Source organism: Equus caballus, chromosome 31 (genome assembly GCF_041296265.1).
Source record: "Equus caballus isolate H_3958 breed thoroughbred chromosome 31, TB-T2T, whole genome shotgun sequence".
Taxonomy (NCBI): Eukaryota; Metazoa; Chordata; class Mammalia; order Perissodactyla; family Equidae; genus Equus; species Equus caballus.
Genome location: NC_091714.1, coordinates 11,678,190 through 11,750,278, shown reverse-complemented (window position 1 = coordinate 11,750,278; position 72,089 = coordinate 11,678,190). Strand labels below are relative to the sequence as shown.

The 72,089-nt window shown below is 37.1% G+C and overlaps 1 long non-coding RNA gene across 3 annotated transcripts; it reads right to left on the bottom strand.

Annotated features, from left to right (window-relative positions):
• Nucleotides 1-17,485: 17,485 nt before the first annotated feature.
• Nucleotides 17,486-56,026, bottom strand: LOC111771417 (uncharacterized). Of its 3 annotated transcripts, none has more exons than XR_011434426.1 (7): nucleotides 55,708-56,012; nucleotides 53,397-53,482; nucleotides 48,158-48,259; nucleotides 43,477-43,605; nucleotides 34,344-34,581; nucleotides 30,195-30,413; nucleotides 17,486-18,070 (listed from the first exon to the last, which is right to left on the bottom strand). It is a non-coding gene; the product is annotated as an uncharacterized lncRNA (long non-coding RNA). The 3 variants fall into 3 exon arrangements; XR_002805239.2 differs by having other exon boundaries at nucleotides 30,195-30,288; XR_002805268.2 differs by lacking the exons at nucleotides 17,486-18,070; nucleotides 30,195-30,413 and having other exon boundaries at nucleotides 33,812-34,581; nucleotides 55,708-56,026.
• Between the last annotated feature and the right edge of the window lie 16,063 nt (nucleotides 56,027-72,089).

Here is a 72,089-nt window from a genome sequence, read left to right as displayed (position 1 = left end):
CAGAGGAAGACTGACAACTTCTTCTCACAGGAGGCATCTCCAGAGACCCAAGAAACGTCAAGAAGAGACAGAAATGCGACAGTCCTTCATCAGCCAGTAAAATGCACTGTCCACATGGCCTCACCTGAAACCCAAGGAGGCCCGGGGAATATTAAGGTCCCCAAACAAGAAAGATTTCATCTGTAGTGGCCTATAACACACAGTCACAAGCAGAGAAAACGTGTGAACGATTGCAGAACAACATAAGATTGCTAACTGAGGTAGACACAAAATACTACGAGAACAGAAAGGAAGATGCATTGGACAACATATAAGATATGAGACCAGAGAAGGCCTCAAGGAGGAGACATGTGAAAGTGCAGACAAATGAAAGACAAAGGGAAAATGTCCCTGACAAGGGGCCCATGTGCCCAGGGCACAGAAGTCCGACAGAGCCTGGAAGTAGCCGAAAGAGCTCACTGCACCGAGGCCCTGGGGTGGCCATGGGGAGGGCTCCAGAGCAATTTTCATCCGAAAATTATCTTGATTACCATGGCAACTTAGAAAGATAACTCCTGTCACAGCTCGGTGGAGACACTGGAGAGAGATTCGGGCAGGGAGGCAAACTAGAAAACCATTTCAAGGCGCTTACTAAGAGCTAGGCCTGAGCTAAGGGCTCCCTCCTTCTTTTTTTTAAGACACAAAATAGAGACCATTTCCCCGGTGACTCTGCCACCACACCCACCTCCACCCCCTTCTCCTGCACACTTCTAGACCACGCCCTCAAAACATTTGCTTTCCTGAATTTGAAAGAAATTATGTGAACAGTCTGTCCTTCCAATTCATCATTTTCATAAAGGTCTCGAGTCAGATGGGGGGTCGGGGTGCTTGTTGCTAACCCCCCAGGGTACAGATCTTCTTACAGATTAAGTTTTCTGTTGAAAGACCATTTAAAGAAACTGAAATTCACGGTGAGGAAGAGCGTTTTGCTTAACAGTTTCAAGTTTCCTATGGGCCTTCCTGAGTCACCAACTGACTCATTCCACCTGCTCAGTTTTATTATTAATTCAAAAAAAAAAAAAAAACCCTGATAACAATAGAGTCAAAATTATGCTCCATGTTTTGATTTCTTTCCTCTCATTGCATAATTCTCTCGTTTTGCCCACATTTTGGCAGTTATTCTCACTATCCATGCAACAATGAGAAACATTCTTTTAAAAACATTTCCCACCCCCTCAGGCTCACATGAAATTTATTTCAATTCTAACTGCGTTTCAGTTCTTATATAAGATCCATCGCTGTCTAATATTAGATCACTGTCTTAGACGTGACTTACTTCTAATACATGGTGGGAGTTTGAAAGATTCGAGCTCTTCTCTAAAAGCAAAAAAAAAAGCAGTTTATCATGTGAATAATCAACTCCAATTTAATTATTTGTCAGTTTCTTTTTTAAATTAAAATTGGGTCACTTTGAAAAGAAATATGCGTGTTGTAATTATTCCTGTAAGTATGAGTGAACGTATGTGTGTGTGTACTATAAATTTAGAGATATGATAACCTGATTAATGCTCAATGTCAGTAAAACCGAAACAAGAAGTCCAGGTTGCCCTCATCTGTCCTGCAGGTGTGAACTCTGGGAAGAGCTAAGCTATCTAAAAACCATCACAAAGCTGCAGAGACATCCCACCTGAGTGAATGTTTTTTCTTAGCCTTCATAATCTGGGTGAAAACTGTCTTGACACTTGATCATTGACTACACCATTGGAACCCAAAATGTGCAGTAATCTCTGTCACTAATTTTGCCGAGTCCATATAAAATTGTCATGGTGAAAATTGTCTGAAAGGTTATATATAGGTTTAAAGGTAGCTTTGAAGAGAGATAATTGCTTTAAGAAACTGGATCTGGTTTTTTTCACATGGGTTAGGAAAAGAGCTGAAGAACAGGAATGTGGAGGGCTGGTGACAAGAAGGAGTTACACATTCCTCTTTTCCTGGTGTATTGAGTTTTACATGGTTGGCACTCCTCAGACGCTATGATTTCCTCCCCAGTGACCAGGCTTGCAATTGCACGTGAGGCCACTAGACCTTCTGTCTGGGCTAAGCTTCCTTGCCCCATGAGAATATACAATCACAATTAAGCCAAATATAACAAGCCTTCTAAAAATGTGAGTTTCTCTTCCACAAAGTTCTAGTCTGTACCATTTTATTTCAACGTGGCTTTGCAGCATCTTCAACATTCTGTTCCTATTGAAAAAGCGTTCTTTTCAGCCTTCAGTTGTGGAGTGGCTGAGGTGGGAGTGGGAGGGTGGAGGTGGCAGAGAATAAAGAGAAACTTTGCAATAAAACCCTGGGAAAGATAAACAAAGATGAGGAAAAGTAAACTCACGTGTAGAACTATACTCTAGTGTTAGCTACGAGAAAGAAAGCCTTAAAATGAGTACAGAACCAAAGCTTTGTCCCAGCTCAGGCATTCGTTTGCCCTGTGTCTTGGGAGAATCTTAGAGGTTGAGAAGACTAAGGGGGCAGGACTGGGGAAATATCCCAAGGTCAGACAGGCATTGAATCGCTTGTAAAAGGACTAGATAGAAAACAAACAAACACATGTCCTAATATACACACCTTCGCAAAAAAAGCAAAACTAAATTATACCGATCTCCTTGAAAAATCTTGGAAAGTGTCTAGCAGACAAGAGATGGTAAAAAGGAAATATTCGTATGAATTGGTATTTTTGTCATTTTGCATATGAGGAAACTGAGGTTTAGAAAGGTTAGGACACAGAGTCATCCATCTGTTATATATGTAAAATGAGATTTCGGTTGTCTTTCTTTAGTGTGCTGTCTTTATTCAAGCAGAAACAACAGTCTTTACTAGGATTTTCATCAACACGCGACTGACCATGGTTATTTTGATCCTGCCCAAGACCTAACATTCTCAGCCTGCAACTTCTCCTCCCAGAGAGAATCTCAGATCCCCAGCCCAGGTTCCAGGAGGCGCCACACCTCACTCGATTTTTAACCTAACACTACTCTATTAATGGACTATACTTATTAATAACTGGTTACTATTATCTTCATTTTGATTCTCAAAAGAATTTCTGGAAGCAAGCAGGGCAACAATTATTATTCCCAATGATCATTTCTAATGATTATTTCCAGAGGAAGCAACTGAAACTTCAAGAGACTCATGGTTGCTTAAGATCATACAATTTCTAGAGAAGGGACCCAAACCCAAATCTTGGTTTCTTTGTTTGCTTGCTTGTTTCAAAATCCCAGAGCTCTCTCCCACATGTCTAATAGATAATTTAGAGTGTCATTTATAGAAACAGAAACCTATGGAAAAGCCAGGTACCTCACTAATGAATTTCTGTATGTATTTAATTTCTGCTGAATATAACTTTGCTTATATTTCTGTTTCTCTTTTTGTGTTTTTCCCCATGCATCTATAATTGATGTCTTTGAACTTTGAGAAAGATGCTCCAGGGGGAACTATGACAAGCTTAAGAATATCAGGAAACTTTGTACAAAAGCCCCTTTGGCATCTCATCTGGCCTTGATTTTCTCTTCTAATGGGGCGATCTTTTATTGCCTATTAGGTAAGAAGACAAATGAATACATTTAACCTTAATAGCATTCCTTTTCAACTAGAATGCCTCTGCCATTTCTCTTCTCCCCTTTGTTTTTTCACCAAAATAAAACATGCATACATTTACTCAGAAATGTATGTCGAGTGCATTTTATTTGAAGACACTAGAGGACAGTCAACAGTGAGTCAATGAAACCAGTTATACCTAAGCAAAATTGGAGCTTTGTCAGAGGGGCTGTGTCTTGTGAGCCTAGCTTGTCCGGTTTGAGTCCCACTTTATGTAATAATTAGGACTGAGCCTGATAGTCCTTCTGGAGAAGGCTAAGACTGAAAATTTAGGGCGTATCCTTCAGCTGTGGGCAAAGGCAAAATGTTTATCATGGGAAAATGAACAAATACATATTATTCTAGAGACAAATATGGCGGTAGGTCAAAAATCTAGAATGTAAACCAGGCAAAGCATAAAGAAGAAATATCAGATAAGTGAGAGAACAGAGTCCAAGAACCAGTCTGTCCAAACTAGGGATCCGGTGACCAGCAGGCTCCATGTGGCCAGGAGCAGCCCAAGTGTAAGCAGACAGGTGGAAGATTCTGCAGCCCCTGGAAGATTCCGCAACCCTTTGTGGCAGCCTGCAATCAATGTGGAGCCTGAATAAGAGTTGCTGTGATGTTCTGGGTCCCACAGCCTGCCAGAACTGGCTTGTGTGGTGAACAAACAGAGGTAAAACCTTCCTGCTCTTAGACGAGCCATTGGGGATCAGACAAAGCCATTTGGGAATGGTGTTGACTCAAATAGAGGTCTTCTCTGTTAGTGCAAGAGCCCTTGTAATAAAGAGAGTTCACGGAAGAGGACTAGTACTTAGGTCAATAAAACCAAGTTTATTATTTCTCAAGAAGTAGAACAGCTTTCCTGCCAGTTTTCTAGTCATTGTCCCCATGTCAACCCCAATAGGAACACGGTACAGTCTCTTTCCCTTGATTCCCCAAAGACTCAGAGAGATGAAAGAGAATTAAATAATAACACCATGAAGTAGCAACTTAAAATTAAATGTTAGCCATTCTTTGTCTTTTTAATTTCTGCCGGTCACCACCACTAATAGAAGTTTCTCACTGGCCAACGTCTTCTCAGACGTGCAGAAAGCCCCTCTCATTCTTGCTCTTCTTCCTCTCCATTCCCCACTTTGTGTTTCACCCCCGATACAAGGTTGTGTTCGTGTCTCTGGCGGAGGACTTCCGCTCTCTCTCAGGTTCACTGTTTCTTTCCAATCCAATCTCTTGCGTGCTCAAATTTGCACCCAATGTTCAACCAACACATTTTGTTTAAACAAAAGGATATCTAGTCTAAGAATAAGTCATGCTACTCCCTTTGGGCTAAAGCAGTTGAAGTTGGTTTTAATAGCATTCTTTCTCCTTTTCTATGACAAATGTTTGGCTATCCATTCACTTTAGAATTGCAAAACAAGCCTAGAACACAAGAGAGAGAAGATAAAAATTTTTAAATTTATACACATACATATATTTTTATTACACGAATGTATGTGTATATATGTGTATAGATACACATATGTGTGTATATGCATATATGTACACGTGTATCTATGCACATATATACATATATGTGTACATATTTTCATTACATATATGTATATATATATTTAGATATACACACATGCATATAAATTTTAAATTGTATTATATGCACATAAATTTTTTGAAATATATACACATACATATATATTATGTTTTATTACATAGATATGTATGTGTGTGTGTATATATATATATATATATATACATGCATAATTAACTCATAAAGCAGGAAGCCTGATTGCTTAGCTCTGTGATGTGGTTCTGGGGTGAGAAGAGGACCAGAATCATGACTTACTAAATGCTGAATTCAGTAGAGGAGATTGAAGTCACTGTCCTATTTCCCTGTGGCCAGAACTGCTGCATCTAAAGCAACACTGAATCTATGGGTGGAAGCCAAGAAGGAGGCTGGCTTTAAAAATAAACGTGGGGTTGAGTACCCAGACTGACTCAGTTGGGGTCAACTCCATGCTTCCTATAAAACAGGAAAACTGGAAAAACATAATTAATTTGAAGTAAAGTGTAATGGTATTGGTTCAGTAAAATTCCCCTTTGCCAGCCAGCCCTCAGCAGAACCCTCTTGGATTCAATTAGAATAAATAACTGATTTGAAGTAGATGTGATTTAAAACACATATCATTGAGTATCTATATATTTTTGAAATATAATATGTTTCCTTTAATCATACACAGAATCTTAAACGTACACATTTCAGAAATCTGATATGAAGGTAAATTCCTACCAATGTGTATTACTATATATTTTTAAGTCATAATGTAATTTGATAAACTTGCAGATTAATTTAGCAGCAGTCATTTTAGGAAAGTGATAAGCTGGTAATTTTATTTACTAAAGCTAATTTAAGCAGATGCTTATGAATCCATTAAGAGGTGAATCATCTTCCATTCAACAAGTTCATAGTGAGTAGTTAGGACATGTGTTTACCATGGTAAATTAGGGGAAAAACACCACCGAGCATACTAGACATTTAAATAACATTACTTAATTAAAATAAGAAGTTACATATGTTGGGTCTTTTTTCTAACACACTTAATAATTATGTTAATAAAACAAGCATGTGCATTGTTTAAATTTTAGCTATTTTAAATTGAAATTCGAAAATGTGGACATTATAAACAAAAATTAAATTATTGCAACTCTATCAACTCAGGAAACTTTAAATATTGGGTTATGCAACTAATTTCAGTCTGACTTCCTTCTCACATGTTTTCAACAACTGTGAAAGAAAGATAAGCTATCCTGTTTTTTCAGTTCTCAGATGATTTTAGTGTTTAGAAGAAATACATTTAAAAAGTGTTCAACCATGATAACAATAAAGTCAAAATTAAAATAACTAAAGACCATTTAAAACAAAATATTAAATAATAATTTTTATGATCAGAATGTTGGGGTGTTTCTGGTACAATTTCTGACACCAATCTCCATCAAACAATAAGCCATCAAGCCATACCAAAATATTATATTCTTTTAAAAATTCCTCTTACAAAGCAATCCAAAGGAAGAAAAAGATATGTGTACACATATTCATTGCAGTACCAAAGCAGAAGAAAAAAAATGGAAACAAGCTAAGTGCCAAATATGAAAACGCTTAAATTATGTATCTTCAATTTGGTGAAATATTATGAGGCAGGCTAAATAATAACTGAAGGTTTTATAATGGGATGGAGAAATCTTTGCTGTACAATGACAACTGAAAGCGTCATCTATGCGATCACTCCTATGCTGTTGTTGTAACTCTGTGGACGAGTAATGGAAGAGCAGGTTAGAAGAGAAACTAGAAGGGGTCTGCTAGAAAAAGCCTGTCATGAGAACTGCTCCACTCTGATCCCGGGTCCCTCAAGTGTGGTATTATCTGCTTGTTATTATCAGGGAACCATCTGCTGGTAGAGTAGATGTTGTTTGAAGGAAGAAATAGAAGAATTATGCACATATGTTAGAGGGAAAAGAAAGAAATTGCATGGGGAAAACATTTTTCTTGATTTCTTCCCAAATTAGAACATAGGATGTAATATGGACTAGGCAGATATGCTCGCTGTTATGAGTTGAATTGTGTCCCCCAACAAGATATGTTCAAGTCCTAACTCTGGGGCCTGTGAATGTGACTATTAGGAAACAGTCTTTGCAGATGTAATCAAGTTCAGATGAGGTACTAGATTAGGGTGGGCCTTAATCCATTGACTGGTGTCCTGATGAGAGGAGGGAAATTTAGAGACAAACATGCACACAGGGAGAAAGCCATGTTACGATGGAGGCAGACATCGGAGCAATGCATCAACAAGGGAAGGAATGCCAAGGATGGCTGCAAACCAGCAGAAGCTAGGAGGAGGCAAGAATGCCTTCTTCCCTAGAGCCTTCAGAGAGAGCACGGCTCTGCTGGTAACTTGACTTTGGCCTTCTAGCCTCAAGAACTGTGAAAAAATGTTTCTGTTGCTTTAAGCCAGTCGTCCTCCATTATTCATGGTTTTGCTTTCGCAGTTTCAGTTACCCATGGTCAACCATTGTGGGAAAAAATACTAAATGGAAAATTCCAGAAATAAACAATTCATAAGTTGTAAGTGGTGTGCCATTCTGAGGAGCATGATGAAACTTGCGCCGTCCTGCTCTGTCCCACTTGAGATGTGAATCATCCCTTTGTTGGATCCCCAACCATTGATGTCATCTGCTCCTGACATCCAACCATCAACGTCGTCATGGCTCCATGATCCTTCTTCTGACACGTCCTCAGAAGGTCAGTAGTGGCCTAACACAATGTCACAGTGCCTACGTCATTCACTTCACATCATCTCATCACATAGGCGTTTATCATCTCGCATCATCTCAGGAAGAAGGGTGAGTAGAATAAAATATTTAGAGAGAGATCACCTTCACATAACTTTTATTACAGTAATTGCTATAATCGTTCTATTTTATTATTAGTTATTGTTGTTAATCTCTTATTGTGCCTAATTTATAAATTAAACTTTATCATAGGTATATATGGATAGGAAAAAGCACAGTACATATAGAGTTGGTATTATCAGAGGTTTCAGGTATCCCCTGGACAGGGGAGACAACTGTTCTTTATTACAGTAGCCTTAAGAAACTATGCACCCATAAGCAAGGTAATTAATATCCAGGTATAATCTATTCTAAAATATGACTTTCTGATTATCAATACTTCTGAGGCAAGAAATCCAAATGTTGTTCTGTATGTATTATAAGAACAGTCCTTTCAAAACTCTTTGAAAGTTAAGGGGCAAGTGTTAGAATCATTTTCTTGCTGCTTGGGCAGCATGGCATGCCCATGGCCAGCGCAGATTGGGGAGTGAGCAGACTTGGGTCCCAATGCCGACTCCATCATCCACCAGCTGACGACTTTCTACCTGTTCCACCCTCTCTGCTTGCTTCTTGATTTGTAAAATGATGATAATGGTCTCATTGGGCTATTGTGAGAACTACATTAGCTAATAAATGCAAAGCAATTAGAACAGTAGCTGACCCATTATAAGCATGCAATAAATGTTAGCTATAATTATCACGTCTGACTAAACATTTTGGTTACATTCCCATTTTAGAATTATGAAAATTTCACTGGCGCATTTTTAGAATGCATATATCAATTTGTAAGTTACTTATATATCACTCTATCAACACATCTTCCACCCTAACTCCCAATAATTCCTACCCAAATTGACTTTTATGTCTCAGGAGCTCTACTCTGAGGATGACCAAAATGTGGCATGGGCAGGCAGAGGAAAGAAAGGGAATGAAAATCAAAGATTGCTGGTTTGAGTTCCTATGGAATTAAAATTCTATGAAGCAGCATCAGAAAGCATGAAAGGGGATCAGAAGTCTGGACGTGGCTGCCTGACAAGCCAGGTGCTTAGACAAGCAGCTTCCTCCGCTGTCAAAGGAAGTATGTCATGTTGCTCTTAGCTCTTCTCATGCTGATCCACAATTGAGTGGGAATTATTCGGAACCCTGTGTTACACTCGGTCCTCATTTTTGTATTCACTGTGGAGCTCTCCATGTGACAGTGCATTCAAGCATCACCCGAGCACTTCCATGCAGCATCTTTCAAGTGGAGGGGTGAGTATTTTCAGGATAATTCAAGCAAATAGGTTGCAGATTTGTTAAGTCTGGCCTTCAGTTTCCATGGTGCTCACCAGCATCTGCTAACAGTTGTCACTATCCCGTTCTTAACAGCTTCCCAGATATCTTAAATATTTATTGTCACTGTAACCACTCTGCCCAGCTCTCTGGTAATTCTGCTGCAATTCCCAAGGCCGCCTTCTTTTATCTGACCTAATAGGACAATATAGGACTGGGCCTCCAGCTAAGAAAAGGCCATAGGTGAACAGCTCTCCCAGTAGGCAGTGTAGCATTATTCAGAGTCAGAGGTTTTGAAAGAATAGTTCGTATGTCTGAAGGCCAAATCCAAAATTTACTCCCGTTGAGAAACTAATTATCAATTTCAATGTCCCTGACTAATATTCTAGGCTTTCTTTCACAAATTAAGTATAAAATAAGATTGCCCTGATAACTTCTACACTGTGCAACTGGTTTTTTTTTAAGTATGCAACTTGGAATAGTACCCAAATGTAGCATCCAAGTGGGATTTCGTCTCATGGACCAGTCAAGGCTCACAGCCACCCCAGGAATAAACGCACGAGGGAAGAAAGCTTGACAGATACCTGTGCTGTGAATATAGCCAAAAAAAGAGTCTTTGTAGTGAAAAGAGGGAAACCAACTCATATGGTGAACGGTGTTGGCGCCGACATGTTGCTGGCACCTGAAAGAAACAACTTCTATTGGATGTCAGCTTAAGAAGAAGAAAAGAAAGGAAACAGAAAAAAAGAATTAGCTGAATGAGTACAAGGGAAAAGATCAATAACTCCCTCTGATTTTTTTTGGCAAATTGGCCAAGAAAGGGCTGAAGTCTTTACTGGCTGACAATTCTGGCATCTTTCCCAAATAGAAATGTTGCAGCCAGAAAAGGCACTTAGCGGATTTAGTGAGACAATTAGTTTGGGAATACGTATTAAAAGGCAGAGCATAGACTAACAAATTGACTGTCATCAAGGCACCTAGGTCCACCCGCATATTGTGCATTAGTAACCTAACCCGTTTATATCGCTTGCGCCAGGCCTTCCAACTGGTGAGGGCGCAGGGTTCCTAACACCCCAGCTATGTGCTCAGCATCCAGCCTGGGTAGTGTGACGGAGGAACTCATCACCCAAATCCAGACACTTTAGGAATGAGAGGAAGTGCAGTTAATAATCACGCTGAGCCATGGGTACAAACCGAGTCTGTCCCAGGCAAACCAGGATGAATGGATAGCCTAAGAGAGACACTTGACTCTCCCAGAAATCCACTGACTTAGAGTTAGGGACTAGGATCTTTGAGCCAGGTAGCTGTTTCTCTAACACGAGACTTTACTCACAAGAAGGGGTAGGTAAAAAGGGGAGATAACTGGAGTTAAGTTTGTCACTTCTGCTGGAAAAATTACCTCAAATCACTTCTGGCACAAGGACAGCAATACTACCCCTCTGTGCTTTTTACACTTCTCCTTTTCACCCAATCAAGATCTTCAACCCAGAGTTTTAATCATGGCCTTTTTTTTTTTTTTTTTTTTTTTGAGGAAGATTAGCCCTGAGCTAACATCCATCACCAATCCTCCTCTTTTTGGCAAGGAGGATTAGCCCTGAGCTAACATCCGTGCCCATCTTCCTCTATTTTATATGTGGGATGCTGCCACAGCATGGCTTGATAAGCGCTGCATAAGTCCACGCCCAAGATTCTAACCAGTGAACCCCGGGCTGCGGAAGCACAGCATGTGAACTTAACAGCAACACCACAGGACTGGCCCCCGAGTTTTCACTATGGGTTAAATAGGTACAGGTGAGCATCGTTGTCATTAACCGAAATGCAAACATAATTGAACAGAAACAATATAGCAAAGCTTATTTATATGAATGCAGTATTTCGGTGACCCCAGTCATTTGAGAAAAAGGAAGAAAACCAAGTACAGTCACAAAGTACTAGTTTGCTTCCAAATGCAGGAATTCAGTCAACTGTCTCATACCATTTTCGCTAGCTCGATTTTCATCATTTTCAGTTTTGTAAAACTACTCTTTTATTACCATAGACAAGTAAGGTTTCCTCTCCCTCATTTCTGTCTCTTTATCTCCCACCCCATGCCACCCAGATAGTTCAGTTTTGAATTACAATAGATGCACATTTGTTTTTATTAAGTTTTGAATCAAGCCAGGAAAATAAACTTAAAATAGAGGAGTTGAGACACTTATGGAATTTTGCTCACAGTCTGGAATATGAAAAGTAGTAATTTAGCAGCCGGGCCCTTCTGACCGAAACTTTTAATTCACGCTGAGGGCTGTCCCACAGAGGCTGAGAGTCCTAGCATCTTGCAATGTGGCTGCCACAGAATTGCAGCATATTGTAAGTACAGCTAGAGTGACATGCATAATAGGCTCTACTTTCAAATCACTGTCCCAGATAGGGGCCCATTTACCTTTACAAGAATTTTGTGAGAGGTCCTAGAGAAAGGGCATCTATGACCATTTTGTAGATTGGGAAAATGAAAAGGAGGGAGAAAGCCGATTACCTAGAGCCACACGGTTAATTAGAGACCAACTTATCAGTAGACACCGATGCCTCTGACTTTTGTGTTGACACATTTTTATAGATATTCCTAACTCAATTCTGCCACCATCTTAGAATGTTCGTTAAGATTTGTCACCTTGTAATTCATACTCATCCAATTTCTAAAGGAATCCACTGTTAACGTGTGGTCTCTGTAACACAGAATGTATCATTACAAGTAACAAAACCATATAATTGTGTTTTTAGGTATTCCTCAGCTGTTGCTAAACCCAAAATGTAACTCATATTTGGAACCAAAATAGGAGAGTATTTACAACTGTTGTATGTACCTTACTGAATTCAAAACCTTAAAATTTCCAAGAAACAATGTTTTCGTAATCACTTTATCTCAACTACATTTAAAGAAAAGCGATATGGATTCAAATATATATGTGACTAAGAGATTCACGTTATGCAAACTTGAAGTCACTCCAAGTGTCTGGTTCCACATTTCCCACATCAGCAGTATAGTGGTAGCAACAGAAAATTTTATATAAATTATTAGAATAATGATAAATGTTTTCCAGAACACTTGTTAAAGAGATTGTGGTCATATAATAAATTGTCCAAATCAACAAACAGAACGTCAGGAAAACAGGAATAAGCTGAGAGCACAAGCATAAACTGGGACATGTCACTCTAGCTGAGTACACAGGAAATTTAAGGAGAGATTTGTAAAAATCATGTGACATAGTACAGATCTTAATAGAAGATGCTACGAATGTTCTCTCCTAATCATGACTTAGAAAACTCGAACATTGATCTCTTTTGGTGAAAAAGAAGCTGAAAGAGCGAAAATAATATTTTTCCCATTCCTGCTAATTTAAAAAAATAGTTGGTGTGGGGGTTGGGGGAGAGAATGAAAAAGAAATGTCTTTCCTTTGGGCTAAAGCCAAGAATAACCTCAAAGGAGATATTCTTCAGAGATGAAAAATCAGAGGAACTTCTCTAGGCATGTGACCGAAGCCCTGTGTGACATGAAATGATGGGTAGGAGGTTTTCAGCACGAGAGGCCTACTGAATTTTGGGAGGCAAGACTCTTTTTTAAGGCTCTTTGTTTCTCAGTTTTGTGTGTGGCTCTTCCTACTTTGAAGTTCCAGCCAGCAATGAAGAGAAAAACTTGCGCTGGTGTATATAGTCTGACCGAGAGCTGTGGTTTAGGGAATGCTTCCCCATCTATGGACTGCAAGCTGATGGTGCAGGCTCAGTCAAGCCTGTAATAATCATCTAAATGCATCTCTGAAGTGAACACAGACTCGGGGTCTTATAAGGTAACTCATGAAGCCATCATTCCTGGACAGCCACACAATTCATGAACCCCGCCAGAAAGAACAGCCTGTCGTCACTTATCCGAAGAGGTTAAAAACATCCAGTATGCTGCCTATTAAAACAGAAAAGCAGCACTGAGCTCTCCCATTTCAACTCAACTTCCTGGCACTGGCTTCATGATCTATAGGGACATTCTCGTTAGGACTTGTTGCTTCCACATCCAATGTTATTAGTGGCAAATCGTTAGGCCAACAGTGATGCCCTGTTCTTTTGTTCTTGAAGGAAACATCTGTTCTTTTGTCAGGGAGCACATGCCAAAAACGCTGCAATTATAAGCAGAGGGCTCTTTGGGGAGTAGTCAATGCATCATACAGCCTGGAGCACAGACCTTGAAAACTTCCCGCACTCCTGTCCCTGCCTCTTGGATGCTAGAAAATTGCTAGCTGGTCACACGAGTTCCCCACCCATAGGCCACCAAGCATCCATGCTGGAGGAGAGAGGAAGTGAGCGTGGAGGTTAATTATTGATGAGGCTGCAATAAAAACATATTTACATACTCATTTGACAAGAGCATCTAAGCCACCTGTATGGATCTGAATCCTCTAAGCATATACTTGTGGGGTCCCAGTATGCCCTATCATACACACTGCTCATGGCTAAAGGAAGAAAGGAACTTGAGACAAGAACACACTGGGAAGTGTGCAGAAAATGACTGAAGGAACCACTTAGGAGTGCTTGAGTTGAGACCTTCCAGTTCTCTCAAGGTCAATGCCTGTATGGCATCTTTGGCTTTCAAGGGCTCATAGGCCAACTTAGGAAGCTTGCTGCCTGGGTCTGAATTCATTTCCACTCATTCTAGTTCTCTAAGCCTAGAGGAGTAACAAACTCTCTGAGCCTCAGTTTCTTTACCTGTAAAAAGGAAACAATAATGGTACCTGTGGCATAAATGAGCTAACGTGAAATATACCCATATTACAAAGTAATAAAGGTGTAAAACTAATCATCTAAGTTCTATCTTAAGATAGAACTTAAGCTTCTATCTTAAGAAGCTAGAAAAGAAGAGTAATTTAAACCCATAAAAAGCAGAAGCAAAAAAAATAATAAAGATTAGAGTAAAAACAAATTAAGTAGAAAACAAAAATAAATAGAGAAAAAGGGGGTTCTTTGAAAGTATGTGCATATCTGGGAGATGTCACAGGTTCGGTTCCAGATCACCATGATAACATGAACATCACAATATAGTGAGTCACATGAATTGTTTTGATTTACCAGTACATATAAAAGTTACGTTTACATTATATTGTAGTCTATCGAGTGTGCAATAGCCCCCTTAGGTCAAAAAAACCAACATACGTATCTTAATTTAAAAATACTTTATTGCTAAAAAATGCTAATAATCATCTGAGCCTTCAGCAAGTCATAATCATTTTGCTGATCGAGGGTCTTGAAAAAACGCAATTATCTGTGAAGTGCAATAAAGTGAAGCACAGTAAAATGACATATACCTGTGCTAATAAAAATTGACAAACGTCTAGTTAAAGAGAGAACAAATTATCAAAATCAGGAATTAAAGAGATATTACTAAAATATCTTCTGTTTTAGACATTAGAAGGTCAAAAAGCAAGTATCATGAACAATACTTTGCCAATAAATTTGATAACTTAAATGAAATTCAGTATTTCCTTAAAAGCCACAATGTAAGAAAATTGACTGTAGAAGAAATATAAAATTCTAATAGCTCTATATCTATTAAAGAAATTGAATTCACAAAACATTTTCACAAAGAAAACTTCAGGCCCAGCTGGTTTTAGTGCTAAATTCTATGAAACATTTAAGAAATGAATAATACCAATCTTCAAATAAAAACACTTTCAGAAAATAGAGAAGGAACATTTTTCCAAGTCTATTTATGAGTCCAGCAATACTCTTGTACCACACCTAACAGAGACATTCCAAGAAAAGAAAACTATAGATAAAAATCTCTTGTGAACATACATGGAAAAATCATCAACAAAACATTGGCAAATAGAATCCAACAATGTATAAAAACAATATGACACCTGACCAGGTACAGTTTATCTAAGGAATGCAAGGTTGGCCCAATATCTGAGAATTTAGCAATATAATTTACCACATTAACAGAATAAAGAAGAAAAATCACAAGTATTTTCAATAGATGCAGAAGTTGCATTTTATAAAATTCAACAACCATTCATAAAACTTCTTAGCAAACCAGAAATAGAAGAGAACTTCCTCATCCAGATATAAAGCATCTATGGAAAACCTACAGTAACAGCATACTTACTGATGAAAAGGCAAATGCTGTCTCCTGAAGATTAGAGAAAAAACAAGGATGTCTGCTCTCATGACTCACCACTCGCCACTATTATGCAATATTGTACTGAAGCTCTTACACAGTGCAATAAGGCAAGAAATAAAAAGCGTAACATTTGAAAACCAGCCATTTGTGGTCTAGCAGTTAAAGTTTGGCATGCTCTACTATGGCATCCCAGATTTGGTTCCCAGGCATGAAACTATACCACTTGTCTGTTAGTAGCCATGCTGTGGTGGTGGCTCACATAGAAGAATGAGAAGGACCTACAACTAGAATATACAGCTATGTACTGGTGCTTTGGGGAAGAAAAAAAAAAAGAGAGGAAGATTGGCAACAGATGTTAGCTCAGGACCAATCTTTTAAAAAAAAAGGAATAAAATTTGAGAGCAAGAATTTTATTTGCAGAAGATACATTGTCTGTATAGAAAATTCTAAGGAATCCACAAAAAAAACTATAAAAATTGATATATGAATTTAATAACGTCATGGGTCAGGTCAATATTCAAAAATCAAATGTATTACTACATACCAGCAATAAACAATTAGAACTTAAAATGTAAAAATAATAAAACTCACACCAGCATCAAAAACAAAACACAAAGTGTGCTCAGGAATAAATTTAAGAAACGAGGTGAAAGACCTATGCACTGAAAACTACAAAACATTGCTGAGAAAAATAAAGGATGTAAATAAATGGAGCAATATATCATGTTCATGAATTAGAAGACTCAATATTACTAAGATAAGCATTCTCCCCAAATTGATCTCAGCTTCAAGGCAATCTTGATTAAAATCCCATCAGACTCTTTTATAAAAATTAGTCAGCTATTCTAAAATGTATGTGGATATACAAAGGTATATATTATAGCCAAAAACATTTTGGAAAATAAGAACAAAATTGGAGGGCTCTCCCTATTTGAATTCATACTTATATAAAACTACAGAAATCAAGACAGTGTGCTTTAGGTGTAAGGAGAGACACAAAATTAAATAGAATAGGTTCTAGAAATAGATCCAAACCTTTATTGTCAATTTTTGACAAAGGCATTAATGCATTTCAATGAAGAAAGTGTAGAATTTTCAACAAATGGTGCTGAAATGAACATTGGTATGGAAAAAATAAACCACAAGCCCCATCTCACACCTTACACAAACATTTATTTGAAATGTGTGTAAAAACTCAACATAAAAGCTAAAATCGTAAAACTTCTAGAAAAACATACAAGAGAAAAATCTTCATAGGGCTGGGATAGGCAAAGATTTCTTAGGGAAAAAAACATCAAACATTAAATGAAAAACCAAGAAATTATACTTTACCAAAATTAAAATTTCTGCTTTTCAAAAGATATCAATAAGAAAATGAACAGGTAATCCACAGACTGGGAGAATGTTTAGATAGATGGATAGATGGATGGATGGATGGATAGATGGATGGATGGATGACAGATAAGATACTCCTTTGTGAAGATGCATCTCATTTGTGTCTTCTATAATTCTTGTCCTTCGTGTCTATGTTATAGGGGAAATGATACAGATATAGATAAACCAGTACACTGAGCACCAACTAGGTATCAACTCCATTGAGAGAAACAGAAACAAAGGTCAAGACTCTCATCCTGCAGGGGCAGAGAACAACAAGCTCTAAAAAATAATTAAGTTAGGGGCCAGCCCAGTAGCATAGGAGTTAAGTTCATGTGCTCCACTTTGGCGGCCCAGGGTTCACCAGTTCAGATCCCTGGTGCTGACCTACGCACTGCTTATCAAGCCATGTTATGGCAGGAGTCCCACATACAAAATAGAGGAAGATGGGCACAGATGTTAGCTCAGGGCCATTCTTCCTCAGCAAAAAGAGGAGGATTGGCAGTGGATGTTAGCTCAAGGCCAATCTTCCTCAAAAAAAAAAAAATAGCAAGATATTCTCTGATAGGTAGACAATAGCATAGTGTCAGAGCATTCTGCTTAGCTCAATTATTCAGCTCTGTTAAAATAAAATTCTGTTTGGTGTTTGCCTGATTTGGTTCACCCTTGGGAACAGAATCTAGACATTATATATAACAATAATGGGCAGTGTTCTTGTGACTAGGCATTTTAAATTTTTATTACATTTTCTGAGTGACCAGCATTGATCCGAGCACCTGAAAAATATTAGCTCATTTAATACAATGACCCTATGAGGTGAGTGTATCTCAAGAACAACAGCATCAACATCATCTAAGAATGGGTTAAAAACACAGATTCCAAGGCCCCACCCAAGCTGGACAGGATCAGAAACTCTTGGGGTGGGTCCCAACATTCAGATTTATCAAGGGCCATCTAAGTGATTTTGTTAAGATTAAAATTTGAGAACCACTGGTCCAAAGTATTGTCTTCTTGTTGAAGGGCTGTGGTCACTCTCAGCATCCATTATCTGCTTTATCAAGCATCAATCTTGAAGCACAGAACCTTTAACTTTCCATCTGCAGTGAAGTCTTCCTTTTTTTAAATTCTGCCAAAGCTGGTTCTGGCTGGTGATGCTACAGCTGGTGAAGCTGTGCTTACTGTGGCTATATTGATGTTCTCTTTGGTAGCTGCATTCTTATTGGCATATCAGATTATTTTTTTTCCTATGGCTGTTGAAGAAGGGTTTCAAAGTCCATCTGGCAGGAAACGCTCCACCTGTTTAAAGGAACAACTGAAAGTAAGTCCATCATTATACAGAAACAAGAATACCACGTTACTTTCCATGTAGCCCCCTTAAACATCTTCCTGGTAAGCACATCTCAAGTTATCCAGTCACTTGGAGCCACAACAGCTCTTCAGAAGAGGTAAGTTCACATGGGCTGGGGTTGGGAAGAGTCAGCTGGAGAAGGAGGAGCCGACAACACAAGCAATGAAGGCAGGGGTTTGTTTTTAATAGCAAAATATTTCAGTTCTCCCCTTTCTGAGCATCAAGTGGGAAAAGATCTGTGCATTGGGACAGAAACAAAAACTCTACATCAGTAAAACAAGAACACACATCACCACCCACACGTGTGATCCTTGGCAGTAAATGATGGCTGCAGGATTCATAGGAAGCACAGAAATGAGGAGGGGGAATTCAAGCACCAGCCCAGAGAGTGCAGGGCTCCTTGTAAATAGCTATTTTTAATTGAGAAATGAATAGCTTTGAGAGGAAATAATCAAGCTGTAGAAAGGAGTTAAAAGAGGGAAAGAGAGTCTGATTAAAGTTACTCTCTCAAGTAGCTAGAAGGGATGTTCGATATCTTCAAGTACAACCTCTTGACTGTGGCAGGAGGAGATCAGGTCCTTCTGGTTGGAACAAAGTAATATGCAAACCAAGGTCAACTGCTCATTGGGGTGGAGCTGGGGACACTGACCCTGGTCTTTTGGCTTCAATTTGTTTTGGGTGGTTAAAGTCCCTATTTTTCTGAAAAGTACGAGTGATTGAACTTCAGACGAGGGGAGACCATTATGGACTAAAGGTTCTGAGGACCATTCAATGAGAAAAGCGAGGTTTGATTTAGGCTCTAAATGGAATAAATAGCAGAGCTTGTATGAGAACCTGGTACCACAGGAGGCCCTGAAAAGACCTCACAGAGTATGAAACTATTTCCACAGCCCAGGGAAACCAGGCCATAACAGGTTCGCTCCTAAAAAGAAATGGGCTACATTTTCACTTGGTGAGACAGCTCCTTGGTCACAAATTCTCCTTTATGATCAGCCTAACTCGAAGGCACAAGTCACAAACACAACTCCCACGCTTCTGTCCATGAGTCATGCCTGCCCCTAAGTGAAAACAGGCCTTAACAGTGTCTACTAAGAGAATTTCTTAAAAGCAAGCACGCAAGAAAGAAAAGTGTCATTGTGATGCTAATGGAGGATGCAGCAATTTGGGGTTATTTCATATAGTTCTTTAAAAATTTATAAATAGGTTTTCTGCCCCTATTTGCATTCTAAAAAGATGGTCTTTTTAAAAACAGTATCTGATGTTGCTCCCCCCCAACTCAAAATTAAAACAAAATGAAAAGAACAATTAACGTTCAAAATGTTTCAATTATGCACAAATAAAGGAAAATCAGAATAAAAAGCAATGCTTCTTTGTTTCAGCCTGCCCTTAAATGTTCCTGTGAAAATCCACCTCATTATATTCACGGGTCCTAATTTAAAGAATAACAGACACGGTGGGAGTCCAATGACTGTTAATGCCGCTATTGTTAACATCATGAATGGTGTGGGGCTTTTTCCTACCCAGGCACCACATTTTGGAACAAAAGGAAAGGAACAAGGTGGTTCTACTATTATCCAAATTGGCCTCTGGCATCCACTCAGGGAAGTGACTGAGGCCAGCTGCTCTTTCTCAGGTGTCCCTGGGGAATACACACGTGCGATTAACCTAACTGGCCACTGGGTGTGACCACGCTCCACACAAAAGGAGGCGGAGGCCACTCCAGGGACTTCTTCCTGGCAGAACTTAGACACACGCCTGCACGCACACACACGTTACCTACACACGCCATGAAGTCTTCCCCCTCAGAAGGGAAAGTTTAAATGTCAGTTCAGCTTGTTTTTAACTTCCAAATAGACACTTCAGATCAATTTTATTCTTTTACTCCAAAAACAGGATAACATCTTTCTATTAGGTCTCAGTTAAAAACTGAGAAGCACACCAGTTCGGTATTCCCAATAATACCAATCAAAAGAAATCACTCTCTACATGACTTGTTAAAAATGGAAAGAATAAAAAGGGAAAGAGAGTCCTCAGAAACTCACACTCTCTGGGTCTGAACATCCCTGCAGCAAAATCCATCCGCCCAAAAATCACGTGCCTTTGATCGCCACAGCTAATCGTATCTGTGGCTGGATTGCAGAGATAGCTCTTTCCAGGACTCCTTTGAATGGGGGAGCCAAACATCTTTGCTGTCATGAATTAAACCCACAACCATTGCAATTTTAAAGAAAACTGATTCAGCCGTGATAAGAACTTGGGTCCAAGTAACATGTAAGATAGCCATGCTCAATGGCATCTCATATACTAGGCAGATTAAGCTTTTCCATTTCTTTTCAAACACAGAACACTCTTGAAATGGTGGAACAACACAAGGAGGGATAAAATCCAGTATTGCAAAGAAATATAAAAAAAGTTAACAATTCACATTGTTTTTAACTCAATGTTCTAGCTGCCTCTGTTCTCAGTCTCCAAAAGAGACAGACACACACGCATGGGGATGCACGCACACACACACGCACACAGGTTGGAGCCCATTTTCTTTAATACTGACCTATGGTTTAAAGTGTGTCACTCTCTTTGATTCTAACAAAGGCGTGTTCATTTGATTTACAGCGTTTTTCCCCAAAACGTTCATGGTGCTTTCACAAGGCTATATTAAAGAGTAGAAACGGGCACATAATGTCTCCATCAAGAAGCAGGGTCCAACATTGCCCTTAAGAGCACATCCTATTTTTATAGCATTTTATTTCAAAGAAATCCTTAATATGTGTGTGCAGTGCTCAAAAAATATTTGTTGATTGCTAACGCCGTGTATGAAAATCAGTTGGAAGATGTTTTTCCAAGCCTGCCAATTTACAGCGATCAGCTAAGTGCCTGGCGTTCCTCCATGTTCCTTAGCTGAGGGTATTTTTCTTTAAAGAAATGTTTTTGTGGAGTCTAAAAACTGAAGGAGAAGCCACAGACCAGAGCTCAGACTGAAGATCTTCAATGGGTCCTGGAGTCATCATACTTTTATACCAAGTGTGACAACTGCCATTTTCTTTTTAAATAAAGTATGGCGTCCTATATAATTTCTTAGTGCTTAAGAAGAAACATGGGCACAATTAATGAAAACAAAATAAATCTCATGATCCTTAAGATTTTCATCCATGTCAGTCCTCACCTTAATTTTTTTTCAGAAAAAATAATGTGAAGTCACTCTTGCGGCCAAGAGTAGATCGACAGGTATTTTAACATCCCAAGATAGTGAAAGCAGCAGCTGCTTTTTCTTAAGAAGAAAATTTTAAATGTATGTTGTCTTTGTTGGGATGAAGGTCAGAGACTAGAGTCCCCTAACCTGTTTTCTGGTATTTCTCTGAACTCTGCCATCAATCTCAACAGTAATGAGCTAACAAGTAATAGGGCAGTTGCTTTAAAGTTATTTTGTATGTCAATTTGCAATGGGGGTTTATAAGTGCCAAAGAAAAAAATTGACTCAGAGACTGTTGGTTGTTAATTTTCATCAATTAATTATCAATGGGAAGCATTGGAAGTAGTATACTGCAGTTAGGAAGGTCTCTCATCGCTGAGATCGTTTAAATGAAAAGAAGACTAAATTCTTTCTATGTAGAGAGCAGATCCTTCTTTCTCTGACTCTTGCTTGCTTTCCATCCTCTTCTCCCAACAACCCTGCTATGAACCCCATTCCAGCCTGCCCCAAACAGACTCACTTTCAAACATCCATATTCTTTGCACCTGCTATTTCCTACACCTGAAGAGCTTCACCCTGGACCTCACCCTGCCTGTCCAACCTAACAAACTCTTCCTCACCCTTTAGCCAAAGTTCAAATGTTACCTCTTATAGGAAACCTTCTCCAAATCCTCTCCCCCGGATGGGCCCATGCGATTGATTGCATCTGCCTCCTACAGAGCATTTAACCCACTGTTTACATAGGGACATGTGTATTCACACCTCTCTCCCACAGCAGACTGGAAGCAACACACTTACTGTCATATTTATGCCCCCACAGAGCCTTAAATAGTGTGCAGGACTTCGTAGGAAATCAATGAACATTGAATAAAGGCAGGAATGAAGAAAGCATGGGTACAGTGAATAAGTAAAGGAATTAATAAATGGGCAGATGAATAAGGGGTAGACCACTCTAACAGACAGGCTTCACCTTTAGATGAGAGTAAAGTGGAGGCCAGAACACAGGCCATCTGCCCCGGAGTAGCCATTCCCCTGCACATCTCAACGAGGAAGCAGATTCTAACAGGCCCTAGAGAAGCACATCCTCTTATGCAGGGCCTGCCCATCTCCCAGAAATGGGCCTCTCTGGACTAGGCCTTTCCCAGCTTGGACCATGAAATCTGGTACAATGTCTGAACAATAATATAAGTGCCACCTGATCTTATTTTAGCTTAGCAGTTTCCAAACTCCTCTTTCCCTGTCATTTTGTTTGAAAACTTTACTCTGATCTCCTTTCCCTTTGCTTTTTTCTATGACTTTTCATTCTAGAGCATTCTACATGACTTCTCAGCCAAAATCTCCCCCAGAGGGCCTCCTAGTCAAAGTAAAGTGGTGTATAGAGATTCTCATTTTTTTAATAAGCTAAGCTGTGAATCATCTTCCATTAAAAAAAATTCACCTGATTCAAATTTCCATCACCTCACATTTAGAAAGATCCACTCCTCCTTGGTCTTCCTATCACACAAACAAACATAAATCTGATCACTGCTTCCGTATCCATGGTGATGACCATGGCTCCAACCATCACCTCTGAGAGAGTGGGCCCTGGATCAATAGCGTTGGCCCTGACCTCTTCCTCAAATCCTCATTCCACGTGTCTCACAGCCTACTAGACATATCTACTGGGATGACTTGGCAGAATTTTAAATAGGATTCTCCCGCAAACCAAAAGCATCTTCCCCTAAACAGCCTCCCCACCTTTTCGTTGTTATTTGCACATCATCTTCTTTAGCCATGTAGGCTGAACACTTCCGCTTTCCTTTGCTTTCTTTCCCCACCCAAACTGGGCTTGTCCTCAGGTCCTGACAACCCTGATTTCAGTTACCTGGCAACCCAAGTCCAGTTTCACAGGACGTACCAGATGTAGTCCTTTCCATCCGTCTGAATTTTATGCAACACCCACAAGACACCCTCATATTTGTCCCCAGGCTGATTTCCCACCATAAGACCATAGGACATTTAAATAATTCCATATTTGATTCATTCCTCTAGCCTTCAACACAGTGCTAGGATCTGTGTGATTCATAAAAACATGTTAATATTAGATGAATATTAAATAACATCCTTCTTTACATGACTATTTTCTAAGTTCATCCCAATGTTCCAGAAAAGCTTGGGCTATTGCATTCTCTTTTTTAAACTCTTCTCCCTGCCTCTGAGTCTGTTATTTTGTCTGAACCGTTACACACCGCGTTAATTTTCCTATGTTATTTCATCTCGTCCCAAAACTCTCAATGGCTCCTCCTTGCCTAACAAAGTGAAAAACTCTCTTTTGCCTAGCATTTGGGTTTCTTTAAAATTTTAGACGCAATGTGTCTCTCCGTCTTTCTCACTACTCTCTTAATTTTCCCTTTCCTTGCTATTTCCTGAATATGGCTGTTTGACCAGTGTGAAAGTCAAGTGAACTCTATAGGCATGGAGCTTTTAACCATAGGTCTGTGGGAGGCCCTTCTTTTGTTTTTATTTCTTTTCAATATTTTTTCCTTAGCTTTCAACCTCACTTCTCTTTCCCCTCCAATCATGGAATATTTCTCCTTCTAATCCATAAGTTTACATGTTTTAAAGCATTGACTATTTAAAACATGGACTCTATCACCCATCTAACTCTTTCTGCCCTCACTTTGCTCCAGACACGATTCTGGGTGGCCTTGAAAGATGCATAAATTATAGCAAGAGAGTATGTTTTAAAATAAGAGAGAAAAGAGAAAGCAAAGCAAGAGTAGGAATATTAAGGCAACCCAAAAATGAGGTTAATACAAAAATGCCCATGATACAGGGCCAGGTACTTGCTACAGGAAATTCACGCACTTGGCTCTCACCTCTCAGCCAGCCAGCTCAACTAGGGAGTACTGATCAGTTACACAGTTCAGTTTCCACAAGACAAAAACAGGCTGCATGTTCAGAAAAAGCACAGCTATCCAGGCAAAGAGGAATGTCTCTCAGGGGAAGCGTACTATTAATTTTTGCTTCAAAGGAAGCTTTTTTTTAGGGGAAGAGAGATTGGTAACGTGGAGACAAGGCTCAGAATGGAGGACCTGGTGAGAGAAGACATTGCTCGTGTTAAAGTGCCTTTGATTGCAGGGACAGACGTAAGTGGAAGGAGGTGGAAGTAAATAAAAACCACTTTGAGTAAAAGGCAATGGGTTTAAAGCTAGACATAGGAGGCTGGGCTTGTCAATCTAGTCAGATGACCCACATGAAGATTGCACTGTTCTACTCTACTACTAATCTGTCCCTTAAGTTACTCAGAATTCCCACAGGAAGCGTAAAACATATGAGTATTTAATAAGGTCAGAGACACTGTGGGTGCAATCCCACTTGCCTACCACTGTGCTGTGCCAGCGGGTGACAGAACACGAGATGGTTTCCATTTATCACCAGAGTGCACCAAGCAGTGCTTCCGGGCCTTCGTTTCAACATCTTTATCCTAGAAAAAGAGGACGTAGGACAGGCTGACCCAGTGCATGCCTTTTTGGGCAGAGGGGCCCTAGGATGCACCCAGGACTTGAAGGCAAGCACTCCAGTTCCTCAGATTGGGCCACCTTGGGCAGACAGCACAACCTTCTGATCCTTCATTTATTCATCCATAAAGAAGAGTGTAATAAGCTTGGTCATACAGTTATTTTGAGAACGAATTGTGAAAACGCAAATGTTAAAGTCATTGTCACAAAATAACAGAGACTAAGTACGGTCACAGACTTACTTCCAACCTCTTGGATCAAGTGCCTCAGGATAAGACCAAATTGGGGCATATCACTCTGTTGACAGTGTCCTTTGCTGTGCAGAATCTTTTCAGTTTGATGTAGTCCCACTTGTTTATTTTGTTTTTGTTGCCCAGGTTTTTGTGTCATATCCATGAAATCATTGCCAAGACCAATGTCAAGAAGGTTTTCCCCTTTGTGTTCTATGAGTTTTACAGTTTCAGTCCTTATGTTTAAGTCTTTAATTCATTTTAATTGATTTTTGTGTGTAGTGTAAGATAAGGGTCCAATTTCATTCTTTTGGTGAAAATAGTTTCTTCATCATTTGTTGAAGGGACTCTCTCCTTACCCCATCGTGTACTCTTGGCACCCTTGTTGCAGATCTGTTGACCATATATGCTTGGGTTTATTTCTGGGCTCTTTATTCTGCTCCATTGGTCTACATGTCTGGCTTTATGCCAGTACCATACTATTTCAATTATTGTAGCTTTGTAATATATTTTTAAATCAGGAAGTTGATGCCTCCAGCTTTGTTCTTCTTTCTCAAGATTATTTGGCTACTTTTGGTCTTTCATGGTTCTATATGAATTGTAGAATTGTTTTTCTATTTCTGTAAAAAGTGTCGTGATTTTGAAAGGGATTGCATGGAATCTGTAGATATTTTGGGGTAGTATAGACCTTTTAACAATATTAAATCTTCCAATTCATGAACCTGGGATGTCTTTCCATAAAAGACAAGCTATGGAATGGAAGAAAGTATTTGCAAATCATATATCTGGGAAGGGGTTAATCTCCAAACATATAAAGAACTTCTATAACTCAATAACAACAAAACTAATAACCTGATTTAAAAAGTGGCTAAGGATTTGAACAGACATTTCCCCAAAGAAAATATATAAATGGCCAACAGATACACAAAAAAGTGTTCAACGTCACTAATCATCAGGGAAATGCAAATCAAAACTACCATGAGATGTGACCTCACACCTGTCAGGTTAGCTATTATCAAAAAAAAAAAAGACAACATATGTTGGTAAGGATGTGGAAAAGTTAGAACCCTTGCACATATTGGTGGGAATGCAAAATGGTATAGCCTCTATAGAAAGAGTATGGAGGTCCCTCAAAAAATTAGAAATAGAACTACTACACGATGCAGCAATCTCACATCTGGGTATTTACCCAAAAGAATTGAAACCAGGATCTTGAAAAGATATTGGTGCTTCTGTGTTCATGGCAAGATTACTCACAATAGCCAAGATGTGGAAACAACTTAAATGTCTATTAACTGATGAATAGATAAAGAAAATATAGTATACACACAATGGCATACTATTCCACCTTAAAAAAGAAGGAAATCCTGCAAGATCTGACAACATGGATGAACCTGGAAGGCATTATTCTTAGTGAAGTAAGTCAGTCACAGAAAGAAAAATACTCCATGACTCCACTTACACAAGATATCTAAAACAGTCACATTTGTAGAACCAGAGTGGAACCGTGGTTGCCAGGGGCTGTGGGAAGAAGGAAATAAGGAGTTACTGATAACGGGCATATTCAGTTAAGCAAGAGGAATAAGTTCTACAGATGTGCTGCACAACATTGTACCTGTAGTTAACAATACTGTATTGTACACTTAAGAATTTTTTAAGGGGGTAAATTTCATGTTAAGTTTTCTTACCATAATAAAACTTTTTTTTTAAGTAAAGTGGGGGAAAAGGCTGACTTAGGGCAAGAGCAGTAAGCCTTAACAGGGGTATAGGTTAGTCGAGAATAGTCCAGAATCCTCAAATGTTCACTTTGGTCATCTGCCATAAAGATGCTCCTACATACAAAGCACGCCCTGGTTGCTTCATTTCTCGAGAGGAAGGGGTATTTACTCTAAGCAGATAATCCTGCTTGGACTCTCTTTCTCAGTATGATGGGTCCAAGATAACTGCTCAATGGAAGCTAGTCAATCCACCCAAACTGGAAAAAATTCAGGCAGGGCCAATTAGACTGTAAGCTGCATCGGGTTGTGTATTGTGTTTGTTTCTTCACCACTGTATTCCCAGCACACTGAACAAGTAGTTGATCAGTAAATACTTGATGTGTGAATATAATAAAGAACTCTGGGAATTCAGATTTTATTCCACTTACATTACATATCTAAGTGCATATGGTAAGCAAACATATATATATATATATATATATATATATATATATATATTTCTATTGACAAAATTGTATGCCCCCAAAATGCATATGTTGAAGTCCACCCTCCAATGTGTTGGTATTTGGAGGTGGGTTGGAGGTGGGTCTTTGGGAGGTGACTAGATCATGAAGATGGAGCCCTCATCATGGGATGGTGTCCATGATGTGAGGACACAGCAGGAAGAGGCCCGTCTGCAAGCCAGGAAGAGAGATCTCATCAGGAACTGAATCTGTCAGCACCTTGATCTTGGACTTGTCAGCCTCCAGACTGTGGAGAATAAATGTCTGTTGTTTAAGCCAACAGTCTATGGTGTTTCCTTACAGCAGCCAGAACTAAGATATACACATACATATATGTGAATGTTATTGTAAGAAGCGGTAAAACGGGCAATCGAAAGCTGGTTTTCTCCAAAATAGTCTAGGAATATTGCAAAAAACAACCTTGACTTTAACCCTAAATCAATAAACCAAATGAATACATGGCAACAAATGAAAAAAAAATCACTAAAATTATCCAACAGTACTGTTTTTTTTAAAAAATGTTTTCATTTGCTTGCATGATTATTATAAAGTACAAAGACCAGTAAGTTCTGTTTTATTTTTCACATCTGTAGGAAATATGCCATTCATTCATTTTTTTTTCAATAAACAATTATTGTCTGCCAGATAAGAGCTCAAGTTCTATGCTAGGTAATTAATGAGAAAATCAAATCTACTTCTGCCCTCAGAGAGTTTGCAGTCTCATGAAGGAAGCAGACACAGGGAATTATAATACAATGATGGAGGCAACAGTAACACACAGGCATAGTACCTGGTCTACAATCAAAGAGAAGAGGAAAAGATTTCTCTAGAAAGATGACTCTTAGCTCAATCTTGAAAGTCAAATAATACTAAACTGAGCAAAGAAGTTGGAAAAGGATGATCTGGGTAGAGAAACAGTAAGTGCAAAAGCCTGGGGACAAACACGGATACCCTCTTTATGAAACCAGAAGAAATTCTGTACTGCTGAATAGTAGAGTATCGCATGGAGGGACACATACACCATGGCAAGGATTTGGCTATGTGAACAAAGCATGACACGTACGCCACCACTCCTCCTTCCCAGGTCCATGGCAGGCATGGCTAATTGATCACAGCATTCCCACAGAACCCAGAGGCAGCATCAGACTCCTTCTCAGCATGCCGCTCTAGGTTGTCAGTTACAATCCGTCAGAATGCAAGATGGAAATCGACTTGCTATCTTTGCTGTAGAGGACGGGGAGCCTTTGAAGGTTATACATAGGGAAGAACAGTAGCCAGATTTGTGATTCAAAAGATCTCTGTGGTAGACAGTGGATTGGGAGGGGGTGAAAACAAAAGCAAAAGGATATTGTTATATCTTATATATGAATCACCATAGGACATTCTTCTCATAGCCTGTGCTCCAAAGGGAATTAAAAGGCAAGTGGTACAGAGCCATTGGAAAGGGACTGAGCTGGCACCATGTTCGGCCCTCTGATTAACATAAATTCCAAAGAGAACAAATTTTAGAATTTTCTCTGAGAAGTTTCCACACCTCAGCTATGCTAACGTTTGCTCCTGAAGGATGAAGGTGCTAAAGTTTATTTAGGAAAAAAAAAAATTCGTCTCGTCATGAATGCTACCACCTTTCTAAGGAGGAGAGGATGTTATTTGTAGCTGCTGTGTTACCACCAGAGAGTAGAGATCTAGGAACTTCAATAAGAAAAATCCAACAAGAAGGGAAGAATAATTTAGTTTGGTCTACACTGCTGTTACAGCCGGAGCAGCCAGTGACTTTCAAAATAACCTCAACTGAGCTTGTTGAATTATGAGACTGAACCATTCCCCCCCTTTTCCTTTTTTTTTTTTTTTTGTATCCCAGCAGAACTGCCACTTGTCAGTCGATTTGTTTTGAATTCCCAGGTCTCCCTGGGTTGTTTGTAGCTACTATGTTTTTTTCATTTTAAGTGCGTGAGGAAGGTTAGAGTTTTGATAATCCATGTCCACCCAAAGGCTCCAGGGATGCAGGGAGGCAAACAGAGCTATGTTGAGAGTGGATATATCAGAAGGAAAAAATACAAGATAGGAAGGCCCGCTCTCATTACACGGGTGAGGTCCTCGCAGGAATGCTGGGGAGGGGACGAATCAAGCAGACAGAATCATACTCGACACCAGGCATTTAGCAAAAGGAGAAAGAAAGAGGAGACGTCTGCATCAGTGCTGTGGATGGGGAGCATGCTGCAGGCTGGAACGAGGAGGGGAATTCCTTTCTCAAGGACTCGATACCAAAAAAGCGAAATCCCGAGAACAGGGTTGTGCTGTTCATTTCAGAGAGAGAGGGACGTTTATTTAAAAGTGGCAGAGGAGGCTGGGAGTCTGGAAACTCTGTCCCACCCCCTCTGTCTACCACCCTGTAACTAAAATATGTTTGTATTACCGCTCTGTTCTCTATTTGTTTTGTTTGCTTGGGGGAGGTGCTTCAAGGGCAGCTGGGAGACACTATTAAGAAGTTGAAATTCAAAGATTGATGCGTTATTTTTGAATGGATTTAAGAGGAATTTCAATGGCAAGATGTGGCTTTCCTCCACCCCAATTTATCAAAACTTGTGGGGAGTCATTTTACTTTGCTTTCAACAGCTAAGAAACAAACCCTTTGACTGACACTTAGTTATTCTGGTCTTTCTCTCTCAAGGAACAGCTGTTCAAGGCCAGAGACTGGCAGAAGCAAATAAGGAAGGAACGTGATGCTATGTGAATGACACCTGTGGTCTGTTCAGGTACAGTCCGTTTTCACTCAGCGAGCCGTTCTGGGAGCCAGTCACCAAACAGGCAGGGTCTAGGATAAAGTGTAAACCAGTTCTTTACTTTTCCGTGAGAAGTGAGTCAACCTGCCACAGGCCTCTATTTGCATCGCCAATCTCTCGCGTCAACATTATCCCCACGGCACCTCACCTGGTCCCGGATGCTCTCTGGTTCTCCTCCTCCACGCCCTCCATAGGAAGATTCTGAGCAACGATTCATATTATTCAGGTTGTCCAGTGCAGAGCTTCTCCAGGATCAAGAAATGTTTTTCTTATTAATAGGAATCACCTCTCCAAATAAAAGCTTGATTCGGCATTTCATGTTAACAAAATGACTATCTCCTTTTGTACCTTACTAAATACTCTTTTCCTGGAAAGAAGGAAGGAAAGAAAGAGAGACAGAGAAAGAAACATCCATCCTGCCACAGAAGCTCTATTTTCTAATTGTGCAATATTGCTATTTCTTTTCATTTCCACACGCAGGGGCATTAGCGGTAAGGCAGGTAAAAGGTTTTTTTTGGTTCTTGATGGTTTCTGTTTTGACAAGACCTCTTTAAAGACCTGCCAGCTCAGCTGTAAAAAATTTGCTCTGGATTGAAACTTGGCATTTTTAGTTGCAGTCCCAGAGCAGCCTTTTTTTTTATAACACTAAATTTGGATTAAATCTGTTAAGACTCTTCTCAAAATTGTGAGTGTAAAAATAAAATTCAGGAGCCTCGTGAGTTCCTTGTTACTTTGTGTTCCTACTATGTGAAGAAAACAGATTCTAATTGCTAAAAAAAGATGAGCTGTCAGTCTGTGATTAAAATTTCTTCCTTAGGCATGTGCCTGTGTCTGTGGGTGAACTTCTCCAAATATGCAATATATTCATTCATGTATGGCACGTGCGCGTCCTTTAAGCCGTTTCAAATAAGGAAATGTTCAGCTAACTCCAAGGACCCCTTCTCTCAGTCCCCACCGGAGATCTGATCGGCTGTCAGGTCCAGAAGGAAGAGGAAAGCAGCGAGCAGCAGGCGCCGACCTGCCTCCCTCTCTCAGACCTGAGACAGCCCCGGCAGCTGAGGGTGATGGACGCCTGTTGTCCCCACCAGGTGCACACGTCCACTCTTGGCAGCAGCCTCAGCATGGAGCGGCACCTGTTGACGGATGCTGCTCAACTTGTCAAGAGAGCAGTTTGATTTCTTTCATCTCATTTCTGTCCCTCCTGTCGGTGACCACACGCCAAAGGGTTAATGATGGCTGAGATACCACTCAACCTCCTAGTGAGCGCTCCTTTATTTCTCAGCCTAGAGACCTGGAAAAATGTTTCTCTTATCTGCCTGTGTTTTGTTCACATTTTTAATTGTTTTTTTATTCTATTAAATTGGTCCTCAAATTAAAATGTTTAAAAATGCATTGCATGAGAAGTCTCCTGTCAAGCCCTGTCCTCATTCCACCTGTACTGTCACGGTCTCCCCGACAAGAAATCATTTGTATTGGTTTCTCATTGGTGCCTACAAAGTTTCTTTATGCAAAAACTGGTAGAGGAAAATGTACTTTTATATTCTCCTCTTTCATATTACACCATTCTGCACTTTGCCTTTTTCAGTTAACAATCGTGTTCTGTATTAACACAAAGAGATCTTCCTTGTTGACTTTTTATGGTCTCAACGTCACATTGTGTGAATGTAGTCAACCACTCATGTCGTTTTCTGTACTTGTGCTGTTTCCAATCTTTCCTTCTTACAAATATGGAAGTGAGGAAGAACATGTTCTGTTTTCTGTATTCTAACTCATTAATTTATGCTTGTGTTTTTATTAGTTACCTCCTTTTGCTCTCTTATCTCCAACTTTTTGGAGTCACATATATAGTTTATTTCCATTGTTTTCTTTCTTATTGATCTAAGTATTTTATGTCATGACTTTTTTTCTTAGCAACAACTTAGTTATATTCCAAAATTCTGATCTATGTTTTCATCACTATTTAATTCTGCATTTTTGGTTTACATTCCCTCTTGACCCAAGAACTGTTTGACAGTTTTATTTTTATTTCCAAGTGAAAGACATTTGCTGTGTATTGAATTGTACATTTATAGCATTGTTGTCAGATGATTTTGCTGTGCTGATTCCACTGCATTAGAATTTATTGAGATTTTATTTGTGGTGTAATTAACATGTGATCAATTTTTGTGAAGGGTCTATGAGCGCTTAAAAAGTGGAGGGAAGTTTGTCCATTTGAAATATATCCAGAAGAGCTAACTTACTGTGTTGCTGGGGTCTTCTCTATCACTACTTTTTTTTTTTTTTTGACTATTTGATATATCTTGCTGCAAGAAAGGTGAGTCATGGCCTTTGGCTATCAGGGGACCTCTTATATCTGCTGTGGTTTCTGCTTCATGAAAGTTCTCACTGTCATTTGCTGCATAGATATTCCTAATTATTACATCTTTTGTGAATTATAGCCTTGAGCATTATAGAGTTTCATTTCTGTCATTATTAATGTTCTTTGGCCTGAATTCCACCTTGTTTGATATTAAGATTGTGACCTTTATTTCTGTTTCTGTTTACATTTTCCTGGCATGACGTTATCCATCCTTTTATTTAACTTTTCTTAATTACTTTTAGCTGTCTCTCTTGTATATGGCATAGAGTTGTATGTGCTTTGTAATCCAGTCTGAAATTTCTTTCAATAGGTGTGTTACGTAAAAGATACGTATGTTCTCTAGTCTGTAATATCAATTGATATTATGTTTATATATATATACATGAAAATATATATATAATTTTCACAATGAGGTCTGTTTTCTTTGCTGTTATTATTTTACTAATATTTAGAAAGTTATTTGTTTTTTCTTAGAGTTATTTTTATATTAAACTTTTATATAATGTCCTTAATTCCCTCTTTGCTTTACGCATTATATTTTAGTTTCCTATTATAAGGAACAATTAGTTTATAAACTCATCTTCCTTTACCATCTAACTTTAAGCAATGCAATTACTGCCTTTGTACTGTTAAATTTATGCTTATTAAACAGTTTACAACTTTTACCACCTCATTTGTCAACTTTAAAGGGTAATTTTTGACTCCTACCTATTGCCTATGAGGCCAGCAGTGATCTTACATGACTTTCCACCTTTGCTTCCTACTCTCCAATTGTTGTTGGTGTATTATTTCTACATTTTCTGAGCACATAAAAAGTACATGTTATTTTGTTACAATTATCTATAACTTTCCTTCCGTCCGAGTTTCAAAGTTAAAGATGTTTAAAATTCACCACCAGTCCTTTTCCTAAAATCTCCCCAATCCTCTTTTGGTTGACTAAAGCTCATTCTCTAGCAGATTCTGCAGCAAGATGTGTTTACTGTTTACTGGTTGTCTTTACGACTGCAGAGCAAGTCTGCCTGTAAAATGCTCGGCTCCCTCCCACTCTTCTTTGTGGCTATTTTGTAGTTTGCTTTGCTGCAGGACGTTGCTGCTGAGAAGCTGAAGCCAGCCTCATTTTCTTTCCTCAAAAGGACTTTTCAGTGGCCGGAGGTCATAATGATACTTGCTTTGTCTTCAACATCAAATGTAACAGGTTATGAGTCAGTGTTAACAGTTTGGGGGGTCAGTTTTTACTCTCAGTATACACATTTAAATGGTTTTTATTTCAAGAAAAATGTCTTGAATTATAGTTTCAATATTTGTTCTGTTCCAGTGTGTTCACTTTGTTCTTTGGGAATTCCAATTAGAGAAATATTAGTTTTCCTTTGCCTCTCCTATCACATTTTTCACATCCATTTTTAAAATTTCTTTTTTATTCTTTTCCTATTGTCTCAATTCTAATTTTTATGTTCCTAATCCTTCTTCAAACCATGACTAGTTTTATTTTGTTCTGTGTAATTTTTTTCTACATTTCTTAAATGGTCTTTTTCTTCCCTTTTTTTTTGTGAGCATACATTAATGTGGCATTTTTTTAAAATGTTGAAACTTGACTCCTACAAGTACGGCAAAGCCTATATATATATTAGTGTGAATAAAAATTGAGGGCTCACCATTTCTTTCTGCACCAAGCTAAGCATTTAGCCTTAGGAATAGAAAGGGTCGTGGAGATTGCTCTGAAAAGTCCTATCTACTTCACAGGTGACCCACACGGGAAACTGAATGAAATGCTGTGGAATACCATAGGCATTTAATCAAAACAGTTCATTAAAGCAGAGAATCAGTTTTAAAATTATAATATATGTGAAAATTATTTCTGAAAAATATATGTGAAACATATATATGTATGTGTATATATATAGTTTAAACATTTTATTTTAACTAAAAATCTTCACTCACCAATCTTTTGAGTGATCAGATGTCAATCCTTGCTTTTGAAATGAATGACTCACAGTTATAGCTCCATACCATTTTGTTGTTTGTTTTTGCGTGATTCAAACTCATAACACATTGTCTGTGACGTCCAGTTTCAGCTTCTTTACAGTTGACAGAGAATGTAATGACACTTGGGGAAGAGGACGGGCAGGGTGTGATCTCTCATAATTTTCCTGATATCGTACAGTCACCTCATTCACACCTAAAACAATAGCAAAGTTTTAATAACTTTATCAAACCCTTATTGAATATTTAACTTTGCTTTCACACGCATAGCAAATCTTCTCACAGTTATATTTCACTGTATCACATAATATTTAATTAAGATATACTATTACAATAACAAATTCAACTAGCATAAACCCAACTGCCTCTTAGATCTGGTGGGAGCAGATGTGAGTGGATGTACTAAAAAGCCTCGTGCTGTGGGTAGGGGGCATTGGTCAGTATGTTTTACAGAAAGAGTTAAGAGCATCGGGCAATTTGATGAGTCAACTTTGTGCATGTCAGTTAAGAGAGTTTCTACTGCTTATGGGTTTACAGAGCTCCTTCCAGGGCATGTAAGGCTTTCCAGAGCTCTTCACTTGCTGCAGATGTGAAATATAAAGAGAGCAGAGGCAGATCTCTTTTCCACTTCGCTGCTGGAAAACAGAGATGCAGGATTCCGCTATTACATGCTCAATGTTACAGAATTATGATGCTCCCCTCCACACCCCTCTGTTCTTGCTGAATGCTGAGTCCTTTCTCTCATCCAATCACTTTTTGTGACCACATCATTACCTCCTGCTCCAGCAGCTTTCTTATCTTTTTAAGAGAGTTCGTTGTGTTCAGGACCCTCCAACATATGCTGTGGCAATTTTATTCCTTTCCTTTAATTTCTCAGCATCAAGCCTACATTCAAAATGCTTTCATTGCTAATTTTCCATCTTATTTCTAATGAAGCAGCTAAGTTGCAATGATGAGTCCCCTTAACAAGAACATTGAGGGGCCAGCCCGGTGGTGCAGCGGTTAAGTGCGCATGTTCCGCTTCAGCGGCCTGGGGTTCGCTGGTTCAGATCCTGAGTGCGGACATGCCACCGCTTGGCAAGCCATCCTGTGGTAGGTGTCCCACATGTAAAGTAGAGGAAGATGGGCACAGATGTTAGCTCAGGGCCAGCCTTCCTCAGCAAAAAAGGAGGAGTGGCAGCAGATGTTAGCTCAGGGCTAATCTTCCTCAAAAAAAAAAAGAACATTGGTTTCCATTAATATTCAAAGGTTGTCAATTAGTTCTGGCCTTTGAAGAGTTAAAAAAATGCTACAGACTGAATGTTTGTGTCCTCGCCAAGATTAATATGTTGAAGTTTTAATCTCCAATGTGATGGTATTTGGAGGTGGGACCTTTGGGAGGCAATTAGGTTTAGATGAGGTCATGAGAGGGGAGCCCCATGATGAGATTAGTCTCCTTATAAAAAAGAGGAAGAGACCAGAGGTTCCTTTCTCTCTGCCATCTGAGGACGCGGCAAGTAGGCAGCCTTCTGCAAACCAGGAAGAGGGCTCTCACCAGAACGCAACCCTTCCAGCCCCCTGATCTCAGACTCCCCAGCCTCCAGAACTGCCAGAAGTAGCTTCTCTTCTGTGAGTAGAACACACCACTTCGTCATGAGTGAGGTGACATCAACAGAGTTAAATCAGCTAACACTTTTTTTTGGAGAGTCAAAGGACCTGAGATCCTATGATTTTCAAGAACATGATGTGACCCCCCCCCCCCATGCTACAGACAGTCTGTTCCTCCTTTCTTTACTTTTACTCTCGCTTTCTTTCTTGCTTACCTCTCTATTTTTCTTACTCTTTTTGGAAGTTTTTCACTTAAAGATTTACACACTGTACCTTGCGTGCCCTTAGCAAAGATGTGTTAAAAACAGTATGTAATAAAAACAGAAAAGCCTTAGAAGGAAAATGTGTTTTGACATTAGAATGAGTCAAATGGTAAAATATTTGCTTACAAAGAGGCACATTGATTCAGATTGGATGAAAGGTCTCAGTGGGGAAAGCAGGTTAAATCTATGTGTATTGTCATCACATTTTTTATAAATGGAAAAAGTTTAAATATACATATGAAAAAGTCTAACTATATATATATATATACACACACACACACACACACACGCATATATATATGTCCCCACACATTGTGTTTGAGTGAGTGAATGCTAAGAAAAAAAATCTGGAAGGATATATACCAAAATGTTAATGTTAATCTCCAAGTGTTGCGATTACAAAGGTCGTCTTTTCTTCTTCTTTGTATTTTCTATACTTTCTGATTTTCTAAAATAAGAATAAATTATTTTTTACTAGAAAAACAAAGCTTTCCATTTGTTGGAGAAAAAGGAACTCAGATGAATATATGTTACAAGTATATCAAAACACACTTCAAATCTACTGCAGAGTTTAATGTCAGCCAGGTCTCTCTTGTACCCCTTTTAAGGAAATTTATGCATTGAATTAGCATTAACCTCCTGGGCATGGTCTTGAGGACATTAGAGCCAGTCTTCAGACATGTCCATAGATCTGTATAATGGGGAGATATAAAGATATTAGGGGAAATCATTAATCAGAATGAAAATTCACAAAACGTGAAAATCTACATTTGAAAGTCAGAACCAAAAAAAATTCTGGCTAGATTCATCAAGTACAAGGACCAATGAGACAAAGCATAGTGTTTCTTCATCCTACCCACGTGTCAATCAACCAGAGTGTAAGAGAGGGCATATGCACAAAGTATTACTCTGCCTCGAGCAAATGCTACCAAACACAAGAATCTTCTTTGTCAGCACACTGTTAAATTCAAAGACTAAGGAATTATTAATACAGGGAAAATTCTAGGGTCTTATATTGATTCATAAAAGTATTTTTTCACAGAAGTGGGCCTAAAGCAAAGCTTGAAAAGCAAGAAGTTCAAGAACCTATGACAGTGTAAATCGAAGTTAAACTGGAAATACGGAGAAGACCCAGACCGTCTATATGACCCCCTTGTTGAGTTGCTGGTGCAGAGTCCCAAGACATCCACTGTTGTGGGGGATTGGAGGGAAGAAAGAAGAAGACACATGAATGATTTATATTTATTCCCAAAGTCTAAGGTCAGAAAAAGAATATCAAATGCTCTCTGTTGGCCCTGGTCAATTTGAGCCCATGTTGAAAGAATTCTTCCTGTTTATTGATTTGGGAGAAGTGAAGAGAAGTGTTACAGGAGGGACAAGAAGAGAAAAAGAGAAGAGCAATCTGATATAAGTCTCATTTACAAACCATAGTGTCAATTAGAAAGCAAAGTATTGATTTCCCAGAGTTTTCTTTACCTGTGATCTTCCTTCAAATAAGAGAGAGGGTGGAAATTCATCTGTTTTAAATGACAATATTGAACAAAATCACAATCAAGTGACCATTAATTCATTCACCCAACAAATTTTTATTGAGGCACTGCCATGTGCCCAGCAATGTGCTGAGGATGTAATAAGGTCCAAGATGTAGGACTCAAGGAATTTACTTTAAGCTCAGGGAGAGGCTAATTAAAGATGGTATTTCTGTAAATATCACTTCTCTATCTTTTTCTTTCAGTTTTTTTGAAATATAATTGACATACAGCACTTTATAAGTTTAAGGTGTACAGCATAATGACTTGACTTACATATGCTACAAAATGATCACCACAATGTTTAGTTAACATCCATCACCTCATATAGCTACAAAAAAGAAAAAAATGTTCTTTTCCTTGTGATGAGAACTTTTAGGATCTACTCTCTTAGCAACTTTCAAATATACCACACAGCAATGTCAGCCGTAGTCATCATCCTCAGTTATCTTGTAACTGAAAGTTTGCATCCTTGATCTGTTTCAAAATTCATCCATTAACAAAACATTTTAAAAATTTCTATAACATGCTAGGTTCTGTGTCCAGGAATACAGAGATAAATAATAAAACCTGATTTCTGCCCTCCCAGATACAGTAATCCAGCACAGATTCAGATAGATTAACAATCAGATAAGCAAGCAAACAAAATATAAGCCTCCACATTTCATAATATGACTGCGTAGACTCAAGCCCATCACTCAACGACCAAGGTTTTGAAATAGCGGATAAAATAAAACAGAGTTAAATACAAAAAAGTGAGTGTAAAAGAAACGAAGGGAACTCTCTGGGTGCCAAAATGATAAAACTTATAGTTCTTTTCAAATATAAAAGAAAATTTCTGATAACTAAACACACATTTCCCTTAAAATTCATGCCAAGGGAATTAATGGGATTTTTTTAAATTTTGTTTTGTTTTTCTTTGGTGTTTCACTGAATAAATTCTGAACTCTAAAATCTGCAGAGGGTTAGAAGTGGGTTCTTATATACAGGCCACTTATATTCATCAGAGCTCTTTTTTTTACCCCCCCCAAAATGTAAACAGCTTTTTTTCCTAATGAAAAAATAATACATATTCACATTTCAAATTCAGAAGATACAAAAAAATGCAAAGAAAACAAAAGAAGCCTTTTTTAAATTCCAATACTTAGGCAAAAACTACAATTAACATTTTGTATACAAATTTCAAGGTTTTTTCCTTTGCATTCACTCACTAAAACACAACACGAGTACACACACATATATTTATGCTTTTCTTATATTTACAAAAATTTAGTATTATGTAGACCACTGTTTATTAAAATTAGAAATCAAACACCATGCATTTAGAATTTTTAAATTCTTGTTAAATTATTTGTAGGTTTCTAGAAAAATCATAATGCAGAGTTGATAGAATATCTAAAACAAAACAACAAAAATAAAACTATATCATAACTTCATATCAAAACTTGTAGGATGCAGCTAAAGCTGTACTTGGAGGAAAGTGTTAGTCATACATTAATAAAGGAAACATATAGAAATGCAATGAGCTATGCATTCAAACTAAAAAGTTAGAAAACTAACCACTGAGTAAACCAGGAGAAACCTTAAAAGAGGAAATAAAAAGTCAATAAAAATACAGTAGAAACAGATAATTTATCTGAACGATCAGCAAAAAAAAAAAATTATTAGAAAAGTCTAATAAAATTAACAAATCATTGGTAAGACTGATCAAGAAGAAAAAATGGATGTAACAAATGAACACTATTAGAAATAAACAGCAAGAAATAGTATCACATAGAAAAGTACTTTTAAATTTAAAGATTTACCAAATGTTCAAGAAAAATATACACCTTCTGTAATGCAAAGCTTTCTCGAGAATAGAAAAGTGAAACTCTTTGATGTATTTCATATAGAATAAAATAACTTTGATAAAAAATGGACAAGGATAATAAAAGAAGGGAATATTATAGGCCAATATTTACTACAAATAAAGAAGCAAAAATTCGATCTAAAATATTTTTAAAATCACCACCTCTCACACATTAGGATGGCTACTATAAAAAAAAATAGTAAATAGCAAGTGTTGGCAAAGTTGTGTATAAACTGGAATCATTATGTGTTGCTGGTGAGAATATAAAATGAGGCAGCCACTATCAAGAATAGTACGGCTGGGATCCAGCAATTCCACTTCGGGGTGTAGACCTCAAAGAATTGAAAACAGGATCTCAAAGAGATATCTGTACACCCACGTTCATAGCTACATGATTCACAATAGCCAAGAGGTGGAAAGCATCCTAAGTCTTCATCGATTGCTGAATGGTTAAACAAAGTGTGGTATATACATACAATGAATATTAGTCACCTTAGAAAGGAAGGAAATTCTGATAGATGCTGTGACATGCAGGAAACTTGAGGACACTATGGTACGTGAAATAGCCAGCCAGTAACAAAAAGTTGAATACTGGAATCATACCTGGAAGTATGGCATACCTGGAGTAGTCACATTCATAAAGATACAAAGTAGAATGATGGTTGCCAGGGGCTGGGGGGAGGGAGCAATGGGGAGTCATTGTTTAACGGGTGCAGAGTTTCAGTTTTGCAAGGTGAAAGATTTCTGGAGACTGGCTGTGCAACAATGTAAATGTACCTAACACTACTGGACTGTGCACTTAAAAATAGTTCCGATGGTAAGTTTTATGTTATGCATATTTTACCACACAACTTAAAAAAAAAAAAAAGCAAACCAAATTCAGCAATGATACCACAGGGAAACCTGTATGTTCAAAAATTAAGAAGAACAGAAATGATAAATATCTTGGTAAATATCAAGGACTATTTGTTTCTCATATTAAACAGCAAAAGCAAAAGAAAAAAATTGTAACACCGTCTGGTGGAGTTAATGCATGTAAATGTAGTAGACGTGACAGTTACAACGTGAAGGTCAGTGCGGGAGAGTGAAGGGACTTAGTTCTAAGGATTCTATTGTATTTGAAGGGGTAAAAGAAGAAACTTGAGCGGTTATATTAATATTATTCAAAGTAAACTTCAGAACAATGAATATTACCAGCGATAAAGAGAAACATTAAACAATGATGAAAGAGTTGCTTTAACAAGAATAAATAAAAACCTAAATAGGAATTCACCTAACAACACAGATCAAAACACGTGAGGAAAAATCTGATAGAAATAAAAGAAAAATTTAAAAAATCCACAGTTATTATTGGAGACTTCACTCCTTTCTCAGTAATTAGTGATAGAACAAGTAGACATAAAGTGCGTAAACATATAGGATACACGAACAAAAATTATCAACCAACTCGGCTTAATCGACACTTATAGTCAGTCCATCCTACAACAGCAGAATATGCATTCTTTTTGAGTGAACATGGAATATTCACTAAGACGGATCATATTCTGGGTTCTAAAACAAACCTTAACAAATTTAAAACAATAGAAACCATATAAAATATATTCTCTAACAGTAATGGAATTAAACTTGAAATCATTAACAGGAAAATAGATGCAAAATCCCAATTATTTGGAAATTAAATAGCACACTTCTAAATAATTCATCAGTCAAAGTCGAAGTCACAAGGGAAACTAGAAAATACTTTGAGTTGAATGAAAATATCAAGGCAAATATCAAAATATGTGAGATGCAGATAAATCAGTGTTTAAATGGATATTTACAGCACTGAATACTTATATCAGGAAAAATAAAGGTCTGAAATCAATGATCAAACTTCCGGGTTAAGAAACAAGAAAAAGAACAGCAAATTAAACCTAAAGAAGACAGAATACAGGAAATAATAAAGATCAGAGTACAGATCAATGAACAAAACTCAGAAAAAGAAACAGAGAACATCAATGCAACCCAAAACTGGTGAAAATACATACAAATTTCTGTCTACAATGGACTAGCTTGTACCACACTAATGATCCCACAAAAAGCAACAAAACAAATAACTAAAATACAAATTAAAAAATTTTGAAATATATATGAAGTATCAGAGAATTACCAAATTACTCAAAACTTGAGATGTCAAAATGCTGGAGAAAAGAGAATTTAATTGATATCATCACAGTATTCTTTGCTACTTTCATTTCAAGCCGTCTACAATTTGAATGTGGTGCAGAGCCCAGAAACTAGAAATGCAGAAGAAAGCTGTGGCTAAAAGGCAAAGAAGCTGAAGAGAATTAATTTTTTTGGCAATTTACAGACATATGGTGACAAAAATTGGGATCAAAGGCTCACCAAGGAGGTTTAGCCCTGGTAATTATGAAAGGCTTATAGTTTGGATCCTAATGGTCCACAGTGCAGAAGTAAGGGCAAACTAAAATAAAGCAGGTCTTAGAAAAACTGAATCCTAGCTTCAAATCAGCTCAATTTTTGATGGGATTAATGTAATCTGCCCCACTCTAACCATCTGACAATCCTTAAATAAACTTTTCGTGAAGAGAGACGTCATCAGTCAGCATCTCTACAATTTCTCACCCACAATATCCTGCATTCAATGAAAAATTATGCTGCATATAAGGACACAGGACCAAGAGAATCTGGACAAGAAAGAGGCCCACAGATATTCAGCTATTAGATTCATCAGTAATGGACTCTAAAATAACTCTGATTAATATTTTCTTAAAAGCTGGTTGAAATAAGGAGAATTTTGACACAGAATTGTGATCTTTGAAAAGTAATCAAACGGAAATTCTAGAATAGATAATTATAATCTCAAAATTTTCAAAATAAAGAAATGTTCTAAGAAAAATGGTTATTTTTCCCCAGATGAATACCTCAAATAAAATTATTATACATATGTATATAATTATTGTATATGTATATATGAGATATATATATAAATCAGAAAAAGTAATCCTTAATTATTTCACAGAAACCCAAGAAAGACTGAGGAGCAAGAAAATGGCTAAATATGTGCATAAATCTATGTGAACATTGATGGCACTAAATAATACTAATAATAATGTCTTGTGAGTTTTAAAATATATGTACTTTAAAAAATACAAAATAATACGATGCAAATGGAAGGAAGAAGGAATACAGCAAATAGAATTCAAGTGCTCAAAAGACCTTCCTTGCATTGTACAGGAAGTAGTTCATATTAAAATTCTAATAAGTCAAGGACGCATGTCATATTTCTAGGATAACCACTAAAGAAACAATAGTAAGAAGTGAGGAAATCAAAATAGTAAGTACTTGATTAGTCAAAAGGGAAACAAGAAAGTAGAGTAAAAGAAATAAAGAACAGATATGATATGTAAAATATAGTAATATGGTAGATTTAAAACAAAATATACCAATAATCACATAAAATATAAGTGTAATAAAAACTCCAATTAAAAGAAAAAACTTGTCATGCTGAATTTGAAAAATTGATATGCTGCTTAGAAGAGACAACTTTGAATACAATGACACAGAAAGATTGGAAGTAAGAGAATGAAAAGCTATATCATGCAAATGCTAACTGAAAGGAAGCTGTGATGGCTGTGCTAATATCAGGCAAAGTCGACTTTAAGGCAATAAGTGACACTAGGTAAAAAGAGGGACAGTTCATAATGTCAAGAGGGTCAATATACAAGGAAGATGTAACTAAATTTGAATGTATCTAAAAATAGATCTTCAAAATGCGATGACAAATAGGCTGTGTAAAAGGAAAAATAAACTGCCAATCACAATTAGAAATGTTAATACATCATTAGCAGACTTGAATTCACCTGCAGTTGGATAAGCAGTTTCCTATACAATGACAGCTTCCCATATCGAGTGCCTGCACACCTTTGCTTTTATGCCTGGGAGCTTTCTCTGGAATCATGACGGTGTCCATCTTCATGCATATACACAATCTAGAAATAAGGGGAGTTAACGTCTCTGAGTACAATCTCATGCAGGATGGGCATTAGTAGATAAATTATTTTGCTAAACTGTTCAAGAATGAGAAAGTCCTGATGCATGTGATTATTTTCAGAGGGTCACAAATAGCATTAGCTCTAGTTTTCATGAGTGGTCACCAGGTCAATAACATGTCCTTTATTGACTTTCTCTCTCTCTTCCTGTCTCACTTTTTCTACTCCCTTCTTGCAATTTCCAGGATTACCACTGAAATAAACTACCTGAGCCCAAGTATTTTCTCAGTGTGTGATTTTAAGAGCACTCAAACTAAGACAATAACTCTCTTAGTAGCAAATAGTAAAAGTATAGATTTTTGAACAATATAATAAACAAACTTGACCTACTTGAAATATATTGAACACTGTACCCAGAAACCACAAAATACAAACAGTATATTATTTAGTAATGTATTTTTAAATTTCCAAACGTTAGGGAATTTTTCTCTTTTTTATTGATTTCTAGCTTAATTTCATTCTGATTAGAGAACAAATGCTTCAAATTCTTTAAAGTATTCTGTGACTTGCTTTACAGACTAGCATATGGTCAATTTTGGTAAATGTCCCATATGTATCTGAAAAGAGTTTGTATTCTGACAACTAACTGTAATGTGGTATCCTGGATGGGATTCTGGAACAAATAAAGGACTAAGGAAAAATTAGGAAAGACTAAAGTAAATCTGAACAAAGTATGCAAAATATTTTATTAATAATAATGTATCAATATTGGCTCATTAATTTTACCAAACATACAATAATAATGTAAGATGTTAATATAGAGGAAATTGGGCAGGGAGCTTATGAGAATTCTCTGTACTATGTTCAAAAGTTCTCTTCACAGTTTTGGTAAATCTAAAACTTCTCTAAAAAATAAAGTTTATTTAAAGATACAATACCAATTATAACCACTAAAAAATAGATTTAAGTATAAATCTATACCTAGGTATAAATCTAACAAAATCTGTGCATGTGTATGCTGAAAACTATAAAATGTTGATGAAATAAATCAAAGAAGATCTAAATAAATGGAGACATACCATTTTCATGAATTGGGAGGCTCGACATAATAAAGATGTCAGTTTTTCTCAAATTGATATACAGACTAACATAATTCTTTAAAAATCCCAGCAAAGTTTTTATAAACTTAGAAAAAATTATCCTAAAATTCTCATGAGAAAACAAAAGTAATTATAATAACTAAAAATTTTGAAGAAGAAGAATTAAGTCAGAGGAATACCTCCATCTGATTTCAAGATTCATTTACATATGGATAACAATATCAAGATTATGTTAAATTGCCTGGGAGATAAACACATAGATCAATAGAACAGAATAGAAATCTTAGAAATAGATCTACAAGAGCAAAGCCAAATCATTTTTGGCAACGGTGCAAGAGCAATTGAATGAAAGAAAGATGGTCTTTTCAACAAGCGGTGCTGGAGCAATTGGATATCCTTAGGCAACTAGTGAATCTCAACCTAAGTTTCACATCTTGCACAAAAATTAACTGAAAATGACCATAAATTTAAATGTAAAATTGTAAAACTTTCAGAAGGAAAATAAGATAAAATATTTGGGAACTATGGCTTGTTTAAGAGTTCTTACGCATGACATTAGATGCACAATCCATAAAAGAAAAGAATAATAAATTAGAGTTCATCAAAATTAAAAACTTTTGCTCTGTGAGAGACCACTTTAAGATGAAAACACAAGTTACAGACTGGAAGAATATGTTTGTAAATCACATGTGAGAAAGGACCCATATCCATAATATATAAAAACTCTTAAAACTCAATAGTAAAACGAACAATCCAATTAGAAAAAGGGCAAATCACATGAAGTGACATTTCACCTAAGAAGATATACAAATGGTGAATAAGCACAAGAAAAGATGTTCAACATCATCAGGCACGTAGGAAATGCGAATTTTAGGACCGTGATGAGATATCATTACACATCTATTAGAATAGCAAACATAAAATAGTGACAACACCAAATGCTGATGAGGACACAGAGAAACTGCAACTCTCATATGTTGATAATAGGAATGCAAATGGTACAGCTGCTCTTGAAAATAGTTTGGCAATTTCTTTAAAAACTAAATGTGCTTACTATTCAACCCGGGAAACACTCTTGTGTACATATCCCAGAAAAATGAAAATGTTCACTAAACAACCTATGTACCATAGTCAACTGATTCATATCTTGGGGAATCAGTTGGCTTCCCCAGATAATTTAGCATTACCATGAAGACAGCTACTCTGAACTCCAAATATGACATTGCGTGGCTCAAATGAAACTCTTCCATTCTACAAAGTTTGTCATCATAGGCAGAATTCACACAGGTCAAAATGGAAGGTTTGGTTCATGACAATGACAAGAAAAATTTGACTTTAATATGAGTAATGTTTGTAAAAAATTTTCTAAAAAAGCAAAGGAGGATAAAACAAAAAGAATTGGAGAGACAAAATGGCAGCTGTTCTTAGAGAATAGCATTCCAAATATATTAGCATATTATCTTCCAAAATAAGTCTCTAATGGCTGCTACCAGTTAATACTGTTTGGTCTGAACTTTTGAAGTTTTGTCTGGGGTAACACCATCTGAGTAGTTCCCTTTTCCTCACTGAAATAGTAAGAAATACAACAGTATGAGAGAGAGAACAGAAGATTTAGCAAGGCTGTGGAATATGTCATTTATTCCATGTTCAAAGGCAATAGTAGAAAAGAAGCCAAGACGATGCCTTTATTCTTCTGTGAGAATTCTATTGTTTACTGTGTTCTAATTATGAAATCTGAACTTAAAAGGATGAAAGAGAAGCTCAATCAGCAGTATAAAGTGTATCTTCTCTGGAAATAGTTCTTAACGATTTAAATGGTAGGCTTATGTACCCGGGACTGACCCAATAGTTAAAGCAATATTCTGTAATACTCAAAACAGTCTGCAAAGCTGCATTTCTTGATTCGTTTGTGCTCCAGACAAATTATAAGGCTGTGTGACAGAGAGAGAAAACACTGCTAATCCTTCATGACTGTTAGGTGGTTTTACTGAAATGTAATTGTGAAAACAAATTGCTCAGGTACCGAAAAAAAAAATATGTTGTGCCATTTTCTCAGTTCAAAATGAATTCATTTATTCCTTAATCACAGAAAAGAAAAAGCTCTCTAAATTGAACCAAAGGAAATGTAGGGAATTTCCACAAAATAGAATTTTAAAATAAAGTGAAAAAAATACTTCCAGAATACTTTCATTCTGTAGAGGCTCACAAGGGAGTTAATGGAACTTGTGGTCACAGCAATCCAGAATTAATATCTTACATTTGGAAAATCAACATTGGGAATCTGAAAAGAGGAAAGCTACATGAAATGAAATCAGCTTGGGTTATTAGCCATCTACAATATTCACCCCACTCAGGCACACGCAGACATATGTTAAAGACATAACTGTCTCTACTTCCTCTTGAGATTTTTTTCAGTAAATGAAACTCCAACCACAAAAGCAGTTGACAATGTGAAATTACAAAAAGCTGTCAGAAGGCCTGTGTGGGAGATCCATTCACCATAAGCACAAGTGCTAGGAATCTGAGAAGCTTTTTAAATGGATTCAGAGACCTTTGGAAAAAAAAAGGTCTCCATCTCCAGTAATTGAATTTGACACCAACGTTCTTTGGATGCTAGGGCTGTACAGGGTATTTTCCCATCCACATCTAGGCTAAATTGGAGATGGTGACCTCTGATAGACTAGAGCAATCCAGGAAGTAATAGAAACCTCACTTCATAGAAACTGGTGACAGGTTGGGATTAAATGCTGGGCTGGCCAGGAACAGTCAAATTCCTTTTCAGGGAGCCCATAGGCTCCCAAAGGAATGGAGATTTTTTAAAACATTCTATCAATACTTCTTTTCCCAACTTGCTTCAACTAAATTGAACATTATAATCTAAGACCACCTTAGATTTAGGACACAGGTAAGAGTTAAATCCTAATGAGAGTCTTAGCTTCTTAAATTCAATACCATTTTACAGAATTCAGTAACAGTAGACAAGAAGGACTGGGGAATGTAGACAGAGATTTATGTATAAGGATGTTCCTTGCACTGTTGTTTAAAATAGTTTTAAAAAAACCTAACTATTCAAGAACAAGGAATTGGTTAAGATTTAAGGTACATCATAAAATGCAAGTATATGCAGTCATTACAAAGAGTCTTTTTAAAGAACATTTAATTAAAGTAAATTTCTCAAGCTACATTATTGTGAAAGCAAGACAGAGAATTTTACAATGTAATGGATAGATATATATGTATCCAAATATGCATAGAATAAAAAATCAGAAATTATTGAGTGATCACCACTAGGCAATAAGATTACAAATGGTTCTTATTTTTTATACACTTTTGCTAATTTACTGAAATGAATACATACTATTTTATAACCAGACAATGGGAAAAAATAGCCAAGAGAGTGAAAATATGATTACAGTCATTTTAAGCACCAAAATTTTGTTATATTTACTTGCCTGTTAGTTGTTAATTCATTTGTTGAACGAGGATTTATTAAAAACATTGTGTTAGGACTTCTGAGAAAAAAGATCTAGAATGCATGTTTGCATAACTCCCTCCTAGAAATTCACAAAAGAGAATAAAAAAAATTTTAAATGGAGAATAAAATTTTGTCCATTATAAAACTTGGGAAATGTCGCAAACCCTTATAGCAAACTCTAAAGAATATATGGAAACTGTAATTAAATTTGCCTATTAGAAGAGTAGACTGAATATCACCACTAGTCATTTTATTTGGAAATCAACTGGTTAAGTAAGATTTTATTCATCTATATCATTAGAAAGAATGATTTTGATCTATACAAATTGATTTACAAGAGATGTATTATTCAATAAGAAAACAGAGACACCGAAAAGTATATGAATGTAAATACAGAGCAGGTAAATAGATACACATCCATATATTATTTATAATTATATATTCCTATAAATAAATAAATATACATATACAAATATATATATAATCCCTAATCATTTTTACAAAACAAACAATGACTTGCAAACTCTGTATGATAGAGATTATATATGCATGAGGAGAGAGAGATTATACGAGCATGAAAGAATTGACACACACAAGGATGTTAACCTTAATAAAAGAGAAGAGAACTATTTGGATGTCAAGCACAAAAATCAGAATTATTTAAAAATCATATACACAAATTTCTCTTGCTGGCCATAACAGTGTAACTGGTACTGAACTTGCCTTCTCAACAATTATAAAACTGGACAAAATATATGAGTCAACTATTTTCAGACACTGACAAATGGGCAATACAAGATGTAAACTTTAAGAGAAGGGAAACATATGAAATAAGTCCAATAATTCCTCCATAACTGCCCTGATTTTCTGCCTGATGGCAATTTCTGCCACAGCTCAGAGAGCAGAGCCAAGCAGAGAGTAGTCTTGATGAACCAAGGAGGCAGATATTGGAGTTCCAGGCTGTGGAAGCAGGGGCAATTTTCAGAACAGGATACATAAGAAAACAGAATTGTGTGAGATGGGGTTGGAGGTGGGGGAGCCTCACAGGGACTCAATAAAACATGCTTGGCTGAGGATTGGACTGACTGTGCAACAGGGTGAGATTCTGCAAGGCCAAGCAGGCATGGCGTGCTACAGGGATGACAGCTAACCAAAGATACTTGAAGCAGTCTTGGACAGATTGGAGTTCCATCGTAGCTACAATGAAGAGACTACAGTGAGTACAGTGGACATTCAGTTGACAATAAGTATATGCTAGAGTAAGAGGTGCACCTTAGAATTTGGCCCAAAACTGAAACAGACAAATCTTCATCAAAAAGTAGAAACAACCCTGACAGGATCAAAATAATTTGACAGGATTTAATGTCTGTCAGAAAAAAATTGTAATGCCTTTTATAGAAAGACAACATAACCCATACTCCCTGCAACATATTATTCACCATGTCCAGCATATACTTAAAAATTACTAGAAATTCAAAGAAACAGGAAAATGTAACCCACAGGTAAGAAAACAGCAAATAGGAACAGGACCCCAAATGACCCAATGTTAGAAACAGTAAATAAAACTTAAAAATAGCTATTATAAATATGTTTAAGGTCTTAAGGGAAAATATGATCATAATGAATGAAGGGATGGGGAAATTTTGCAGAGAAGCACTACAAAAAAGAATCCAATGGAAATTTAATAAAGGAAATGTATAATATATGAATGAAAAATTCACTAGATGGGCTTCTGGCAGATTGTGAGCAGCAGAAGAGTTTGAGAACTTGAAAACAGATTAATAAAATTTATCCAGTGCTAAGGATGTAGAGAAAAAGAATTTAAAAAAAATGAACAGAACCGCAGTAACCTATAACAAACTATTAAGAGAAGAGAGAAAAATGGAGAACAAAATACAAAGAAATGACAGCAGAGAATTTACCATATTAGGGGAAAAACATCAACATATAGTTCTGAGAAGCTAGCAAAAGGCAAATAGGAGAAACAGAAAGAGAACCACAACTAGGCACAGCATAATCAAACTGCTGAAAATGATCATAAAGAGAAAATCCTAAAAGTAGCCAGAGAAGATCATATAATATATATAAGGAAACAGTCATACAAATAAGTTAACGTCTCAGAAACAATAGAATCCATAAAAAATGGAAGGCATCTTTAAAGTTCTGAAAGAAAGACAAATGTTATCCCAGAATTTTCTATCCAGAGAAAATATCCTCCAAAAATGAAGATAAAACATATTTTCAGATAATAAAAACTGAGAAAATTTGTCAACAGCAAACCTTTACTAAGAAAATTCTATAAGAAGTTCTTCAAGCTGGAGGAAAAATGATACCAGATGGAAATTCAGATCTATAGAAAGGAATGAAGATCACTGAAAGTGTAACAAGGTATACCTGAAACTTACACAATGTTATATGCCATATGACCTCAGTAAAATAATTTTTTAAAAAGACATTTTATTTTTTCTTTAATATCTTTAAAATAGTATAACTCTTTAAAGCAAAAATTATACTACTGACTAAGGATTTAAATTATGTAAGGCAATATATATGACAACAAGAGGACAAAGTATGAAGGATAAAGAGAACAATGTTATTGCAAGTCTATACCTTTTGAAAAGAAAAAACTGTTTATTCTAAAAAGACACTGATAAACTAAGAATGCACACTGTAATTCTTAGAACAACCACTAAAAAAATAAAGTATATCTAAAAACCCAATACAGAAGTAAAAATGGAATAATAAATTATTTAACATTGTAAAAGAGGGCTTGGAAAGATAAATGGAACAAAAAACTGACAAGACAGATAGGAAAAAATAACAAATGTAGATTTAAAGCTAACCATGTTAATAATCACTTTGTATGTGAATGGACCAAAGACTCCAAATAAAAGGCAAAGATTATTGGATTTATTGGAAAAAAATAAAGCTATTCCCAACTATGTGTTGTTTACAAAAGATGCTCTTTAAATGAAAAGGGGCGTAGAGGTTGAAAATTTTAAGATGGAAAAGGATATACCAACCAAAGAGTAAGTATAAGAAAGCCGGAGTGAGAACTTTAATATCAGACACAAGGGAAATCAAGACAAGGAGAATTGCCTGAGATGTTTTGAAAAGACATTTCTGAATAATATAAGGATTAATTGTAAGGAACAAATAGTAGTCATAAGTGTGAATGAACCTAATAACGGCATTTCAAGATACATGAAAAAACTTAGAGCTAAAGGGAAAATAGACAAGTGCACATTAATAGTGGGAGATTTTTAACACCATTTTTCTTGTAATTGATAGAACAACTAGGAAATATTCAGTGAAGTTATGGAAGATCTAAATAACACTACCAACCACTGAGGCCTAATGGATACAGATAAAAAATATATTCAACAATTGCAAAATACAAATTCTTTACATTTTTATGCTTTTGTTGCTGTTGTTGAGGAAGATTGGCCCTGAGGTAACATTCATTGCCAATCTTCCTCTTTTTTTAAGTTTTCTCTCCCCAAAACCACAGTACATAGTTGCATATCCTAGTTGTAGGTCATTCTAGTTCTTCTATGTGGGCTGCCCCCTCAGCATGGTAGGTCCACACCCAGCAACTGAACTGGTGAACCACGAGCCACCGAAGCAGAGCACACAAACTTAGCCTCTCAGCAACGGGGTTGGCCCCCTACAGATTCTTTTTTTTTTTTTTAAAGATTTTATTGTTTCCTTTTTCTCCCCAAAGCCCCCCAGTACATAGTTGTATATTCTTTGTTGTGGGTCCTTCTAGTTGTGGCATGTGGGACGCTGCCTCAGCGTGGCTTGATGAGTAGTGCCATGTCCACGCCCAGGATTCGAACCAACGAAACACTGGGCCGCCTGCAGCGGAGCACGTGAACTTAACCACTCGGCCACGGGGCCAGCCCCCCCTACAGATTCTTTTTAAGTGCACAGAAAACATACAGCTGCATCATACCTAAATTTTGGTGCATTTCAAACACTGAAATATCATAGAATATGTTCTCTGACCAAAATGGAATCGAACTTTAGAAGTAAATAAGAAGACACTTGCAAAATCTCTAATTATTTAAAAGTTAAACAATATGCTTCTGAATAATTCATAAGTCAAAAAAATATGAGAAAAATTAGAAAATATATAAAGTGAAATATAATGAACATACAACATATCAACATTTGTGGGAAAAGAACTAAAGCAGTGATTAGAGAGAAATTTAAAGCTTCATATTTAAAGAGAAGAAAGATGAAAATCACTCCCTACTATAAGAAGTTAAAAGAAAAGTTAAACCCGAAGTAGTTAGAAGAAAGGAAATAACAAAAATGAGTGCAAGTCAATGAAATAGAAAACAAATAGTAGAGAAATTTTTAGCAAATCCAGAAAGTGGGTCTTTGAAATAATTAGAATTGATAAATCCCTAGCAAGATTGACCAAGATAAGTAAGAGTAGAAATCATGAAATTGAAAGCAGACAGTAGAGAAAATTAAATCAGAAGTTGGCTCTTTGAAAAGATTAATAAGATGGATAACCCTAGCAAGACTGATGAAGAAAAAAAGAAGAGAAAATACAGAGCCAGCCCTGATGGCCTAGCAGTTAAAGTTTACCACTCTCAACACTTCAGAAGCCTGGGTTCGCTTCCCAGTTGCAGAACCACACCACCCATCTGTCAGTTGCCATGCTGTGGTGGAGGTTCACACAGCAGAACTAAAAGGACTTACAGTTAGGATATACAACCATGCACTGGCATTTTGGGGAGAAAAAAACAAAAAAAGAGGAAGATTGGCAATAGATGTTAGTTCAGGGCAAACTTCTCTGCAAAAAAAGAAGTTATGTGACAGATTGTTTAAAAAGAAAAAAAACAATAGTCTCATCAAGTTAAAAAGAAAGCATATCTTTCATTAAAAAAAGAAAAGAAAGATACAAATCATGAAAATTAGAAATGGAAAACAGGATATCTCTCCATATCCTACAGGCATTAAAAAAGCTCCTAAGGGAATATTGTGAACAACTTTATGTCAATAAATTTGGCAATATAAATGAAGTGAACAAATTCCTTGGCAAAATAGCTTATGTAAATTAAAACAAGATAAGCCATAAAATCTAAATACACTCTATTTATTTAAGAATTTCAATTTTTTATCAAAGTCTTCACACAATGGAACCTCCAGGCCCAACGGGTTTCAGTGGTAAATTCAAACGTTAAGGAAGAAATGATACCAACCTTACACAAAGTCTTTAAGAAGATAGAGAAGGAGGGAACACTTCACAATTCATTTTATCAGTTCATCATAAACCTGATACAAAAACCTCAGGAAGAAATGACAAGATTAGAGCAATTATAAGATAACTACAGTCCAATTTTTCTCATAGAAATTTACACAAAATCCTCCTAAAAATATTAACAATTTGACTCCAACAACACAGAAAAAGGATGATACACCACAACCAAGTGTGGTTTATCTCAGCAATGCAGGGTCATTTTAACATTTGAAATTCAATCATTGTAATCCATGATATTAATAGACTCTTAAAGAACCACATGATCATCTCAATAGATGAAGAAAAAGCACTTGACAAAATTCACCGTTTATCATAAAAACTCTCAGCAAACTGGGAATAGAAGGGAATGTTCTCAACCTGAAAAAGGACACTTTTTAAAAACTTGCAGCTAATATCATATTTAATAGTGAAAGACTGAAAACTTTCTTCCTGAGATAAAGAAAAAGGTAAGAATGTCTTTTCTCACCAATTATGTTCAGTAATGTACTGAGGTCTTAACCAGTGCTAAAAGACAGTAAAAAGATTTGAAACGAAGTAAAATTGTACCTATTAGCAGATGGTTTGATTGTCATCATTAAAAAAAAATCTGAAGAAATCTACAAAGCAATTACTACAACTAAAATTTAATTTATCAAGTTAAATATAGAATAACGAATTATCTTTCTATATACTAGCAGTAAAAAGTCAGTAAACAAAATTTTATTAAGTCCATTTACAATAGTATCAAACTATTAGAGCTAACAAGTGAATGCAGCCATATCATAGGATACAAATTCAATATACAAAAGTCAACTGTATTTCTATACACTAGTAATAAACATTTGAAAACAATTTTAAACTATTTACAATAGAATCCAAAAACATAAAATACTGAGACACAAATCTAATAAAAGATTTGCAAGACATTTCCACTAAAACTACAGACATTACTCAGAAATATTAAAGACTTAAATGGCCAGATATACCATGTTCATAAACTAGGTGCCTGAATATGGTTAAGATGCTACTTCTCCCCAAATTTTTAGATAAATTCATCACAACACCAATCACAATGCTGGTAGCCTCTTTTTAAAAATTTATGTGAACAGGGGCCGGCCCCATGGCCGAGTGATTGGGTTCCCATGCTCCGCTTTGGCAGCCCGGGGTTCAGATCCTGGGCATGGACCCAGCACCACTCATCGAGCCATGCTGAGGCAGCATCCCACATGGCAGAGCCAGAAAGACCTACAACTAGAATATACAACTATGTACTGGAGGGCTTTGGGGGTAGAAGAAGAAAAAAATATATATTGGTAACAGATGTGAGCTCAGGTGGCAATCTTTAAAAAAAAAAAAATGTACATGAACTTTAAAAGAAACTACAATAGCCAAAATATTTTTTAAAAAGAAAAACAAAGTCGGAGGACTTATAATACCTAACTGTAAAATATTCAGTAATTAAAACGGTACGGTATTGGCATAGGATAGGGAAATCAATCAATCAAACAGAAGAGAGAATCCGGAAGTAGATCCACCTTACACAATCATTAATTTTTGACAAAGACATCGAAGCAATACAATAGGAAAAAGACAGTCATTTCAACAAATAGTGCTGCAAACACTGCACATCCATATGGAAAAAAATTGGACCTGGATCCTTACCTTATACCATACACAAAAATTTATCCAAGATGAACCATAGACCCAAAGCTTCTAGAAAAATAAAAACAAGAAGATGTCTTCACAACCTGGGTATAAGCAATGACCATAAAAGGAAAACAATGATAAACTCGACTTTATCCAACTAAAAACTTTTGCTCATCAAACTACATCATTAGGAAAATGAATAGGCAAGAGGGAGAGAAAATATTTATAAATTATCTGACAAAAGGACTGTATACAGAAAATTTGAAAAACAACTCAATAATACAAAAAGATAAACAACTCCATTAAAAATGAGGAAAAAGCTTAGACATTATAAAGTGCTCAATATCATTATTTGTTAGGAAAATGCAAACAAAAACCACTACGCCCCTATTAGACTAGCTAACATTTAAGAGACTGTCAATCTCAAATATTAGTGAGGGTGTAAACCTGGAACTCTCACACACTGTTGGCAGGAGTACACAACGGTACAACCTGTTGGCAGATCATTTGGCAGTTTCTTGTATAGTTACACTACTTTAACCAGCGGCCTAGCAATTCCATTCCTAGGCATTTATCCATATGAAATGAAAATATTCAGGCACAAAAAGACTTGTAGAAGAACATACATCGTAGCTCTCTTCATAGTAGCCCCAAACTGGAAACTACTCAAACGTCCATCAACGGGCCAGTGAAGAAACGCTTTGTGGTTTATTCACGCAACGGAACACGCTCAGCAATAACAGGTAACAGACGCTGCATCCCACAACACCGTGATGAGTCTCTGTTGAAGAAAAGAAAATGGACACAAATACGACGTATGGAATGACCTCATTATATAAAGCATTGAAGAGGAAACGTGATGGAAGACTGAAAACAGAAAAGTGCTTGTTTGGAGAGCTGTGCTGGCAGGAAGGGGCAAGAGGAAACTTCCTGGGTGATGATCCCAACATGGCGGCGGCAGCGGCAGACGTTATCTTGAGGCACAATCACTCCCAGGAGCAGAGCAGGGCCCATCTTTCTCAGCATCTCTTTCTCAAAGTAAAGGCTGAGTAAATTGGACTGCATAGTGATTTTCAAAGTTCTGCTTGTAAAAAAATATATATATATATCACCATAAATAAAATCAAAAGAAAAATGACAAACTGGGAAATGGATGATTTGTAAAACATGCCATGGACAGCAGAGTTATTACACAAAGACTTTTGACAAATCAGTAAGAAGCAAAATAAACACCCCAATAGAAAAACAAACAGGAAATTCTCAGAGTAAGAAACTCAGATAGGAAAAAAAAAACGTTTTTAAATATAGGAAAAAATGTCCCCACTAGTTAGAGCAGAAAGTGGAAATCAAAACAAGAAGACATACATGGTACAGCCAAAAATATGGCTCTGCTAAAAATTAGAAACAAATGTTGATATGGAAAGTTTTCTAAGTGATGCTAAGTGGGGGGAAGTGAAAACATACCATGTATAGTATGATTCAATATTTTAGAAATATATTTACCATAAGTATTATGTTATATATATTAATATTTATTATTATTGCTTTTAGGATGTATTTAGGTATATATTTCTTAAAGATAATCAACAAGAAGTTTAAAAAGTTACCTTGAGGCACTGGTGTAGGTGTGGCTAAGTTATGGGGTATTTTCACTTTCTAACTTTATGTTCCATATTTTGAAAATCTGAGGGACATACCTAGTGAAACCAAAGTCAAAGCAATAAAAAGATAGAGCAATAATAATTATTCTAAAACTGTCCATGCAGTAAATGCACAGAGGTGAAGACAACTATTAGATGTGGCTCTCTGAGGTGCCGGGAGGGAAGGCACGTTCTCTGGATGGTGGTGATGTGGAATGAGGATTGAACTGTGAAGAAATTGGAAAAGAATTCAAATGAGACGAAGTAGGTGAAGACAATAAAAGACAGAATGTCCACTGGAATCAGAGGTGAGGATTTCAAAGTACTTTCTCTTTCATTCCTTAACTGATGCTCATTATCCCTGGTTGAGGGAAGCAGGTGGACGGTATGAATTCCATGGTACAGTGTGGGACCAAGGCTTAACAATCCAGGTCTTAGCACTTTATCATTTGGATTTTGGACAATCCATCTGGTTTGGTTCATAAGAATTTTAAGCTTATATTTGTTTAAAGAATAAAGAGTACTTTGTCCAGTTACAATGTGCTCATCATTGAAAAGGAAAAAAGATAAAAGTAGAAAATAAATCACTATTATCACTGCCTTGAAAGACAACCGCTGATAAAATACAGGATTCCTGGGCCAAAGGGTATGAATGTGATACAGATTTCTTAAGTTTCCCAAAAGTATTATGCTAATATACATTCCAATCAAGAATTTATCTATGTCAAATAGAACCAATCAAAACATTGTATCCTTCCCTTCAATATTCAATGAGCGAAGTCCCAGCCCCATTCTACATGACAACACAGTCCCTGTCTTCTCTTTATCTCCCTCATTATTTCTGAGATTCCTCAGGGTACTTTTACAGTATCCACTAATTCATCCCAGTAGTTGGCTGTCCCTTGCATTCCAGCCCCCTGGACCCCTGCTCTGGGCCTCTCTGTGTGTCATTGTCACCATCTAGTAATTTCTTTCCCATAAAGGTATGGCTTACCCAAATCTATATCATTCCAAGTGTGGATACAGATTTGACACACATAATTCCCAAAAGCACAGCTAAAATGAATGAATATAGCATATACTAACTTACTAGAAGCTGCGAGTTAGTAAATGGAGAATAGAGAATAGGTGGAAAAAAGTTTTTTAACTAATTCTTTAAATTTCTTTTAAAACAATTGTCTTAGTCCATTTGGGCTGTTGTAACAAAAATACCATAAACTGGGTAGCTTATAAACAACAGAAATTTATTTCTCACAGTTCTGGAGGCTGAGAAGACCAAGATCAAGTTTCCAGCTTTCAGTCTAGACCCAACTGCTCCTTCTTGTCCTCAGCCAAAGAAAAATATTATGACAAAAATCTTGACAGAGATCCAATTTTCCCCAAGATAAGACAAGCTTTATATCACTTGCATATAACTTAATATGCCAATTTCCAAGCATCTTCATTCAGATTTCAGTGCTGTTGTCATGAACTCTGGGTGCCTACTGTGTACCTGTCTCAATGTACAAAGCGATCACTTCCATTACTGGGGAAACAAATGGGGAGAAATTCCAGCTGCCACTCCAGAATGCAGAGACTTGTTAAGACTCACCCAATAGCAATTTTTTGATCGCCAACAATTTGAAGATCTGGATTTCACTCTAGCCATGGCAAAAACTCCCAGCAGGGTTCTATCAGTCATTTGTCCCACAGGAAGAGATGAAAACAGGAGCTCATTTTTGTTTGAATTCACACTTCTTTGATGACATTTAGTTACATGTATTTATTCAGAACTTAGATTGTTCACCAAGCTTCTGACTCTTTCTTGCTCTTTTCTTGTATCCCATACTTTCGGGATCCACGCTCTGTGTGGTGACCTCAGCTTCCTGCTACAACAGACCAGCAGTCCACACACCCAGATAACAGGAGCCCCTAGATAAAGGGAAGGAAACTAACAGAGAATTTAGAGAAAGGTTCCATTCATCCCTGGGTCCCTAGAGGTATCATAACTGAAGCCATTTGAGCTCCACAAGCAGGCTCAGTTCTCTGCAGGGCACTCTCACTAGGGTCACACAGGCCCTACACTGGCCTTGTGTCAAGGTCCATTATCTAGGCTACGGCTGCTTTCTTGGAAACCAAGCTCCTTAACTTCTAAAATCTAGAAACCATGTCCCCGAAAATTTTGCTTTCTTCCATTACTTGTCAACAATATTTATTGTCACCAACTATGTGCCAGGAACTCTGCCAAGTGCTAGGATCTTAGCAGTGAACCAAACCAATGCTGTGCTTGCCTTCTAATAGTGAACACAGACTTGGGACAAATCACTTTGGAAGAGTTAGCAGAAGGTGCTATGAGCACCACACAATAATTCCTGCTTTGGTTTCCCACCTGATGCCTCCTTAGCTCACTTTCTCTGGAGCCATAACAGTACCTTACTTTCCAAAGTGTCTTCCAGACCTCAAGGCTCTGTACCATGGTGTTACCATCTAATGAACATTCCCCTACCTAGACCCATCCTAACGCTCAGGGCCTCTTTGATGCTGATGCTCACCTCTAATTGTTTCTTCCACCTGAGCCTGCCCAGTCTCTAATCAGTAAGCAGTCCTAATTTGGAGAGAAGACATGAACAGATTCAAGGAGTCCAGGCATGACATTAACAGGAACTAAAAAACATGTAGAAAGAAATCGCCCTATGGTGAGTTGTAATCTAATATCCGACTTTCTAAAGAGTGATTATTTGTGTTATTTTTTTATCCTCACAACTGTATTTGTTATTAAGCTCATCTAAATGAATAATAGGCATACAACTGGGGGAAAAAGGCAGTCAGACTTTAATTAAACACCTTGTTTTTCTATCCCAAGAGTTATCCAATAGAGAGCTGTGTTTTGCATATGTGTGCACTGAGTCAGCTGTCAGTCACGTGTTTTGGAATAAACTTCTTTGGTGGGAAAAAGAGCATAAGATACCTGTACAACTCATATTAACAATTTGTAACTAATGGGCCAACTTTAGAGATAGTGTAGGCTTGAGAGGGGTGGGGGAAGTATTTCTAATCTTATATTTTTAACACAGGTTATAAAGGTCTGTACCGTTAATCAAAAAAAGAAAGAAACATACGCCAGCCTCCAAAGTATAGAATTTATTGACTTCGCTGATTTTCAAAATTTTGAGCCCTCAGTTATTACCATAAAGGAAAAATTAATTTGTGGGTGACAGAGCAAATTAAAACCACAAATATCTTTGGTGGGGCAATGGAGCATTGCAATATAAAATGGAATTGTAGGCACAGCGTAGAGTCATGAGTATTTATTTGCTAGATCTGCTGACTTTATCCCTTTCTGTACATAAGCCACAGCAGCATATAACTGAATAATCCTGCAGTAATTGGAAGAACGTCACTGGAATTTTATCTGCTCAAGACTTTAGGGATATGTCTTTTCTCCAATTTTATCAGTATAGAGTACAATATAGTGTCTTACTCTAGGGAGAAACGTTGATCAAAACCTCACAAAAGAGGTACGTATCCTGCGCTAATAGAGAATTTTACTCTTCTCCGTTCTGATATTGTTAGCTGCTCTGTCATCAACAGATCGCTTCTGCTTTCCTCCCACGCTTGCCTGAGGCTCTCTTTTAAGGCACAGGCCAGAAATTTAGTCTGCAACACGAAGAACATCCTCAGAGTCTCATGAAAAGGACTCTGCCAGCTATTTTGAACAATTGATGTTTCAAGGAATAGACTTTGGAGCTGACATCTCTTAGAAGATTGTCAAAGGGACTTAGGATTTCCAGGATGCTTTTGAATTCAGTACCAGATAATTTCATGAAAGCTGACTGATGACTCGAATGAAACGAAAATAAATTAAGAATGACTGAATGAACTCAAGAAGAACGTCTAATTGTGATGATTTATTTTGGAATAATGTGGGTAAGGTTTTTAACGTTCTATTTTCTGATGGCTATAGGAGAAAGTCCTTTCTCTTTCTTCTTGATCTATTTCTATTCTTTTTGTTTTAACTGTGGTATAATATAACACAAAATTTACCATTTTAGCTATGTTTAAGTTTATGATTCAGTGGCATTAATTACATTCACAATGTTGGTCAAACATCATCATATCTATTTGCAAAACTTTTTCATCATCCCAAAACAGAAACTCTGTACCCATTAAGCAATAACTCTCCACTCCCTTTACTTTGCCCCCAGCCCCTGGTAACCTCTAAGCTGTTTTCTGTCTCTATAAATTTGCCTATTCTAGATATTTCATATTTCATATTTCATATTTCATTTAATTTTTTACATCTGCCTTATTTCCCTTAGCATAATGTTTTCAAGGTTCATGCATGTTGTAGCATCTATCAGAACTTCACTTTTTATGGCTGAATTATATTCCACAGTATGTATATATAGCACTTTGTTCATCCATTCATCTGTTGACAGACATTTAGACTGTTTCCACCTTTTGACTATTATGAATAGTGTTGTAGGGATTATTTGCATACAAGTATCTGTTTGAGTCCCTGTTTGCAATTCTTTGGGGTATATACTTAGGAGAGAAATTGCTGGATCATCTTGATCTGTGTCTAATCTCAATTTAATAACTAGGTGTTTGCATTTTGTTCTCTCTGACTCCTCAAAATTCAGAAACAAACACTTTTATTGAGTTTCTTTACTTTTAATGGCAATGTAATTATTTGCATTCATCTAATAAAACTAATCAGAATGTAATTGAACAAATTGAATATGTAATAAAGGTTGTATATAAGTGTCGTATTTCAGAATAAATCTTCTTTAATCAGATATGAAAAACCCACCATTAAGGATCAAGGGTGACTCTTCATGCCTGGAACCAATGCCTACAAAGTTCTCCTGGGAAACTGCACTCAAGTTCGTTCTGTCTTCCAGGATCCCAGACTTACAGGCAGTGAAACAGATCACTTTCTGGCAGGCTAGGAACCTTAGTGGATTGGGAGACATTTCAGAGAGAGGAATTCACACAAATTTGTAGGTACCACGGTCAAAAGCCGATGGAGATAAATTTCTTGGAGTTGGCTTTTTACCCTAAACATAGAAGCACAAATACAACCAATGATTTATTTAATCTCTGGGGAAGAGAGATTACTGAAAACTCCAATCCTAGTTTTCTTACAAAATCTTCAATGAAGTTTTTTTCTGGTTTTATTAGTTGCTTAATGCCATATGACTCTAGATTTGCTGACTATACTACAGTGTAATATTGACTGCTGCACCTATGAGAGCAGTGAAAAGACATGAGGCTACATTTTTTTGAATCCAGAATATTCCCAGGAGGTAATTTATGAAGACACACACAAAAATACCCAAAACTTGGAAAGACACATCCTTTCAAAGTCATACCTAGAGAATTGCCTAACAGAACTACCCAAGGATTAGCTGATTCTCTAGGAGCAAGTACTTTAATCATTTAATGTTAATTAAGGTATTTTACAAATCTATAAAGATAGACTTTAATCTGTGCAAAAATCATAATTATTCAAGTGATTTTTGTCCTTTGGTAATGTAAGTGAATTTTGCCCTGTGGATAAGCACATGGTTTTTTCTGGTAGACGAGATTTCATCTCAAAGGTGAGAGCTGTATTGCCTGTAACTGTGGCATTTACCAGTCTCGGGCATTAACCAGTTTTGTACGTGTTGAAGCATTCTTTCTTTCAATGACTATGAATACTTCTGCTTCTCTACACTTTTTAGAGCCAGCTCTCTCGGTTTCCTCATTCATGGGTTAAATAAGTCTTTGATATGTGCTTATTTAAAAAAAGAAAAAGTGGGGCTGGCCCAGTGGCACAGCAGTTAAGTGCACACGTTCCACTTCAGCAGCCCAGGGTTCACCACTTCGGATCCCAGGTGCAGACATGGCACCGCTCATCAGGCCATGCTGTGGCAGGCACCCCACATATAAAGTAGAGGAAGATGGGCACGGATGTTAGCTCGAGGCCAGTCTTCCTCAGCAAAAAGAGGAGGATTGGTAGCAGATGTTAGCTCAGTGTTGATCTTCCTCAAAAAAAAAGAAAAAGCTACAAATGAATGGCAAGTTAGACTAGCTGCAGGCTTTCGTGAAAATAAGAAAATCCAGATTACATTGGAATAATATTTTAAAGTGCTCAGAGAAAATAACTGTGAACTTAGAAGTTATACTTAGTATATCAGTCCTGACTAAGGTAAAATAAAGATATTCTCAGACACACAAAGATAAAGAGAGTTAACCAGCTCTTTAAAAGAACTATTAAAGGAAATATTTCAAAGAGAAGAAGAGTAAACTAAGTAGGAATGGATGAGGTTCTTTTTTAAAGAAATGGTGAAACTAAAGTTCCAGACAGCAAGAACATGAAGGTCCGGAAATTAAAAGAGAGGATGATTTTGTGAAAACATTTTCTTCTTTTGGAGAATGAAAAAATAATAAACAAGTTTAGATTTGTTTACAAAATTTATACCTACCTATATATTTTAAAATGTTAAAGTTACTAAAAATATTACAGATGTAATTTATAATTTCCAAACCAGCATAAGGAAAAACAAAAATAAAAAAAAATTCTATCAATCCAATAGAAGAGAGGAAGAGAGGGGGAAAAGGCAAAGAAAAATGATGGTAAACCAGACAGGCTAAATTGGATAAAGGAAATAAATATAATCATTAAAAAGTAGATAAATTAAACTCATCTATTAAAATATGGGGATTATCAGGTGCATTTTATTCACTGATATGGTGTTCTCAAGAGATACTAAAACAAAACCTCACAGAAAGATTTAAAATAAAGATAAAAAAATATGTTCTGGGCAAATATGAAAAGCAGTAAAAATCCAAGATAGCAAATTATCATCCAACAAAATAGAATTTAGGGCAAAATAATTAATAGAGATAAAAACGCTACACTATATAGTAACAAAGGGAAATTTTCTAGCAATAAAGTAAGAAAATCATGAAATTGCATGCACTCACACGCATAGCTTCAAAATATGTAAAGCCAAAAATTGACAGGATTACAATGCAAAATTGATACACCTTTGGCAAACAGAAAGATCTAGTTGGGAAAATATTATTGAGGCTAAAGATTTTAAAGACAAATTTAATAAGCTTACTGTAAGAGCAAATATAAAATATCTGAAAAAATGTTCTGCCTACTAGATCATGAAAGATATTATGATAAATTTCAAATAACTGGTACTGGTGTGAATACATTCTCTGATAACAATGCAATTTAACTGGAAATCAAACAATAAAGAGATGAGAAATATTATATATACCTGGATATCTTTTTCCCCCATGAATTTTGGAATATTTATAGGTTAAAGAAAATATTACAATAAAAATAAGAACATGTTTAGACAAACAGCATTAAAACTACTACATACCAAACCTTTTGAAATAGAGCCAAAATGGGGCTTAATTAGAAAATGTATCACCTAAATATATATTTTTAAAGGAAATATTGAAAATAAATGAACTAAGTATTCAGCTTATGAATCTGGAGAAAAATCAATAAATTCAAAGATAAGTAGAAAGGATATAGTAGATAAGAGGCAACTTTAACAAGATTGATTGGAAACGTAGAGACCATTTGTAAGATAAATATTTTTTAAAACTAATTATATAGCACAAAAAAAGTCTGGCAACATTGATCAAGAAAGAAAAGAGAATACAGAAACAACAATTTTAGAAAAAAAAGAAAGGGAAATAGCTATCAATACATTTGAGATTTTTAAAGCCAAAGAGAACGTTGTCAACAATTTCATGCCAATACCTTTGACAACTTGGTCAATATGTACAATTTTCTAAAAAAAAGCAAATCACCAAAAGTTACTGTATAGCCATGATGATTCATAAACCATTACATAAATTTACTTTTAGTATCTTCCCCAAGACTAGATAAAAAACTCAGGTCAGTTAACAAATAATCTTTAATATATAAAATAATTTCAAAGAATAGAAAAAAGAAATTTTCCTAGATATGAAAACATGATATGTACAGCTCAAGAAAGGAAAATCAGAGGTTTATATCATAAAAGTAGGTGCAAAAAAAGAGTCCTAAATAAAATATTAGCAATCACAACCCATTAACATAAAATTTTTAAAAAGCAGTAAAATATAAAACCAGGATGACCAAGTGGGGTTTACCTCAGAAAGGCAAGGGTAATTTGCCATTATAAAAAACTTCACACATTAATAGATTAGGGAAGAAAAACTATACGACTGTCTAAATAAATGAAAAACAGAATTTAATCAAATTCAACAGCTCATTAATAATAAAGACTCTTAATATACTAAAAATAGAAGGTAGCTTTTTTTAAGTCTCAATAAGTATTTCTACCAAAAGTCTGCAACAAATCATACTGATAGTATGACACTTTAAAACTTTCTCTGCCATCACCACTTTCATTGTGCATGGTACTAGAAGTCTTAGCAAAAATAATAATAAACAAAAAATGAATTAGATACGTAAGAACTGGAAAAGAAAAACTACAATTTTTATTACTTCTTGGTAATGCAATTACTTACATAGAAAAATCTAAGAAACTTGCAAGAACATCATTAGAATTAAATAAGAAAATTCATAGAGATTGCTGGATTCAATATTATCATATAAAATTAATGTTTTTTGCTGCAACAGAATAAAGTGTTGCCTTAATGTAATAATTAAAAACAAACAAAAATCTATTCTGTAGTAACGTCTCTTTTCTGCCTGGAAGCCTACAGGATTTTATTGTTTATCATCCAGATTCATGAATTTTGCCAGGATGTGCTTGGATGTCTGCCTTTTCTCCTCAGTCCTTCTCAGACATCTGTGAGGCCTTTCAGTCTCAAGATTAAGTCCCCCATAAGCTCATGGATGTTTTCTTTTAGTGTTTGTTTAGTAATATGGAATATCTATTATTCACATACTAAGTCTCTGGAATCTATTTCTATCTCTTTATACATTTGCTCTGTGTTCTGAAATAGGTTTTACGCTTCATCCTCCATTCTACTGATTAAGATCTCAATAAGCTTGCCACTCATGGTCACCAAAGGGCTGGTAACCAGCAGGATATCTCTCAGCAGAGATTTAAACAGAGCCAAAGGCCCAAACTATGTCTAACTGCATAATGTGTGCATCCAGTTGGCTCAGGAGAGGCAAGTAGCTTGGGGTGTAAGCAGTAACGGAAATGTAATCAGGTTGCATATTTCCATTCATGCATTTGGCCAAAAGATACCACTCACTTTAGCACCAAAATATAAGATAGTACAGATATGTTGCAATATACACAACAAAGGTGTAGAAAATCATTAGGGAGAAAATTCTAAAATATTATTGAAAGACTTAAAACAAGGCCTAAATCAATGGAGAGATATACCACATTCATAGATGGGAAGCCTCCGCATAGTAAAAATGTGACATCTCTTCAAATTAGTCTATAAATTCAATGCAATTCCAACAAAGATTGCACCACAAGCTGATGGAGCTTGAGGAATTGAATCTAAAATTCATAGGGAAGATTATAAATTCAAGAAGAATTAAGATAACTTTCAAAAAACTAAAAGAGCGATGAAATTTTCCATATGACATACCAAGGGTTATTTTAAAGTTAGAATAATTAAGACAGCGTGGGATTAAATGCAGTGACAAAATTACAGACAATTGTAATAGCAGTGAAGGATGAATAATAAACTCAAGTTTATCTGAGGATTCAAAATACGACAATGGGGTCGATGCACCCGTGGATGAGAGTAAACGTTTTTAAACTTCTGTATTGTTTTTAGCTAAAAATGAAAGAGAAATTAATCTTGATGAATATTTAATATCCAGACTGACATTGCATCTTACCAGGTGCTTATGTCAATAGACAGGGGTGACCTACAGGGGTGAGTGCCCTGAGGGAAGTGAAAGTTCCACAGCATAGAGGGGTTGCCCTCAACCACGATGAACAGACCCTTAAAAATACCCCAGGATAGATTTACAGATATGACACCACACTTAAAATGCATTCGCCCCATCATTTATAGAAAGATCACTGCAGCGGAGATGCTGAAGACAGAAATGCACCCAGGGCAACAGATTGTCATCCATGTGGTTAATTTTATTAAAAGAAGATCTTTAAAATACAGTAGGAGCTTTACAGTATTTCATAACAAAATAGGCGAGAGACTACGAAAATCTGTTGTTCTGCAAAGAGGTCAGTGATTTAGCTTGTGGCAAGTTATTTAAAATAATTGTCAAATTTACAGATGAGCTACACATTTTCTTTACAAAGTGACAAGCGTTCCCAGTTTGCTGACCTTTTCTATGAGGAAAAGCAGCTCTAAGTAGTTTGTTATTAAAAAAATATTTCCAAAAAGATCACATTTAATCTTCCCCTTAAAAAGCAAGATAACTTTTTAACAACAGTTGAAAGGGAAACTGCTTTTCAAAACTCAGGCTGTGGATGAAGCATTTGAAAAAAGGTATTTGGGATGTTTCCATGATTATGAAATTTTATTGCAGCAACAATGCAAATGTATCTTCTATAAAATGTATCTCATATGCATCTTTAAAACTATAGAAACATAATTTTCTATCCTGTTTAATAATCAAACAAATGAAACATTTCTGTGGGTTTTGAACTACGCTCCCTGCATGTGCGAGGTTTGATGGTGAACAAAGATGATGTCATCACATAGTGGGGAAGAGAGATGACTGGTCAGCCATCACTACAAAGTGCAGTCAGTGCGATGTGAGTGGGGCTTCTAATTCAGTCTTAAGGGACAAATGAAAGCTTCCTGGAAGAAATGAAATCATACTGAAATCTGAAGGACGCGTTTGAAAAGGTGTGTTGGAGAAGGAGGTAGGAAAGAGTGGGATGGTTCACCCAAATGGACCATGGCGTTGCAGGCCTTCTGGCTTTAGAAGGAATTTTACTCTTCTTCCTCTGACATCACAGAACCTGGCCCTGAAAGTTTTGGTGAGCTTTTCAACTGGAAATGGAGACTGATAATGTCACTGAGGGAGACACGGAAGGAGAAGGCAGCTCAGATCAAAACCAGGTCTGGATGCAGAAATGCTTCCTTCCTCTTTATACCCCTTCAACGCCTCTCTAAACTCTCTTCAGCTCTTTGTCTCTCCCTGTTCATTAAAATATTCCACCCATGCATCAGGCTCAGTAACCTGACCCAAGACCACCTCCACCCCTCTTCATTTTTTTATGTCTTTCTTACATATGGTTGACAAGAACAGTCATATCTAGATTGACACTTGGATGTAGGAAGAAATATAGTGGTTTATGCCTCTGTCCTCATGCTTCAGTTTAGGTTACCAGAGAGTTCTATTCATTGAGTTTTCATCCCAAGCCCAGCTAGCAATGCAATGATACCCGTTTGCCACTGTCTCTTCTGTGTATAGTGTATAAATCCATCAGGAACCTCTTGGGGACAAGAGCTACCACCAGGGGAAGAATTACTGGGCTCCCCCCCAGGAACGCTCAGACTTTAGTGGGTACACAAATCAATGGGCGGGGGTGGGGAGTGTCTTGTTAAATATGGCCTCCCAGTCGAGCAGGCCTAGAGTGAAACCCGGATGTGTACTTCTAACAAACTTACAAGTTCGCAAAGTCCTAGGTCAACTTACAGCCTTCCACACTTTCCCCAGTTGCCTGAAATAAGAAAATACCTGTTTCCTTTAAATGAAATTATGACTTTAGTCACAGAGGATATTTATACTACATATTATGAGCTGAGTTTCGTCCCCCCAAAATTCATATGTTGAAGTGCTAACAACCCCCACTACCTGTGAATGTGACCATATTTGGAGATAGGATCTTTAAAGAGGCATTGAGTTAAAATGACGTCACTAGAATGGGCCCTAATACCATCTGACCTTTATAGGAAGAGGAGATTTGGACACACAAAGAGACACAAGGGGTGCTCACACACAGGGGAAAGACCACATGAGGACACACTGAGACTGCAGCCATCTGTAACCAAGGAGAAAGGCCTCGGGAAACCCAAACCTGCTGACACCTTGACCTTGAACTTCCAGCCTCCAGAACTGTGGGGAATAAATTCCTGTTGTTTAAGCCACCCAGTTTGTGGTATTTTGTTATAGCAGTCCTAGGAAACTAATACATTGTGGTACTAAAAGAATTTGCATGTATGATTCACTGAATGTTTATAATCTTGGGAAAGTAATAAAAATAGTACAGGTACCGGCAAGTTGAAAATAGGCACTTGCAAAATAGTCCATCTGACTTTTAAAAGTGGAAACCACAGGAATTCCAAAATTGCAGGTGGGTACAATTGAAATGAATTCCCTTGACAAAATTTTGGACAGAGTTTTAAACAGGTGGTTGGTGAGCTCTTAGAAAATGGAGCCATATATGAAAAGCTAGGCTTACTCGGATTAAGTCACGCTGAGCTAACCTCATTTCCTGTATTGACAGGGTAGTAGATGGAGATGATGGGAAGGCCACAATCATACTGTATCTAGATTTCAATAAGATACTTGGTAAAAGGCTGCCATGTGCTCCTGCAGGGAAACAGAGAGAAGTGTAGACTGAATGAGATATGGCACTGGGTGGATTTGTGGCTGATTGAAACCCATGACCCTAGGATGTTAATCAAAGGAGCATTATAAACTTGAAGATTAAGGCTCACAGTTATGTCCATAACAATGACAAGCTAAAACTCTAATTGCAAACATGCAAACACAGAAATTGTGTGGCAAAAATTGCTCATTGTCTTCCAATTTTCCCCTTCTTTCAGATAATAGAATTTTTAGTGAGTAGATGAATGCACAGAAAAAAAGACTAATTTTCCCAGCCTTCTTTGCAAGTTGGAATAGCCATGTGACTAAGATGTGTCCGATGGGATGAGAGTGGATATGATGTGGTCTGGGGATTATGTCCTTAAAATGAAGATGTGCCCCTCCTTCACCTTTTGCCCCCTCTTATTGATTAGAATATGAACACGTTGGTGAGCCAACTTGGCCTTAGGGATGGTGGAGAAATAAAATAGAAGGCAGCTGGATTTTTGACCCCCATGAGCCTTCCTGCCAGCTCCAGATTGCTTATACCCAGAGAGTTAAGAAAGAGAGTTCTATCTTGTTTGAGCGCCTGTTACGCTGAGTCTCTGTCTGAGCACCTGAACCTATATCCTAAGTAATTGAGCATGTTAATCTGGTTGGCAGAGGATATTACTCTGGGGAGGATAACCAATACATTCAACATCAATCAGGAGGCCAAGAAAATCTTAATAGGGTGGAATGAAGAGCCTAAACTCACACGATGCATTTTAACAGTCTCACATTTATGTTAAAATAATCAATTGCATAATAAAGTGTAGGAAGATCCACCATAAAACAAATTCATGTGTTAAAAAAAAGAAAGGATTTTATCTGACTTCAAAGCCACAATCTTAGGCTTCAGTAAGTAAATGTGGTGTCATCATCAATGATGTCAAGAGCCCGGCCCATCCCATTCTGATCAGACCACAGGAAAGCAGGCACACGGGGACCAGGACACAAAGTACAATGGAGACAGTGTAATCTCTTTACTGAATGTGCTGATCTCCATGGGTGCATAAACGGAAAATGGGTTTATTTTCTCCCACACAGCCTCAAAAATACCAGTTGAATCTTTCCTTTCATCACTACTTGACATCTCTCACAAACTCCATAGCTTTAGGGTTACATTCGTTTATAAAAATAGTCTCATAATTCAAAGCCCATTTTCAGGTATCAACAATTTCACTCTTGATGAAGGACAGCTGCGAAAGGGAAACATTTCACCGCATCCTTTGGGTTTTGAACCATAAGTTATAGTACGAATCAAAAGTTCAATATCACATCCGATTCAAGGCTTCTCTCCTTCCCCGGGTCATCAGGCTCCTGGCTCAGGGTAACAAGGAGCAGGGTATGATCTGTTCTTTCACTCTCCCTCCTGGCTCTTCCCAACCTCTTTTCCTCGTCACTCTGCTTCTTCAGGCAGAACAGGTCAGAAGAGAGGTAGAGAGAAACAGAGCAAATAATAATAACAATAATAAAGGGATCAAAGGTCTTTTAACGTAGCTGGGGTTGTGGATGTTCTCTCTTAGCCAATGCCAGCTGGCTGTCCTGTTCTCCATCACAGCAGGAGTCCAAGTTCTGGCCCTCTCACCGAGCCAATTTAGGGGTCCATCAGTGACCCTCACAAGAATCTGAAAACTCCACAACTCCCTGACTTGGTCATGGATTCCACCAGAATTTTTATTAGCCGCTCTCATGCCCTGATATCTGTGCAGTGTAGCCCACAGACTATTGTCCTCTTAAGCAAGGGCTGCCCTTCTTGCAGGGGCTCATCAGGTTGGTCGTTCCTAGCTCCCTTCTGTAGCATTCCCTGGCACCATGTCCAGGACACAGACTTGAAGCTTCAGACACCAGGAGTACAGGCTGCTCTCATTGCTACCTCTCTTCTTGTCGTTTCATCACAGGCAGATTCCACCAGCCTCAGGTCTTCGGGATCTTTCAGGCGGGAAGCAAATACCAGTCTCCATGTTCATACAACCTCTTAGACTCTGGGGAACATGTCATAAGCTTCCTCAAGAACACGCTCACTCCTCTCTACTTGGGTGTATCAGGGTGAGCCTGAGAGTCTCTTCCACTCCGTGTGCCAGGCTCACCACTTGCAGGCACCCCAATCTCCATGATCAACTTTCCTGGAGCCCTTCCCACTTGATTTGGGGCACCCCTTCATTCCCCATGGGAAAGAAAGACGAGCCAAATATTTCCCCTTCGATCTGTGGCTGCCTATGCTAATCCAATCAACTGCGTCTTTGAACTCTCTTTTCTGCCTCTACAGGTTAGATGGCCTGCTGGGGGTGGGGATTCAAGGACCAATTTGGAATTTCTTATTAAGTCCTCTAAGTACATGTCTGGCAGTACTACCTTAGAATGTGAGGGGATTTGGAGCTTGAAATAGACTGCTAATTGTTCCCCAAAGTTTGTTCTCCCTTTTTGTCATAGTAATAGACTTTTAGACCATAGCTAAAAGCACATAGTTACACAACTAGTAACTTTATTTCCCTCACTTTTTTGTAGCTAAGGTTCTGGATTCAAATTTAGTTCCAGCAATTCAATTAACTTGCTTGAGATTAGAAGGCAGCAGACAGGTAGGAACAGACCCTCTTCCAGCTATTGCTGCTGGTAGCAAGGTCTCGGCTTCATCTCTTCACCAGGTTTTCTTGGCAAAGCCCCAGGTTGACCTTTACCTGATGTCACTTCTTAATTTCAGTATCATTTCCCACCTGGAGAGGCAGAGAATTTTCAAAACCAAGTCTTGCCTCCTTTCTGTTTTTAACAGTCTTTCCTTTTATTTCTCTCTCTTGTCACATTTTAGTATAAATGGCAAGAAGGCAGAAGCCAGCTTCAACAGTCT